Below are 71,756 nucleotides of genomic sequence, written 5' to 3'. Positions count from 1 at the left end.
TCACAGCTGTGGTTTACTCTGAAGCAGATCTTTATTTTCACTTGTTCCAATCCAGTTATTTTCCCATTGTTCTATATTAGTACTTCTGAGACTTGGATATTAGAATTTTGATTCTATGACACCACATATGAATGTTGATTAATTAGAATTAGACTTTGATATTAGAAGTGTGGTGGACAACTGTCCTTGACAGTGAAAAAGTTTTTTGTAAAAATATTTGTGGGTATCTTCCTTTTTTCTTGTATTTATTCTTCCATTTTCATTTTTAAGTATTCTCAAGATGACTTAATAAAATTGGGTCTCTTAACAAGCTTTCTTTAAACTAGATTTATCCTATAGTACTTCTTTTGAAACCTAAACCTTCCATATTTTATCTCCCCCAGTAGAATGTGAGCTCCTCAAATGATAAGTGTTGGAGAAAATGTGGGAAAATTGGGACACTAATACATTGTTGGTGGAGTTGTGAACTGATACAACCAGTCTGAAGAACAATTTGGAACTATGCCCTAAGGGCAATCACACTGTGCATATCCTTTGATCCAACAATACCACTACTAGGTTTTTATCCTAAAGAGATCATAAAAAAGGGGAAAAGATCTACATTACAAAAATATTTATAGCAGCTCTTTTTGTGGTGGCAAAGAATTAGAAATTAAGGGGGTACCCATCAATTGGAGAATGACTGAACAAGCTGTGGTATATGAATGTAATGAAATATTATTGTGCTATAAGAAATGATGAGCAGGTAGATTTCAGAAAAACCTGGAAGGACTTAACATGAAGTGATGTTGAATGAAGTGAGCAGAACCAGGAGAACATTGTACATGGTAACAGCAATATTGTGTAAGGATCAACTATGATATTGAAAATGCTATCCACATCCAGAGAAAGACCTATGAGGTCTGAATGCAGATCAAAGCATACTATTTTCATTTTTATACTTTTTTTGGTGGTTTTTCCCTTTTGTTCTGATTCTTCTTTCACAACATGACTAATGTGGAAATATGTTTAACATGATTACACATGTATAACCTATATCAGATTGCTTGCTGTCTTACGGAAGGGAGGGAGGGAAAAAAATTTGGAACTCAAAATCTTATTAAGAATCAATGTTGAAATCTATCTTTTCATGTAATTGGAAAAAATAAAATACTATTTACAAAAAAAAAAATAGGAATGTGAGCTTCTTGAGAGCAGGGACTGTCCTGCTTTTCTGTTTGTATCCCCAACATTTGGCATAGCGCTATTCTTTTTAAATGCTTTATTCATATCCTGGCCCCTTCCTATCTTTCTAGACTTCTCACACTTTCTTTAACTCTGTAAACTTCACAGTCCAGCCACATGAGTCCTTAGCATTCCTTGTACATGATACACCCTTTTCTATCTCTCCTGTATTTTTATTGGCTGACCCCCCATACTTGTAGTTTTCCTTTATCACTTTTTATATTCCTTCTACCTCTTTCCTAGCTTCCTTCAGGACTTATATCATATTTCACCTTTAGGAGACCTTTCCTCATTCCTACCCCACTACCACCGCCAGCTGCTGGTACTTTTTCTGAAATCATCTTCCATTTGTTGTGTTTTGTGAGTACCTAGTTATTTATGTATTGTTTTTCCCACAAGAGTATGAGCTCCTTCAAATCAGGGACTATTTTTGCTTTTGTATTAGCATTTAGCACAGTACCTGGCCTATAGACTATAATTAATATGACCAGCATTTATAGAGTGCTTGCTCTGTGTCTGGCGCTGTGCTAAGTATTTAATAGTATCTCACTTTGGTCAGTTTAGCTCTTTATCCTAACAAGTGAGTGGTCTGACTGTAGATTGACTATTGACTCAGGAATGACTTCGATATTAGTAATTAGTCATTTTATGTCTGTTCAAATATAATTTTTTCCATGATTTTACTTGGTGTTCATCATGTTTATATGTTTACTTATTCTTTCCTTGAAGAAATTATGAATAATTTAGGTGTGAGACTTCTGTACTTTCTACAGGTCTTTGCCCTCTTTGTTCCTTATTCCTGATCCATATTTTACAATATATTTCTTACTGTCTGCACTATTCCCACTCTTAAGATGAAGTTATCAAGTTCTAGAATATATGTTGATTCAATTGAGAGGATTCTATCCAATTTTTCATAGGGTTTCTTTACCTCTTCCCTGGATGTTGGTACATAAGTTGTAATTATACTCATGGTGGCCTTTTTGCATATATTTGCCAATCGACATAAAATAATCAAGCTTCCCATGGAATAATTTCTTGTTGCCTTTGAGCACATGATATGATCAGTGTGGGTTTTAGTTCCATCTCTCCACTTTGTGACCACAGGTATTGTTTTTTAATCTTTCAGAGCCTCACTTTCCTCATCTAAAAAATGTGGAGGTCAGACTAGCTGATTCTAAGTGTCTTCCAGAATCACACTGTTAAAATTCTATGGTTCACATATGTTAACATCATGAAGCATCCTGTGAAAGATCAGAATACAGAGATAAGGGCATCAGCATTGAGAGGTGTCCTGGTGTCATAGAGGAATTCCTGTACAAAGTCTAGAGAGAAGAAGGATATATCGTGATAGCTGGATGTGTCTTTTTGAAGATTTCATTGTGCAAATGGAATCCAGAACCCATACAGTTATCTATATCAGGGAAAACCACATCTTTAAAAAATAACCCTGCTGGAAGAACAAAGCAGCTGAAAAATACATACTGCCTACATTATTATATGCAATTGGTATGGCTAGCCTGTTGATTCAGTCCCTTATTACATGTCTTGGACATATGTAATAAGGTAAGTAGACAATTAGCTGAACTCAGAATTGAATAGAGGAAGAAATTTAGATTAGGGAGTTTGCATGGGGTGTGTGTGTGTTTTGTGGGGGCAGGACTGATTTCTTTGTGTAGGGAACTCTTAGTGGGGAAACACCTAATAAGACATATTTGCAGCTGTTTTACAGTCAGTTCTCTTAGGTGCTAAGGTTAAGCAGAAAGCACCTTTTTTTCTCTTGCAAAATTGGTATCTTTTGTTTTAAATAGCTCTCAATTCCAAATATAATCTCTCCATAGAGGATTGTATATTTCACATATATACATATATATGTTATATATAAAGAACAGAAAAAGAAAGAAAGGATGGGGAAGGTGAATTGAACAGTATATTCAGTATTTAAGAAGTTGGTGAAATAGTGAAGAGAAATACAGTAGGACTGAGGCCAGCAGTGGTGGCTGAAAAAAAATCAAGTCAAATAACTCTTATAAGAGCAGCTGAACAATCAAAGCAGCTATCTTCTGTTCACTTTGCCCCTCAGTTATCTCTGCCTTCAGTCTGCAGTGGTTTCATTCCTTTTTAAGCCTGTCATTTCTCAGCTTATGATTTAAGTCACTTTCTATCTCTGGGCCTCAATTTCTACATCTATGAAATGAGAGGTTTGGTCTTAAAACTTTCTGTGTGCGGTACAGTATTCTTTTCCATGAGGAAATAAGACACACCGAATGAGTTTGTCAACCTTACAGAGAATGAGATACCCAGGCATGCAAAACCCAGTTGTCTTTGTTGTGTTCTTTGCAAGTTAAAAATCAGATCTATTGGGGTGGCTAGGTGGTACAGTGAATAGAACACTGGCACTGGAGTCAGGAGGACCTGAGGTCAAATCCAGTTCAGCCCCAATTGCCCCTCCAAAAAACACAAACAAAAAATCGGATCTATTTTGAGATTGTGTATGTATAAAAGGCAAAGTTTGTTAGTGATAATAGCTAAAAATTATATAGAGCTTTAAGGTTTCAAAGTATTTTACATACATCAAGTTATTTAATCCTCACAGCAACTCTTTATAGTAGGTGCTGTCATTGCCTACATTTTACAAATGAGAAAATTGAGACACAGAAAAGTTGTGAGCTGCCCAGGATTATAAAGGTTGGTAGGACTAGACTTTATGCTTTTCTCATTCCAAATCCTGTACTCTTACCTTCTCTGCCTTGTACCACCTCGCTGTTTATTTGGTGAATGCTATGTTTACTATATTATCTATGGTGGATAAGTGAAATTTATATTTAAGAAAATAATAAATTTTCCTTAATCTCTGACAACTTCAATCCAATTTACCCAATCTTCTCCCCTCCAAAAAGAAATAATATTTTTACCTCTAATTTGTACACCAGGGAGGGGCACGATAACTGGAGATGGACAAGAGGGATTTGGACTAAATTGGTTCTAATAACATCCAGCTCTCCTGGGGGGAACAAAAGTAAACATAACATATCTTTTTAAAATCTGCATAAACATTTTTTCTACTTAAGTCTAGACAATCAGCAAACAATAAATACAGCCACAATTTGTAGTTTGTTTTTTTTCCCCAACTTGAAAATGCTTACACTGAAAATTTAACAATTGACTCTTCAGCTGGTTGGAGCTAGTTTCAGCATATCCCTCATCAGATACCTTTTCAATAGTATTGTTTGGGTCCAGCCATTTAACTCACTCCAAATCTATTTAAACCACTAACTTCTAGCCCATATCTCTCCATCTTATCCAGAAGATCAAAATGAAAGACTGTCAAATATTTCACTAAAATTGAGATAAAGTATCTATAGCATTTTCCTAACCTACCATGTTTATTACCCTATCAAAATAGGAAGTGAGAATCATCTGCTATGATGTTATTTTTTCAAGTTTTAAAAATTCAAATTCAACTATTCCCCTACAAATAGAATGAAAGGTATCTCCTTACCTTCTCTAATTTAATTTTTTTAATTGTTTACAATTTTTCAAATGCTTTATTAACTTGTGATTTACATCATTAATTTCCGCAAGATTTTGAGTTACAAATTTTCTCCCCATTTTTCCCCTACCCCAGAATAGCAGTCCCACAGGATTTCCCCTCCTTTAATCTGCTCTGTCCCATATCTTCTCCCATAACTCCTTAGACTTTTCCAGTAGGGCATGGTGGATCTCTGTGCCCCAGTGCCTGTATATCTTCTTTCCCAATTGCATGTAAGATAGTATTAATAATAATATATATGTATATATAATTTTAAACATTTGATTTTAAAACTTTGAATTCCAGATTCATTCCCTTCCTCCCTTGTCACCCACCCTTACTGGGAAGATAAGCAGTTCAGTATAGATTGTACATGTGTAGCTAATGCAAAACATTAACATAGTAGATATATTGTGAAAGACTGACTATATTTTCCTCCCTCCTATCCCACCACCACCCACTTGTTCTGTTCTCTACTTTTCAAAAAGTGAGTGCTTTCAACTCCCCCCCCCCCCAGCCTGCCCTCCCTTCCATCATCCCCCTTCTCATCCCGTTCCCCCTATTCTCCTGTAGGGTGAGATACCCTGTTTAGTGTGTATTTCATTCCCTCCCTGAGCCAAATTCATTGAGAATAAAGTTGACCCATTCCCTTTTGCCTTCCTATTCTTCCCCTCCATTGTAACCTTGCCTCTTCTTTATGATATAGTTTACCCCATTTTGTCTCTCCATCTCCTCTCATTATATTCCTCTCTCACCTCTTAATTTCCCCTTTTAAGTATCATCCCTTCCTATTAAATTGGTCCTGTGCCCTCTATCTATGTATACCTGTAAGCATATATACACACATTCACACATGTATTTATATGCCCGTATACCGTCCGATATAGACATATATATATATATATATATATACACATATATATATATATATATATATTTCTATTCCCTTCAACTATTTTCATACTGAGAAAAATTTCATCAATTACAATTATTGTTTTTCCATGTAGGAATGTTAATAGTTCAACTTTGATCAGTGGTTTTTGATTTCTTTTCCCTGTTTACCTTCTCAAACTTCTCTTGCTTCTTGTATCTGGATGTCAAATTTTCTATTCAACTCTGGTTTTTTCATTAAGAATGCTTGAAAAGGGGTGGCTAGGTGGCACAGTGAATAGAGCACCGGCCCTGAAGTCAGGAGGACCTGAGTTCAAATGCAGCCTCAGACATTTAACACAAAAACCAGCCATGTAACCTTGGGCAAGTCACTTAATCTCAATTGCCCTCCAAAAAGCCAAAAAAAAAAAAAAAAAAAAAAAAAAGGACTGCTTGAAAGTCCTCTATTCCACTGAATGACCATATTTTCCCCTGAAACAGGATACTCAGTTTTGCTGGGTAGGTGATTCTTGGTTTTAGTCCCTGCTCCTCTGTCCCCCGGAATATCATATTCCAGGCCCTTCAATCCCTCAGTGTAGAAGTTGCCAGATCCTGTGTTATCCTGATTGTGTTTCCGCAATATTCAAATTGTTTCTTCCTGGCTGCTCGTAATATTCTCTCCTTGATCTGGGAATTCTGGAACCTGGCTATAATATTCCTAGGAATTTTCTTTTTGGGATCTTTTTCAGGAGGTGATCGGTGGATTCTTTCCATCTCTATTTTGCCTTCTGGTTCTAAAACATCAGGGCAGTTTTCCTTGAGAATTTCTTGGAGGATGATTTCTAGGGTCTTTCTTTGATCATGGCTTTCAGGTAGTGCAATAATTTTTAAATTATCTCCCCTGGATCTATTTTCCAGGTCAGTGGTTTTTCCCATGAGATATTTCACATTGCCTTCTATTCTTTCATTTGTTTGGATCTGTTTAACATCATCTTGATTTCTCTTAAAGTCACTAGCTTCCCTTTGCTCCAATCTAAATCCAAGGGAACGATACTCCTCATTGAGCTTTTGAGATTCTTTTTTTCCATCTGGCAAATTCAGCTTTTTAAGGCATTCCTCTCCTCATTGCCTTTTTGAGCCTCTTTTGCCAATTGAGTCAGTCTGTTTTTTAAAGTGTGATTTTCCTCAATCAGGCTGTTAACTCTTATTTCATAATTTTCTTGCATCGTTCTCTTTTCTCTTCCCAATTTTTCCTCCACTTCTCTTATCTGCTTCTTAAGGTCCTCTTTGGCCTGTAACCAGCTTGTATTTTCCTTTGAAGCTTTTGGTGCAGGAGTTCTGACTTCACTGTCTTCCTCCTGTTCCATGCTTTGCTCCTTTTTGTCCCCAAAATAGGAGGCTAATGTTGGAGTCTTCTGTTTGTTTTGTTTCCTTTGCCTGGTCATGTCGCCCCTCGGTCACTTGACCCCTGGGCTTTTTGCCATAGTAGGACTCTGCCACCAGACAGAGGAGCTTTCGTCCCAAAAGCTGGGGTTTTCTCAGCTGCCGGAGGTATTAGATGGGTGCCCTCTCTGAGGCCTTCACATGCTCTGGCAAGCTGGACACACACCCCAGGATCTCCACTCTAGACTGCATTCCAGATCCAAGCAGGTTAAAGCAAGAGCGATTACCCCTCAGACTGGTCGCTTGGTCCCCCTACACTCTGCAGGCCAGGAGCTGAAGCTGCTATGTGGCACTGGTGCATCTCAGCAGCTTCTTGCCCCAGGAGCAAAAGCCAACGCACTCCCACTTACTGGGTCCCAGAGTCCAGACTGTACTGACCTCTCACTTTGTCCTTTGCATCTGTGTGTTGATGAATCTGGAAACAGCCAGATCTGCTGGTGATTTGTAGTCCCTCCAGCTGGTGGCTGGTCAGGCCTGCCCTGGGGCTAAAACCTCTGGCTCACGGGGGCCTGGGCTTGGCTCCCACAGCCCTGTGCTGGCTGCTTGCTGCCGGCCTGCCATGCTGTCCTCAGGGGGGTTAGCTTCTCTGTGTCATTTTGTGGGTTCTGCAGCTCCAAAGTTTGTTTAGAGTCCCCTTTTACATGGATTGGGGAAGGTGAAAGCTGGCACCCCCCCCCCGGAAGTCCTGCTTCTACTCCACCATCTTGACTCTGCCCTCTAATTTATTATAAATGACCTTTTATAGTTTATCAGTTTTGAACTTTGGTAAATGGTGTTAGATGTTGATCTAATCCTAATTTCCTTCACACTAACTTTTAAAATTGTCACATAGTCCTTTCTCCACTAGTTTGTGTCTTTGTGAAACACTGCTACTGTGTTCAAATTTTCCTAGATCTCATGTAACACAATCTGTTCCAGATAGGCCTCTTTATTTCTTTTTTTTTTAAGCCATTGGGGTTAAGTAACTTGCTCAAGGTTACATGGCCAGGTGTTTCTGGGCTAAGTGTCTGAGCCCGGGATTTGATCTCCAGGTTGTCCTGACACTGGGGCCAGTGCTCTTACTCGCTGTGCTACCTGGCCACCCCAAGGCCTCTTTATTTCTTACCTAGTACCAAATAGTTTTGATGATTATTGTTTAACAGTATAGTCTGAGATGTGGTACATCTAGGCCTCCTCCCCACTCCCATTATTTTGTAGAGATTTTTATATTCTAATTACTCTAGATGAATTTTGTAATAGTTTTGCCTAGTTCTACAAAATAATTTTTTCATAATTTGATTGCCATGGCACTAAATCTGTAAGTTAATTTAGTTAGTCATATTAATATATGAGCATGGTCAACTATGAGCATTTTAATTCTTTTCCCATTATTTGTCTTATTTTCTTTCTGTAAAGAGTATTTTGAAGTTATAATTCTTATATGTCTTTATTAAGTGAACTACCAGAAATTTGAATTGTTTTAGGAAGATTCTGAGGATCACCTGTCAGGATAAACTACCAGACACTGAGGTCCTTACAGGAACTAAACTGCCAAGCATTCAAACTCTGCTTCAGAGTGCAACTCCAATGGGCTGGCCACATTGTTTGAATGCGCAACATATGCTTGCCAAAAAGACTGTTTTATGGAGAACTCACACAGGGCAAGTGTTCACATGGTGATCAGAAGAAGCGATACAAGGACATTCTCAAGGTCTCAAGAACTTTGGAATTGTGTGACATGGGAGACAGTGGCACAGGACTGCTCAGCATGGCAAGCCCACATCAGAGAAGGTGCTGTGCTCTGTGAGCAAAGCAGAATTGATTAAAGGATTCAAGATTAAAGGAAAAGCAGGATACGCAAAATGGAGATTCCACCCCAAATGTTCACATGGACTATTTGTGCCCGATCTTTGGTAGAGCTTGTATTGTTCTGATCAGCCAGTCAGACATGTTGAAACTTAACTTAAGCATAGTGATGTCATTTTGGTCCTTTTCGAGAACGAAGGATGGCAACCAACCAACCGGAAATTTTATATACCATGTTTCCCCGGTAATAAGACCTACCCCGAAAATAAGCCCTCCCCTTACTGTGTAAGATTCCTCTAAAATAAGCCTTCCCCCGAAAATAAGCCCTATTGAGATTGCTACTGTAGTGAAGGTGATCCCCTGCGCTACACGCTACATTACGGTACCCTCTCTATGCACCGCCCCCCCCCCCTGTGAAACGCACGCCGAGCTCCAAGCTGCAGCAGTGAGCGAGTCATCCTGTTCTTCCCCAGTGATTTGCTTGCTGGTGCCATTGAGAGCAGTGCCGCGGAGGAGAGCTGAAGCAGGACAACATAAAAACCCGGTATGTAAGCGGGGAGTGAGGGGGCATGATGGAGGATAAAAAGGGCATGATGGAGGAAAAAAGAAGAACTCAGGGGGCATGATGGAGTGAAAAGAAGGACTGATGGTCATAATTTTATTATTCTGTCTGTTTTGACCCCCAGACATGAATACAAAAAGGAAGAGCTATACTGTTGAGTATAAGAAAGCAATTGTAGAGGAGTCACATGGCAAGAATCTTGCAGTTTTCTGTAAAGAAAATCTTTTGAATCTTCGAATGGTCAGAAAATGGAGAGCAGATTATAATAACCTCAATCAACAGGTGGATGAGGGAAAAGGGAAAAAGCGCAGGTCTGGATCAGGTCGGCAGCCCTTATATCCTGACTTGGAGATCCTCATTGGTGAATGGATTGCTGACAGGAGAGCAAAGGCCTTGGTTGTGCGCAGGGCTGATATTCAAGCATTTGCCCTTTCAATGGCACCAGAGTTTGAAATGGTCTCAGAAGGATTCAAAGCATCACAACACTGGTTGGACAGTTTCCTTCAACGGTATGAACTGTCCCTAAGAAGATCAACAACACTGTTTAAGCTGGAAGATGCTGAAGTTATTAAATGTGCACTTGCATTCAAGTCCTTTATTGATAGGATCGACATTTCCAAGTACCAAACCTGCAATATGATTGCTATGGATGAAACTGCAGTGTTTATGGGACAAGGATCTCAAACAACAATTCCTCACAGGGGTGCAACGTCAATCTGCATTCCCACCACTGGCTAAGAAAGTGCACGGGTCACCTGTGTTTTGGCAATTCGTTTGGATGGAAAGAAAGCCACACCTCTAATCATCAGTAAGGGCAAGAAAGATAAGATTGAACGTGTATCTAGCATTTACGTTCTTGAAACCGAAAAAGCCTGGTGTACACAAGCCATTATAAGAAAGTGGGTTGATTTAATGCTGCCACTTGTTATGTGAGGTAACCAAAGAGGTCTGATAGTCTGGGATTCAGCCAGCACTCACTGCGCTAAAGAAATGAAGAACTTCCTTGCAGAGAGAAGAATAGATCAAGTAATGATTCTTGCAGGAATGACTGCCTATCTCCAGACCCTTGATATTGCAATAAAGAAGCCATTCAAGGACCATTTGCGCATGGAAGTCAATGACTACATTGAAAATAGAATGGAAAGAAATCAGCGTGGAAACTTTGTGAAGCCCTGTCTGCAAGAAGTCGTGACTTGGGTGAAGAAGTCATAGGATAAAATTACTGACAGCTGTGTCGCCAAGGTACTACGAGCAGGTTACCTGGACAAGACATATTCATTTAAAGAGAGCTATATTGCTGGACATGACAGATTGGGTCCACTTCTTCTGAAGGAAATGGAGGCGCAAGACATCCAGGACGGAATTCAGGGTATGGACACTTATGACGATGTTGTTGAAGAAGATGACATGATCATTATTGAATAAAGGTACATTTTTTTGTTCACATTTACCTGTTTATTAAAATTGCTGTCAATGTTCATTAAAATAAGCCCTCCCCTGAAAATAAGCCCTCTGGTGTTTTTCTGTCCAAAAAAATTAATAAGACAGTGTCTTATTATCAGGGAAACACGGGCAGTTTCTAATTATTTTGAATGAGTCCTTTTTCTGTCTCTTTCTGCTAAGTGTTATTAATAATGTACAGAAAAGCTAATGGTTATGTTGATCTTATAACCATCTACTTTGCGCATTTCTTCATCAGAATTTTTTTTTTCACAATTTCATTCATGAGAACTTCCCATACTTCCTGGGCAGACTTCTCTGGTTGACTCTTAGGCCATAGGATCCTATCTATATCTTCTCTCCTTAAATTTAGAGTGTATATTATACTACACTCACCTTTATTCTCATTCGCTCTAACAGAAACTAAGTTGGAAGGGTCCCTTCCCACAAAGTTTCCATTATTTTCACTTCAACAAGCAGTTCTCCCTCTTGGTGAGAATATAATGAGGCATAGATTAGAAGTTACCCTCATTACTTCTCTAACCTTTTAAAGAGTGAAATTATCATTAAAACAGTTCAATAACATATTAGCCACTCTGCTTGGGACAGAGAATGAACAGCAACAAATACTGAATAATTCAAGGTCCCCATCACAATTATATCCTATCTCTGTGCCAGACTTGTGATCTGTTTTCCAAACTCTTCTCTATTTTCTCTAAGTGATATATAGCATATTCATGACATCACTTTTATTTCTACCCTCAGATGACCATCACCTAAATGTTCTCAGTTATATATCCTCTGTCAGATTCCTGGAGTTCCTCTTCCATTTTTTTTCCCCAAATTCTGAACTTTAACAAACACTAAATAATATAGTCATTTCCATACACACAGCGGGTGGTGCAATGGATAGAGTATTGGGTTTGGAATCAGAAAGATTCCTCTTCCTGAGTTCAGATGTGACCAAAGTCACTTAACCCTGTTTGCCTTAGTTTTTCATTGGTAAAATGAACTGGAGAAGAAAATGGCAAAACACTCCAGCATCTTTACCAAGAAAACCCCAAATAGGGTCATGGAGAGTTGAACATGACTGAAACAATGGAACAACAGCAGAAAACTGTAGACCTCCACTACATATAGCTTACTATTTCTTTTGAAAGTATATCAGGTTACCTGTTGGCTTCTAAGAGTTGTAATGTTTGTGCTTTCTGGTCTTCCTACCCCATCCCTATTTTCTGTCACCCTCCCACTCCCTCACCACCTTGTGGGGGAAAGGGGGAGACAACAAAGTCCTTGTAACAAATATGCATAGTTATGCAAAAACATGCCCAGGTTGGCAGTGGCTGAAAATGGTGTATCTCGTTCTGCATCTTGAGTTTACCACAGCTCTATCCAGAGCCTTCACCTATCTTAAGATAAAATGCTACAACTACCTTATAGGACTTACAGTGATGCTCAAATGAGGTAATTTATGCAAAGTATTTTGATAACCTCAAATGGCTATACAAATGTCTATTAATATTAATCTTCAGTGCTATTTTGTTTGGAAAGTGGCCTTTGAAGGGGCCATTACGATATCTGGCTACCAGAATAGGATGGGTGGTGCTAATTGTTACTGGTTTAGGTGGACCTTCTTAAATGGGAATTCCCATTTAATTTAAGGGATTGAATGTGGAGCTCTCACTTCTCTAGACTTCAATTTCCCCATCTGTAAAATGAGAGTGGATAGAGTGGACCAGCTCTGGGCTCTTTCAGGATCCATAATTTAATGTGCTTTCTAGCTGTGACAGTCTGTCTTATATTCTGAGAACTTCTGGATCTCTTTCTTAACTGAAACTGCTCTCTCCACACTCACCAATGACTTTAATGTTCTAAATCCTTGGTTTTTTCTTAGCCCCATCCTTCTTGAACTCTGTAGTATTTAAGGTTTAACTATCCTCCCTCCTAAAATATTCTTCCTCCTGGAGTTTTCCTAACAGTGCTTCCTCTTGGTTCTCTTCCTCCCTGTCCTTTGAAGATTCCTCAGCAGGATCATTATCTGTATCCTTTTCATTTTGGTTAAGTGTACTCTAGAGCTCTGACTTGGACCTTGCCTTACTTTTCAAAGCTCCCGTAGCTTTTCCGCTCAATTCTATGCCAGATGTTCCCAAATCTACATATTCAGCCCTCTTCTCTATTCTGAGGACAAATCCTTCATCTCTAACTGCTGGCAGGGTATCTCCACCAGGATGTCCCATAAGCACCTAAAATTCAATACATCACAAAGAGAATTCATTATCTTTTACCCAGAACCAACTCCTTCAAACCTGCATAATTCTCTTGAGAACATTAGCATTTTTTTTAGGCACCCAGGATCACTTCCTGAGCCATTCTTGACTTCTCAGTCTCACTCTATTTGTATCCAACCATTTGTTATGTTGAATTTTAACCACGTCTGCTCCAAGTTTGGCTGGAGCTCCAGAACTGAAACAAAGCATTTTATTTTAGAAACTAGGGGTACAACAGCTTTAAAACAATTAACAAAAGAAGACCAGCTAGCAGGAGCTAACTGCCAAGATACTGGGTTAGAGTAGCAGTGGTAGGAAGGTAGCAGTAAAAGTTGTCACATATCTGCAAAAGCCTCTTTGTGCTGGTCCAGCCACTGTTCCAGAGTTTTGGCCTTGGGGTTGAGTTTCAAGGTCAGCTCCATGTCTCTGTCTGGATTCATGGTGTAGAAGCGGAACATGTTGGCCAGGTCCTGTGCCCCAGGGAAGCCAAGGTTCTCATAATCCTCGGGGGAAGTCTACAGATAAAAGAAAGAACCCATGAATGTCAGCACCTTGTCCAGGATACAGCTGGAGCCACCAGGTAAATTCAGAGCCTTTTCTTTCCCTCTCTTTCTCTTTAATAAGTATGACAAAAGCTTACTCAGATCCAGTCTTTAAGAAGAGTATTTACTCTTCTGCAATTTACAACCTGAGAATGTCAGGATCAGGGAGCCTATCATTCATATAAGTCTCTATATCTCTAACATCTCATTAATCAACTTTATAATCTACCTGTCTTCACTTGCCTAGCTTTTTAGAAGCTGTCAATGAAAGTGAATTAGAATTAAGTTTGTCCTGATGATTTTATAGCAGCAGGCCAGGCATGGTGATGCATGATTCTAATCCTCTGCTACTGAGGGAGGCTTAGGCTGGTGGATTGCCTGAGTTCAGGACAGCTAAAGCCCCTCAGGTATCCATACGAAGTGGCATTGATAATATGGTTGAAGAGAAAAGGTAGAGAACAACAGGCTGCTGAGGGCAGAAGAATGGATGAAAGTTTCTACACTGATCAGCACTGGGACTGGGCCTATGAATGAGTGCTGCACTTCCAAGCCTGAATGAGGTAAGGAGAACCAGGCTCAAAATAAAAAAAAAAAAAAAGAATAAACAAGCAAACAAATAATGAGAATTAAATGGATAAAATCTATGATCCTATATTGTCAGGCCTTGGAGAGATTCCTACCTTGGCATCATGCACAGTCTTCCCAGTGTATTTAGAGAGAAGGGAGGCATACTCTGTGGCTGTGTGCTTGCATGTGCTAAGCCCAATGTTTTGACCCACGTATTTTTCTGGGGACTTCAGCAGGCTGAGCACCACAGGGCCCAGGTCAGCCACTGACATTCCATCCATTGGGATGTCACCCATAGGCAAACCTTCAAAGGGGAAGAGAAAAAAAGATCCAAGGTGGGTTGGGGAAACACAATTCTGTTCTCTCTACCAGACTGGAGCAACTCTAACATGATCTTGTAAGTCTAATGCTGTCCTTTGTCAAGGCAGAGCTGGTTTATATGACATTTGCCAGACAGAAGGCTCTAATGTCTGGCACATCCACAGAACACCTGCTTATCAAGCACCCTTTAGCCCAAGGCAACACTTATGCCATTTACAGTCTTAAGAGAATGAATTGCCCAGGCACTGAAAGGGTCACAAAGCCAGTATGCATTGGAGTTGGACCCAGATCTTCCTGACTCTGAGCTTGGTTCCCCACCCAGTGCTATGCTGCCTCTTATGATCTATATAATGATATTTAAATCTCTTTCCACCACACAATGTTTAACAAGAAAAAAACCCAAACTTGGGGGTGGGAAGAAAGCCTTGCTGTGACAGGTCACTGAAAGAGATAGCACATGAAAATTAACTCACTCAGCAAGTAACCATTTCCATCAGGGGCCTTCTGTGGTAGGAAGTAGGTGAGAAGGTTTTCAAAGTAGCAGGGTAGCCGGACACTGGTCATTGGTACACCCAAAGCCCGGAAGTATTCCTCAACCTCCCCTTTGCCATCAAAGTGCCTGACTATCAGCTGGCCTCCTGTCAGCTTCTTCACATTCTCCAGTCCACTGTAGACCACGTAACTCAAGCCCAAGCGACTGGACAGGTCAGCCAGGAGTTTACCCTGTAGAAGAGCCCATGTCCTCACAAATTAGGAATGTCAGAAAAGGCCTCTCTCCTATTATTCAACAATACAACTGAACATTTATTGTCTACTCATTTATCAAACACCCTATTCTGGGCAAAGTAATGACAGATGGAACAGTGCCTGTCCTCAAGAAACTTACCCATACTTAGGGAGATATAGCACACACACAGATAAGCATAATACACAAGTCCCCAACTCCTTAAAAATCGAATGGCTGCAGAATCACAAATGCCTCTGATGGAAAGCTCACTCCTTTGAGAGGCAGCTTTTCCACTGGACTGTTATTGAATTCTTACTCATTCTGGGCAGAAATCTGCCTCTTGTAACTTCTACCAATTAGCTCTACTTCCGCCTTCTGGAACAAAAGAGAGCTCTAATTCCTCTTTCAAATGTAAACTGGAGCAAAGTAAAAACAGTGCACTATTTCTGGTTTATATAACTGTTCTATTAAAGCACAGGATCTTAACCTTTTGAGCGTGTGTGTTATGGACCCTCCCTCTGGCAGTCTAATGCAGCTTAGGGACTCTTCTCAGAATGATATTTAAATCTTTAATTTAAATTTAAATTGAATGTTTTTCAATGCATAAAATAAAATACAGATAATATCAAAGGGAAACAAACATAATAAAAACAAAAAATGTAATATTTTTCCCCATTGTAGCTCATGGAAGCCCTGAAATCTATCCACAGACCCATTGACTATTGTGGACCCCAGCTTAAAACCCTCTATTTAAAAGTGAACAAAAGGATCAGTGAATGACAATTGTCATTTTCCTCTATTCTGTCTAGGAGGGTTTTTTGGAGAGTGGGGAATTTTAGGAAATCTTTAAAGTGGGGGAATTAATAAATTGAAGTGAATGGAGAAAAGGTCTTCAAGACCTAGAGAGGGGTATGTTTCTAGATTTTCTACTCTGGCCTCAGCTCTTTTGACTGGGCTACTCCCTAATTTATAAGAATTGTGTTTTTGTACTAACTCCTTCCTAATCAGAGATTCTTGTGTAGCCATTTCTAACATGTCCCAGGACTCTCCTGTCCCTCTCCTATCCTTGGCTTGTTCTTCATCAAAGTTAGGAGTGAGTGACTAGGTCTCCAAGGGGAAGGCTAACCTGGGGGAATCCTGATTAGGGTGGTTTTATTTTTTAGTCAAGATTACTAGAGGCAATTGACACTCACCCAGCAATTACCAATCCTTAAATTGCCAGAGAGGGAAATGATCATCCACTCCTGAAGGCCAACCCACCTATAAATCGGGAGGTCCAAATGATGTGCTGTCAGGCAAATCAGAAGAGAGACAAATCTAGGTTCAAAAGACCCTGTCAGCCATCACTTGGGGTCTTTGGTCATAGAGTGAAAGGCCATACATCCAATTTCTTGGTTACTGATAGCCTAACCAATAAATTGATCATGCTAAGGTCCTAGGATTTTGCTGAGGTGCCAGCATGACCCATTTTACTAACAGTTTACGGGTTGCTGTTATTAAAATTATATCTTGCCCTGGAAAAAATTATGCCTTTGTTGCAATTTTATTTGCCACAAAGGAGAAGAGGAGGCAGAGGCCAAGGAATGTACTAGGAAATGTAGGTGATATAAAAACAAAAGATGTCAATAAAAACATTTTAAGAAGAATGTAAAAAAAATACAAACACAGCTGTGATAGATGATCTCTTGCTCAGCTCTAGACCACTGCATTAAGCTGTATCTGTGCACAGGCCATCCCCTCATGCCTGGAATGCATGCATTCCTCACTTTTGACTTTATAAATCCTTCGCTTCCTTCAAGGTTCAGCACAGATGCTGGTTAGTCAGCAAGCATTTATTAAGTACTTACGATTATTATTTTATTATGTGCCAGGCGCTATGCAAAGAAAGGTAAAAAGATGACCCTCATCACAGTCTAATGGGGAGAACATGGAAATGACTATGTATAAACAAGACATATACAGGATAAATTGGGGATAATCAACAGAGGGAAACATACCAGCATTAAGGGGGATTGGAAAAGGTCTCTTGTAGAAGATGGGATTTTAGTTGGGACTTGAAGGAAGCAAGGAAAAGGAGATGAAAAGTAATAGAATTCCCAGCATGTAAAAGTGAAAATGCCTGGAATTGGAAGATGGAATGTCTTATGTGAAGAACTGAAGAAAGGGAGCGGCTAGGTGGTGCAGTGAATAGAGAGCACTGGGCCTGGAGTTAGGAGGACCTGAGTTCAAATTCGGCCTCAGACATTTAATACAAAACTAGCCATGTGACTTTGGGCAAATCACTTAACTCCAATTGCCCTACCTCTCCCCTCCAAAAAGCAAAAAAAAATTTTAAAAATAAAATGAAAACAGAAGAAAGGACATTGTCACTGAATCACAGTGTATGGGAAGGGGGAGTAGGATAAAAGAACATTGGAGGGGAAAGCTAAGTGGTACAATGGATAAAGCACTGACCCTGGAGTCAGGAGGACCTGAGTTAAAATCTGGCTTCAGACACTTAAGTCACTTAACCCCCACTGCCTCCAAAAAAAAAAAAAAAAAGGCTGGAAAGGAAGGAAGAAAGCCTTTGAAAAGCATTTTGAAATGCCAAACAAGATTTTTAAAATTTGATTCTGGAAGTGACAGGTAGCCCCTAAAGTTTACTGAATAAGTAGGTGATATCAGACCTACACTTAAGGAAGATCAATTTGACAGCTGAGTGAAGTGTATTAGAGTGGGGAGAGATTTGAGGCAGGCAGGCCCACCAGCAAGATACTGTAGTAGTCTAGGTTTGAGGTGATGGGGTCTGCCGTGGGATAGTGGCAGTGTCAGGAAAGAAGCGGACAGATGGGAAAGAGTTATAAAGGCAGATGTAACAGGAATCAGCAACAGGTTATATTGGAGAAATGACAGAGAGTAGGGACTCAGGGATGATACTTGGAACCTGAAAGAGGGGGAGATGGTAGTGCCCTGGACAGTAACGAGGAAGCTGGGGAGAGGGGAGGGTTTGGGGGAAGATAATGAGTTTTTGGGCACGTGCCCTCTTAAGAGAAGCCTTTTCTGATGGCTTAGTTTCTAAGATTCTCTCCTCATGATCTTGTGCACACATCTGTATGGCTGTGTCCCCGCTCCCCTCACTTGTAACAAAGCACAAGTTCATCGAGGACAGGGACCACATCCTTGTTTTTATCTTTGCTTTCCTACATACAGTGAACACTCAGTCAATGTGTGTTGAATCGAATCGTAGAGCTTAGAGCTGGATGGACAGGGAAACTGAGGTCCATTTTATTTGCACCTGTTTGATCTCCTGCTCCTGGCTGAGATTCTCCCAGTAGTTGGTTACAATGAAGGCAGCATAGGCCCCTGTCAGGGCTGGCTCCAGGCTCTTCTCATCATCTTGGTCACCTTGTACCACCTCTGCGCCTTGCTTTCTCAGATGTTCTGCAGCTTTCTGCTGGGGATTTCGAGTCACCACACGAACTCTGAATGTTCCATCTTCCAGGAGAGTCTTGGCAACAGAACCACCTTGGGCACCTGGGGGAAAAAATCAGCCCTTCTTTGAGGTTCCTATCCCAAGCCAACCCATTACCTTGACACTCCAACTCCTTGGGGGCAGCTAGGTGACACAGTGAATAGAGCACCAGCCCTGGAATCAGGAGGATCTGAGTTCAAATCCAGCCTCAGACACTTGATATTTACTAGCTGTGTGACCTTGGGCAAGTCACTTAACCCCAACTGCCCTGCTTTTCCCCCCTCCAAAAAATAAAAAAGACAAAAAAAGAACCCCATCTATCTCCTAAAATAAACCCTTTCAAAAGGCAAAGGCTAATGTTTTCTTTCACAACATGATCAATATAGAAATATGTTTTGCATGGCTGCACATGTATAATCTCTTATCAAATTATCTTCTCAATCTAGGGGAGGGGAAGGGAAGAATTTGGAACTCAAAATAAAAAAAATGAATGGCAAAAGTATGTAATTGAAAAAAATGTTTAAAGAAAAAATAAGAAAAAAAAAAAGGGCAAAGACTTATTTTCTTTGTTTCCCTCTGAAACCATGAGATTAATCAATCAATAAACATTTATTAAGTGCCTACTATATGCCAGGCACCGTACTAAGCACTAAGGATACAAAAGTTCCTGCCCTGAAGGAGCTTACATTCTAATAGGGGAGGGGCAGCTAGATGGCACAGTGAATAGAGCACCAGCCCTGGAGTCAGGAGGCCCTGAGTTCAAATCCAACCTCAGACACTTAACACAAAAACTAGCTGTGTGACCTTGACCAAGTCACTCAACCCCAATTGCCCTCCAAAAAAAAAAAACCAACAACAATCTAATGGGGGAGGCGACATGCAAGCAAATACATACAAAGAATGTTATATATGAAATAATAGAGATATTTAACAGAAGAAAGGCACTAGAATTAAGAGGGGTCAGAGAAGCCCTCCAGTAAAAGACGGAATTTTAGTTGGGGCTTAAAGGAAACCAGGGAGGTCACCAGGCAGACTGGAGAAGGAGGGAGATCCTTCGAAGCATGAGGAACAGCCAGAGAGAATGGCAAGGGCAGAGATGGAAGAGTGTCTTCATGGAACAGCCAAGCGGCCAGTGTCATTGGAGCAAAGAGTACACATAAGGTGTTAGAGAGGCTGGAGAGGGCTAGGTTAGAAAGGGCTCTGAATGCCAACCAGAACATTGTGCATTTGATCCTGGAGGCAAGAGGAAGTCACTGAGGTTTTACTAAGTAGGAGGTGAGATGATCACTTTGGTGTCTGAATGGAGTGAGGAGAGACTTGAAGCAGGCAGGCCCACCTTCAGGCTATTAAAATAGCCCAGGTGTGAGAGAATATGATTTGCCAGAGACCACAAGTCATAAAGAACAGAGCTAAGGTCTGAACTCAGACCCCCGGATTCCAAATCCAGTGTTCTCCTCATTATACTACACTGCTTAAATGAGTTCAAAGATACCCTCTAGCTCAGGGGTTCTTAAATTGGGCTGCATGAGCTGTACTTATTTATTTTTTTTAAAGCCAACAAATGCTAGATATATTTATTCACCCAAAAATAGCAAGTGAGATGTGGAAAGAAATCCCTTTTATTATCTCTGCCATGTAGGAAACATGAGAATAATTGGCATATTCAATTGTCATAAGTGATAATCTTAAATACAAGTGATGGCAAAGCATTCTAACACAGATCTGGTCCAAGCAGCAGTTTTTTTTTTTTTTGAGGAGGGAAGGCAAGGCAATTGAGATTAAGTGACTTGCCCAAGGTCACACAACTAGTAAGTGTGTCAAGTGTCTCCTGACTCCAGGGCTGGTGCTCTATTCACAGTGCCACCTAGCTGCCCCCCAAGCAGCATTTTTAAGAGAAATGTTTTGTGTAGATGTAGCCTCAATAATGGGCTATGTGAACTTTAAAAAAAAATTTGATAACTATATTTCAATACAGTTAGTTTCCTTTGTACTTTATTTGGGTGAGAAGGGCAGGTACAGTCAAATTTTGATCTGTGGGTGAAGCCAATGTGCCAGTCTATAGACAGAAAAATATCAATATTTCCTGGTATGTTTTAACATGATCTTGAATATACTTAGGTCAAATCTTGTTACTGGAAAAAATTGTTTAATCAATCTTTACTCAGCATTTACAATGTTTGTAGCAATCAAAAAAGTTTAAAAAATTAATGTAATGGAATATTTTTAATATTATATTATATTATACTGTATTATAATAAAAATGAAAAATATGAAACATACAAGGAAATACAAAGACTTCTGTGAGGTCACATGAATTGACTTTAGTAATATTTTTTTTGACCAGATCAGTGATTTTAGCTTTATACCTTTCAGTGAGGAACTTCCCCAACCACTGAAGATTAGCACCTTATTAAAAATAGGGGAACTGAGAGTTTAAGTAACCAACACTCTGGTCCTTACCGAGGTAGGACCTCTGCTCCCTTGTGACTACAAACTATACTCACTCCTCTCTACCCTGGAATTGCAACCTGCAACTGGCTGTTGGGCTAACAGATTATCAAATGGTACCCAGTCCTGCACCCAGTATTAGCACTGAGTCCTTTATAATATCTTTCTGACCAGGAGTTTAGTCCTCATATCACTCAGTGCTGCTGCTGCTGACCATCCTCAGGCCCCACAACTGGTGCTGCTTCCTCCATGCAGGCTCCTGGCCAGTCCCCACACCAGTGTCTAGAAGCCAGCCTCTTTCAGTCCTTCTTTCTAGGCTGTCCTGTGCTGGAAAAATGCAATGTTGTGAATTTGGGAGAGAGGAAAAGGGGGTTATCCTGCTCAGAACTTAATTTGAAAAAGTCTTAGGACCTGGAGACCTAGATACTCCACAAAATACAGTTTATCCCTTCTACATCGAAAGGCATAGGGGAGCAGTGCCCCCATGATCTGGAAAATTCTCATAAAATTTTTTGGCCCTCCCTTTGTACCAAAGAAGTCTGAATTTTTTCTTTTATGGGATGTTTACAGTACCTTATTGTAAAATTTGAGGTAAGTATTTGGTTATAGGTTCTGTGTTGTCTGTTGGCCTTCATGTGTTGTCTGCAACTTCTGCAAAACTCCCCCCAAATTCCAATTTAATTTTTTTTTCCAGGAGGAAGGCAGGGCAATTGGGGTTAGGTGACTTGCCCAAGGTCACACGGCTAGTAAATGTTAAGTGTCTGAGGCAGGATTTGAACTCAGGTCCTTCTGACTCCAGGGCAGGTGCTCTATTCACTGCACCACCTAGCTGCCTCCCATTTAATTTTTTTATGCACACTAGAAATATATTGAAACCACAATGGGGAAAGTCTCAATGTGGAAAGAATAACTGTAGTCAGTCTTTCCTTACTAGTGTTTTCCTACTAGCTTGTCCAGGACATTAGTCAACCCCTAGCCCACCTTGAGTTGTGAGTTCTATCCCAAGGCTCAGGAAATTTCAAGACTTAGCTTTATCTGTGATTTGCTGTATTAGTCTTACCTTAGTCACATCTCCCTGGGGTTGCTTTTCCTCTGTTAGAACACCAAAGGAATTTGACTATGACTTTAAGGTCTCTTCCCGTTGGAACATTCTATGTTCTAAAAGTCTGTGTTCTTTCAGCCCTTACATTCTATGGTTCTACATACCTGTTGCTCCAAAAACCACTACCAGTTTCTTGTCAGCCATGAATAGTCACAGAGTAGGAGTGAACAGGAGCTCGAGTTAGGAAGGTCTGAAAGGGAATAGCACGAGGTATTTAATTCAGTAAACATTTACTAGATGCCAAAGCATCAAGTCTTGTTTCTGACACACACTGGCTGTGTGACCTTGGGCAAGCCACTCTCAATGCCCCACCTCCAGGATTTCCTCAAGTCTCAGCTAAAATCTCACCTTTTATGAGAAGCCTTTCCTGATCCCCCTAATACCACAGTTCCTTTCCTTTGAGATTGGGGACAGAGCCAAGATGGCGGAGAGAAATTAGTATTTCTGCTGAGCTCTCCTAACTCAACCTTCTAAACAACATAAAAAAACAAACCAACCAGGGGTGGCTAGGTGATGCAGTGAATACGGCCCTGGAGTCAGGAGGACCTGAGTTAAAATCTGGTGTCAGACACTTGACACTTACTAGCCATATGACCTTGGGCAAGTCACTTAACCCCAATTGCCCTGCCTTACCCCCTCCAAAAAGGAAAAAAAACCAACACAAAATCAATTCAAATTAAATTCTGAGCAGGATAACCCCCTACTTCCTCCCCCAAAAATTCACAGCATTGCATTTTTCCAACACAGGACAGCCTAGGAAGAAGGACTGAAAGAGGGTGGCTTGTAGACGCTGGGGTGGGGAATGGCCAGAAGCATGCATGGAGGAAGCAGCACCAGTTGTAGGGCCTGAGGGTTGCTCAGCAGCAGTAGCAGCACTTAGTGATATGTGGACTAAACTCCTTGTCAGAAAGGTATTATAAAAGATTCAGTGCTAGTATTGGGTGCAGGACCAGGTACCATTTGTTAGCCTGTTAATCCAACAGCCAGGTTGCAGGTTGCAATTCCAGGATGGAGAGGAGTGGGTGTGGTCTGTAGTCACAAGGGAACAGAGGTCCTACCTATGTAAGGACCAGAGTGCAGACCAGGAGGATAGCGACTGGAACTCTCCCTAGATCACACCATCTTGGGAATGCTGAAAACCTACAGGCCCCCAGATTTATCCACAAAAGCTCAAGCTAGCCATCCTTTTCCAGAACAGAACCTAACTCTAACATAATGTCCTTAGGCTGGAAAGAACCAGACCATAAAAAGCTTCTATGGAGTCAGGGAAGCTCAAGACACAAACTCAGAAGACTTGAAAACATCAGATCTCCATAAAAAAGGGAAAAGGACCCGCAGGTACAAAAATGTTCATAGCAGCTCCTTTTGCAGTGGCAAAGAATTGGAAAGTGAAGAGATGTTCATCAACTGGGGAATGGCTGAACAAGTTGCGGCATATGAATGTAATGGAACACTGGTGTTCAATAAGAAATGCTGAGCAGGTGGATTTCGGAAAAACCTGGGAAGACTTACATGAACTGACACTGAGTAAAGTGAGAAGAACCAGGAGTAACAGCAGCATTGTGCAATGATCAACTACCATAGGCTTAGCTCTTCTCAGCAATACAGTGATCCAAGAAAATTCCAAAAGACTCATTATGGAAAATGCCATCCCTATCCAGAGAAAGAACAGACTGAAGCATACTATTTTTACTTTTTTTGTTTTTTTATTGTTTGTGGTTTTTTTCTTTGTTCTGATTCATTTTTCACAACATGACCAATGTGGAAATATATTTAACATGAATATACATGTATAGCCTATATCATATTGTTTGCTGTCATGGGAAGGGGGGAGAAGAGGGAGGGAGAAAAAATTTGTAACTCAAAATCTTATAAAAAAATGAATATGAAAATTGTCTTTACATGTAATTGGAAAAAATAAAATTTTCACCCCAAAATTAAACATCAGATCTCCTGTAATGCTAGTCCCTTTCCTCTGAGATTATCTCCAATGTATCCTATTTATATCTTGTTTGCATGTTGCCTCCCCCATTGGACTATGACCTTCTTGAGAGCAGGGATTGCTTTTTGCCTTTCTTTGTATCTCAAGCACTTAGCACAATGCCAGGCATAAAATTAGTGCCTAATAAATGCTTACTAAGAGTGATACACAGATTTGGAAGTCATTTGCATAGAAATGATAATTTTTATGAGCTAATGAGGTTACCAAGAGAGTGTGTAGGAGAAAGAAAGAGCCTTAGGTTACACAGGGAGTGATGAGCTAGTCAAGGAAATTAAGAAATCATTGGTAACTTTGGAGAGAGTAGCTTCAGTTTGGGGAGGAAGAAAGTGGGGAAGTTGTTAGAAACCAGACAGCAAAGAGTTGAGAAGTAAATCAAAATGGAGGTAATGAATATATATGACTTTTTCTAAGAGTTTGGATCTGTAAAGGAGCAAAGATGGAGGATAATGGCTTGAGGGGATGGTAAGGTCAAGTGATGACTTTTTTTTAATAGGGAAGACCTAGGTGTATGCGTGGGAAATGGGGAACAAATTAACATATAAGGAGTGACTGAGAAAAAAAAGAAAGGAATTTACTTCTACTGGAGACAGTATCAAGTTTGGCCTTGGTAGTAAGAAATTTATCTTTGGGAGTGTGTGGGATGAAAAACCCCATTCAAAATTTAATCAAGAACATGGAGATTTCTCAGGATAAAAATAGGAAGTTTTTATTCTCTTCCCCTGGGAGAAGAGGGTGGTCCTCTCCATGACAGATCAAGGAGAAGAAGCGTGCAATATAGAGCAGAGTTTTTAAACCCTAATACAGCAGGGTCATATTTCCCCCATTGTCCCTCACTTCCATTGGTTGTTGGGAGGGGGAATGGGTGCGGTAAGCTTGGGTTGTCCCTGGCTCCCACTGGCAAGGAGGAGGAGCCCACAGAGCTGGAGGGGGGGTGGGAAGACAAAGCACTGAAGCTAGGTGGGGGTCAAAAGACTCCAAAAGGGCTTGCTGCTGATTGACAGCAGCAATGAAGGGGGAAGGGTAAAGTTGACACCAAATTCTAAGACCCATTCGGAGAAGTTTTTACATTCCCCTACACAGGAAGGAGATAATTTTTCAGAGACAGCTAGGTGGTACAATGGATACAGTACTGGGTTTAGAGTCAGGAAGACTCATCTTCCTGGGTTCAAATCAGGTCTCAGATACTTTTTAGCTGAGTGACCCTCGGCAAGTCACTTAACCCCGTTTGCCCTAGTTTCCTCATCTGTAAAATGGGCAGAAAGAAATGGCAAACCACTCCATATTCTCTACACCAAGAAAACCCAAATGGGGTTGGTTCACAAAGAATCAAACATGACTGAATGATAATAAAAGTCTTCTTAAAAGTACAAAAAGGAAAAAATTGTCAAGGGAAGAGGGCCAGGAAAAGGGCAGTTTGTTGAGGACAGAATTGGGGATCTAGAAAGCACATTGGAAAGGGTGTGCATAGCAGGACAGGGACTCTGAAACGGATGGTTGGGGATGAGAATGTGGAGAATGGCAGCATGGGAAGGGAATTTACTTCTGAGCAGTGGCTGTCAATGATGTTAGAAAACAGGTGAATGTCTGGGGGAAGGAAGTCTCTTCCCAAGAGTCATAATGTTCCTCCTCACCACCCTTTGCTGCACCTAGGAGAAGGGAACTGATACATAGAGAACACAACCCTTTATCATCACAAGACCCTTGGGAATATGAATCCCATTCAACTAATATTTTCCTAGCAAACTATCAATTCTTCCCCTCTGGTCCTGGTGACTTACCTCTGCTGAAGGGAAAACCTCTTCCCTTATTAAAGCTAGAAGGGGCCCTAGAACATAGAATTCAAGTCAAGATGTGACAAGGACATGGAAAAGGTCCAGTTGCCCATTGAATCATTTTTTTTCCTCCTTAAGGCCTAGCTCCTATGACCCCTCCTTCAGAAGAACATCCCTAAATCTCCTTACCTAGAAGCCCACCTTTCCCTCCTGAAATCACTCATAACCCTTTGGTACTCTCTAGACAGATACACATCCCATTCCAATTTAAATTATAATTATGTCTAATCATGTCTTACCTAATCTTTGTAACTGTATGATCTAGCACAATGACTTGCACCAGTAGACACTTGGTCAGTGTTTACTGAACTGAAAGTAGCTAAATGATGCCTAAGATTCCTTTCTAGAGCTAACATTTTATGTTCTGAGGCCTCTCTTGCAGGTCTGATAGTTCTGACCTGCCATGAGTTTAAGCAGTCATTCTGTGGAGGCAGATCTCATTCGATGTAAGCACATCTCTCTATAACCAGTACCCCTGGACCAAAACATCATTGAAATCTATTAGGAATCACAAAAAGCAGGTAGGTCCATCTGAAAAACTTTATTAGCACTGGTCTCCATTGCTTACGCCAATACCAATGCCAAGCATCATCCCTAAGTAAGAGAGAAATACAGGAAGATATGCAATAGCAGCCACTGTATTGGAAAAGGTCAGTTTACATCCCAGTCCTAAAGAATGGCAATGCCAAAGAATGTTCAAACTGCCAAACAACTGCATTCATTTCACAGGTTATGCTTAAGATTCTGCAAGGCAGGCTTCAGCAATATGTGAACTGAGAATTCCCAGAACGGAAAGCTGGTTTCCGAAGAGGCAGAGGAATTAGAGACTAATTTCCAACATCTGCTGGATTATGGAGAAATCTCCTTCTGCTTCATTGACTGCTTAAGCCTTTGACTGTGTGCATCACAACAAATTGTGGCAAGTCCTCAAAAAGATGGGAATACCAGATGATTGTACTCATCTCTTGAGGAACCTGTATTCAGGTCAAGAAGCAATAGTGAGATCCAAATATGGAACAAATGATTGGTTCTAGATTGGGAAAGGAGTATGACAAGGCTGAATAGTGTCACATTATTTTATTAACTTATATTCAGAGTATATCATGTGAAATGCCAGTCTGGACGAATCAAAAGCTGGAATTAAGGCTGCTGGGAGAAATATCAGCAATCTCAGATATGCAGAACATACCACCGAGGGCAGAAAGTGATATGCAGAAGATACCACTCTGATGGCAGAAAGTGAAGAAGAATTAAGAAGCTTCTTGATGAGGGTGAAAGAGGCCTGTGTAAAAGCTGGCTTGAAGCTTAACATAAAAAAAACTTAGATCATGGAATCTGCTTCCATACTTCCTGGCAAAGAGAGGAAAAAGAAATGGAAGTGTCAGATTTTATGGTTTTGGGCTCAAAGATCACTGAAGATGGAGACTTCAAGTCATGAAATTAAAATATACTTGTTCCTTGGAAGGAAAGCTATGGCAAATTTGGACAACATACTAAAAAAAGCAGAGTCGGCACCTTGCCAACAAAAGTCCATATACTGAAAGCTACAGTTTTCCAATGGTAATGTATGGCTGTAAGAGTTGGATTGTAAGGAAAGTTGAGTGCTGAAGAATCAATGCTTTTGAGTTGTGGTACTGGAGAAGACTTTTGAGAGAGTTCCTTGGACAGCAAGCAGATCAACTCAATCCATACTTAAAGAAATTAACTATGATTATTCATTAGAAGGACAAATACTGAGGCTGAAGCTTAAGTACTTTGGCCACATAATGAGAAAACAGGACTCATGGGAAAAGATCCTGATAACTGAGATGGAAAGTGATATGGAAAGACTTTGGGGGGATAGTGGAGGACAAAGGGTCTTGGCATGCTATGGTCTGTGGGGTCATTTGGACACAACTGAACAAGAACAATAAAAGGGAATAAATTCCTGTTAAGGGGGAATACTGGGAAGTGGGGTTAGGTGACCTATTATTTACTCTAACCAGCAAATGATCTCTAATATACATCGCAGGATGGGAAGAGGGGGTGTTTCATTCCTCTAGCACCAGGCTTTAGGAGGGAAGACTCCTAGGGAAGTTGAGGCAGCGCAAAGAGTTTGAGAAGAAAGAGGAGTTCCCCCTAAGCTGCCTACTCAGGGATAGGTTAAAACTTGAGGCTGAGATTCACAGAGGGCCCTACAAGGAGGAGAGGGAAGAGGCAATAAGGAAATTCTAAAGTCACAGGAAAATCACCCTTGTTATAGAGCAGTTCTTAATCATTTTTTATGTGATAGACCCCTTTGGTGATCTGGTGAAACTTAAGGCTCCCTTCTCAGAACTGGATGATAAATATTAACATTAATATTTTGAACTGAAATAGCAAATTTCAATGAAAGGTTAGCGAAATAAAGATGTAGTTTCTCCCCCCACCCCCATCCAAGTTCATGGATACCCTGAAAGCTATCCACAGGTGCCCTGGTCTGGGGTCAGGACCCCAGGTTAAGAACCCTTGGTAGAGAGGAAAGAAAAATAGCCCTAGAATCAGGAAAGCTCAGTTTGAGTTTTGACTCTGTACTTAGTACCAGTATTTTTTTAAAAAAGTCACTTCCTTCTTCATAAAATGAAGAGGTTGAACTAAATTATCTTTAAGATCCCTTCCAGTAGTAAAACTAATTCTATGCCCTGCAGCAAAGAAAAGGCTAGAAGAAGAATGTTCTCGGTTCTTTCTGGGGAGAAAAGACACCCCAGGGCCATGTTTAAATCTCCAATCACCAAAGGTCCTCAGGCCCTTCCGAACGCAGAAAATGAACTGCCCAAGGAACTTATTACCGGTAGTCATGAACACCTAAAGATGTCTCCAGTCACTTTCCTCACCTCGGGAAGCCCGGCTAAGCACATTCACTTTCAAACTCCTTTTTTACGAGTCTTGTAGAGGAAGCATTATTAGTTGAGCCTCAGCCCTGCCCTTCCCACAGTATGATCCTCTCCATCGCTGGGAATTTAACTAATAATTCTATTGTACCTTGCACCTCTAACATACCGCCCTTCTACCTCTGTTACTCCGTGTTCTCTGCAGCTCCTGGCTCTGACACTCCATGTCCTAATGATGGTCCTAGCTCTAATACTGCTTGGCCTTCCAGCCCGACATTCTATGCTCTAATGACCTTTCCAGGTCTAACATTCCATGTTCTAAAGTAAAGAAGCCCGTACCAGCCCTATACAGTCAATGTTAGTACCCTCCCGTTCTCTGATTTTGCGGTCTCAATCACCGAATTTCCATCATTCCTGAGGCCACAACAACCCGAGAGCTTCTGGAGCTGGTCCTCCCATCTGCTAATGGAGGGCGGTGGGCTGACTACGCATCCCCCGTTCCAACGAGCCTTCCAGCTCTACCATTCCGCACGAGAATGACCCTTCCAGCCCCAGCACGGCGTCGCGGCTCTTCCCTAGTCTGAGCTGTCTCCGAGAGTTGCCCAAACTCTGGCTCTGCTCCCACCGCGGCTACGGCGGCCCTAGATAGCCCTGGGCAGGGGGACGGGGGCTCGGCAACCTCAAGCCAAAGAGCTGTCTGTCCGCTCCTGGCCATGCGTTCTCTCGGCTTGCTCGGGGACGTCCCCACTTTCTGCCCCCACGACACCTTTGGCGCCTCCCACGCGAGAGTGGGAATTAATTACCTCTTCTTCCAGCGTCCGGACGAAAAGGATAAAAGCAGCCAGACCGTAGGAAACACCAAGTTGAATGAGGACTAGAAATCATTGTACTTGGAGGCGGGGGGGGGGGGACGCACGAGGAGGTCTGGGTCGAGTTCTGACTTCTCCCACCCCTCCCCTCCACTCACTCCTTGAGACCCCCGTGGCCACATCTACTTAACAATATCTACATCCCACCAAATTAAGGTGGTTTTTTTTTGCATCCAAAAAAAAGGATCAGGATAAGATCGCACCCCCCTCTTCCAACACAGATGGTATATTCCATTCTGGGTCAACTTCTGGCATCCTTTTCGCAGAAAGCATGGCTTCTTATGGCGAAATATTTGGGTTCTTAGAAGTTTCACCTATTAGGTTGCATTTTACACGCAGTCATTGAATACATAATGTCAGAACTGTGCAACCACCTCATCTCCACCCCCACCTCAGTTTTTTAACTGATAAATTTTGTTTCGACTTACAGCAAATTCATAGTTATATCCAATCTCAGTACAATTCTGGGAAAAGTTATACAAAAAACATAGTGTGATAGGGTACTTGAAATCTTACACTTTTCGTAGTTTGTTTGTTAAAGTAAAAGAAAGATATGTGCTTTCTCTTTAATAAATTGTTACCATCTGTCCATTTAGAAAGTGTTGCCCTTTGAAGTTTGTCTTCATTTATGTAACTGTAATCACTCTTCAGTTTTTTAAAAAATGTCTTTCTTCAGTCTTTGGGCTTCATACAAGTCTTCCTCACATGTCTCAGTAGAAAAAACCATCAATCTAGAAGTCCTGTGGTGGAGCATGTAACAACTCTCTTTGCTTCTGTTTACAACTCTGCTGTAAAAAGCAAACATTGATTCCAGAAACACCTGTCTTGAAAGGTTTGTTCCTCATCATACAGTGACATGCTTTGGACATTTACTAATGGTACAGACATTAAAAAGCATAGGAACCAAACCATCCTTTACTGTGATCAAGAGGGTTTATTTAAAACCAAGAGTTCAATTACATGTATTAGAGAAACACTGGAAGCTTTCCCACTTAAGTGATATGAGTAATATGGCATGATTACTACTGACTTTTTTCTTTACTTATCTAGCTATCTATTTCTCTTCCTATTCTCTTTTCTCTTTTCCCTTTTCCCTTTCCCGCCCTCTTAAATGGTGTTGCAGCAATACAAAATTCTATAAATGTTCAAAGTTGGTTGTGAACAATTGCATTTGGAGGATTCACTCTCTTTTTAGAGCAGTGGATCCCAAAGTATTAGTAAATATAATGCCATATTTATGCAGTTGTAGATATACAGGAGCTCCGTCAGTGATGGGAAATGAGCCAGCTTTAGTGTGGTCTGGATTGGAAAGAAGAGATAGAGTTTTAAGGACAAATTTGATGGTCACATGCTGTCCACTGTCCTGGGAACCGGCATTGAACGGGAGAGGGGTTTGGGACAAAATTGTGCTATTTAGCTGTTCATAGGAGATAAGGGGACCTACATGCATGGGAGGAAATGGGGGAAGATAATCATGTCTGAAACACTGGAGCCCAACACTTATCAATGAAAACCCAAGGAAACAGAGAATGATTTGAATATAAGAGAAAAATCAGTGTTTCAAGGTTTGTAAGTTTGTGCATAAAAATAGATAGTTTGTGCATAAAAATAGATTTCTTTTCCTTCAGCTTAAAAAAGGTAAGTCAGTTCTATTCTCATTTCTTTCTTTCTTTCTTTTTTTTTTTTTTGCTTTTTGGAGGGCAAATGGGGTTAAGTGACTTGCCCAAAGTCACATGGGTAGTAATTGTGTCAAGTGTCTGAGGCCTTATTTGAACTCAGGTCCTCCTGACTCCAGCGCAGGTGCTCTATTCACTGTGCCACCTAGCCGCCCCTATACCCATTTCTAATAGGAGAATAGTTTATAGTTTAAGTTGGACTATGATAAGCATTTATAAAACCAAGAACTAATGGGAAAACAGGATAAGGCAGCTTTTAGACATTGGTTTGAATTTTTCCACTGCAGTGGTTAGTTCAAAATCTTCCCTTCCCTCCAACTTCTTATTTTTTTTTATTAATTTTATTTTGCTGTTCCTTTTTCTAAAACAGAATTTCTTTATTTTGTCTTTTTCATTATTTCTCTTTCCTTCTAGTCTACACTGAATTTTATTTTCTGATTTGTGAGCTATACCTTTGTTTCTTATTTATTCTCTCTGTGTCCCTCAAGGGGGTGAAAGCTTCTGAAATATCATGTTTAACTTACCTCTTCTAACCAATTTCTCTGTTATTCCTTTATAGATCTTGCCCAACCTTCCCTTTTTCTCTGCTGTGGTTCCATTTCAGAAATTTCAGTCCATGAGGGAAGTGGTGTCACACAGAAGCGGCGGCAGTGTATGGTGGAAATTTCCCAGTGTCCCATGTCATGCAGCCCAACCTGATCCCCATGATAAATCACTATTAGCAGAAAGAAAAGGAGGCTAAATGATCTTTATTTGTGGACAATTTGATAGTTCACTCCTGTAGCTCAGGCTCCAGTTAGTCATGGGCCCCATGAAAATTACCCCAGGTTCAATGAAATAATAAATGTACATCATTTCACAAATCTTAAAGCAGTATAAAATGCTATTATTGTTATTATTAGAAAAATTTAGACCTGCTTCAATATAATTTAATAAGTACTTATTATGTGACAAGTACTAGGAAGCAAAAACAAAAGAAAATGCAACAGTCCCTACCCAGAACATTCTACTGGGGGTGAAACAACTCAAATAGAGAAGGTACATACATAATATATGTTCAGAGTAATTGCTTTTATTTGTTTGTTTGTTTGTTTTTGGTGAGCAATGTGGGAGAGGAATGAGGAAAGCACTAGTAACTGGATGTATCAGGAAAGGAAATTTAAAAATTTTCTAATAATTGGAGTCATGTAAAAGTGGCATGGTGGGCCTGGGGAGGGAGCCAGTTTTTTTTTCTTTTTTTAATTTTTTAATTAGTTTGTTTCCTTTTAGTTTATAGGATTCAATTCCACAATTCCTTGTCCCGCTCCTTCCCCTCCCCCCAATGGCAGCATATAGTCAAGTATAGGATCTGTAAATACTTTCACATTATACACTGGTCAGGTTATTGTAATGTAATACCAAGGAAAGGCAACTTCCCAAGGTTCAGAATACCAGCATAGGTGCTCTCCATTTTATTCAGTGACAAACCAAGAACAGAGAAGGTCAAAACATGACATCACTCAAAATACAGCATTTACTAAATGTGATTAAATAATCTCCAAGTACTACCCCACCCCAGGACCTTCCAATCATTCAATCAATTACAAAGTCCCTGTTCTAAATACTACTCCACCCCTAGGCTGTACCTTCATTTAGTCCACCACAAAGCCCCTCTTCTCAAATGGAGATTAGTTTCCAAACATAAGTAAAGTACCTTCATTTGTCAATCACAGAGCACAAAAAGGTCAAAAGTTCCCCACCCCTGGATCACAATTGAATCTACCCCAGAGTTACAGCAAATTTAAGCACAGCACTTAATACCCAAATGGAGGTCTTTTCTTCATCTTGACAAGAGGCAAGTTCTCAGCAATCTTATTTCCTGGGGAGACAAGGCTTAGCAAGGCCACAAGATACATTGCCAGTCTCTTCATTAATTCATCCTCTGTCTGTAGAACAGTCCTAGAACCCCTGAAAACATTAGCAGGATTTCTGTAAACATACAACAATAAAATCCTTCTTCAGGGCTTCTGAACCAACAGAAAGGTTCCCAGACCCCTGCAACAACAGCACTGTCCTTCACCAGTGGACAGTATTCACTCTCTGTCTGCAGGACAGTCTCAGGGCTTCTTAACCAAAAGCCAGGTTCCAGGACTTCTTCAACAACAGGACTGTCTTTCACCAGTGGACAAATCTGGCAAAACAACATCAAAACAGACAGACAAAGTACCGTGTTTCCCCGATAATAAGACCTATCCCGAAAATAAGCCCTCCCCTTACTGTGTAAGATTCCTCTAAAATAAGCCCTCCCCGGAAAATAAGCCCTATTGAGATTGCTACTGTAGTGAAGGTGATCCCCTGCGCTACACGCTACGTTACGGTACCCTCTGTATGTACCGTCCCACCCCCCCCACCGGGTGAAACACACGCCAAGCTCCGAGCTGCATACAATCAGAGCTGCATCAGTGAGCGCGTCATCCTATTCTTTATTGAATTCATTATTGAATAAAGGTACATTTTTTTGTTCACATTTACCTGTTTATTAAAATTGCTGTCAATGTTCATTAAAATAAGCCCTCCCCTGAAAATAAGCCCTCTGGTGTTTTTCTGTCCAAAAAAATTAATAAGACAGTGTCTTATTATCGGGGAAACACGGTAACAGCCATGTCTCCTCAGTCCTTGGCAGCTCAGGGGGCAGGTCTCAAAAGTCCAGGGCAATTCAAAGTCGCCCCCAGCAATTCTCTCAGTCTCTCTCTGCCTCCTGAGGTGCTGCTTCCAAAAAGTTCTTCTGCCTCTCTCTTGTCTCCAAATCTGTGTCACCAGCTCCTCCCAGTTCATGTCTCTCTTTTCAAGTCAACAAGTCCATCCCACAGGTGGGATTAACAAGCTCTGGGTTTTAACACAATCAGTTTGAAAACCAAGCCAACACAGGGGGAACTTTATATTCCATTACTATCACAGTTATAAAGACAGATTGTATCAGATGGGATGAAAAATGGTAAAGAGGACATAAAACCAAACAAGAGAAGGAAAAAGATAAGGTATTTTGCTTCCACCTGTACATAAACTCAGTTCTTTCTAGTTTTTTCTCTGGATGCACATATTTCTCTCCATCATGAGTCTTTTGGGATTGACTTATATCACTGCATTGCTGGGAAGGGTCCAGTCTATCAAAGTTGGTCATTACACATATGTTGTGTCTGTAATTGTGTACAAATTTCTCCTGGTTCTACTCTTCTCACTGAGCATCAGTTCTTTTAAGCCTCTCCAGGTAAATATGAAGACCATCTGGTCCTCGTTTCTTATAGCACAATAGTATTCCATAACATGCATATACCACAACTTGTTCAGCCATTCCCCAATTGATGGGCACCCTCTTAATTTCCAATTCTTTGCTACCACAAAAAGAGCTGCTATAAACATTTTTGTACATATGGGTCTTTCTCTCATTTCTGTGATCTTTTTGGGATATAACCCTAGGAGAGGTATTGCTGGATCAAAGGGTATGAAAGTATTTATAGCCCTTTGGGCATAATTCCAGATTGCTCTCCAGAAAGGCTGGATCAGTTCACAACTCCACCAGCAATGCATTAGTGTTCCAATTTGCCCACATCCTCTCCAGCATTTGTCATTTTCCTGTTTTGTCATCTTAGCCAATCTGACTGGTAAGATGTGGAACCTCACAGTTGTTTTGATTTGCATTTCTCTAATCAATAGTGAATTAGAGCATTTCTTCATGTGCTTATAGATAGCTTTAATTTCTTTCTCTGAAAATTGCCTGTTCACTGCCTTTGACCATTTATCAATTGGGGAATGACTTGTATCCTTATAAATTTAACTCAATTGTCTGTATATTTTAGAAATGAGTCCTTTGTCAGAGACATAGGTTGTAAAGATTCTTTCCCAATTTTCCACCTCCCTCTTAATCTTGGTTACATTGGCTTTGTTTGTATAGAAGCTTTTCAATTTCATGTAGTCAAAATGATCCATTTTACATTTTATGATGTTCTCTAATTCTTGTTTAGTCATAAAGTCTTTCCCTCTCCACAGGTCTGACAGGTAAACTATTCCTTGTTTTACAAGACTGCTTACAGTATCAACCTTTATACCTAGATCATGCACCCATTTAGACTTGATTTTGGTATATGGTGTTAGATAATGGTCTATGCCCAGTTTCTGCCATACTATATTCCAGTTTTCCCAGAAGTTTTTGTCAAATAGTAAGTTCTTAACCCAAAAAGCAGGGTCTTGGGGTTTATCAAACAATAGATTACTATAGTTGTTAACTTCTGAGTCTCGTGTGCCTAATCTATTCCATTGATCCACTCCTCTATTCCTCAGCCAGTACCAAGTAGTTTTGATGACTGCTGCTTTATAATACAGATTGAAATCTGGTATAGCTAGTCCACCTTCCCTAGCATTTCTTTTCATTAATTGAGGGAGTCAGTTTTTTCTCATTAGAGATCATTAAGAAAAAGCTAGGGAAAAAAAAAAAAGGCTAGATGACCTTTTTTCCCCCATGTACACCATAGGAAGGATTCTATTTATTTTTATCTTCAAATTGATTTAGTAAGGAAACCTTTGTAATGGTATTAATGTTATTGTTATGGTGTTAAACTGGCATTTCACTTTTTGCTTTTGGAGTATTTGCATTGTTTTTAGAATCAGTGGACCACAGTAAAACTGAGGGGATTGGATTAGATGATTTCTGAGGACCCAGCTAGGATAATAATAACAACAGCTAAGGTAGCAAAGCAGTTTACAAATATGATATTTCTTTATTCCCACAAAAACCCCTGGGATGTATCTCCAAATGGGGAAATTGAGGCAAACAGGGTTAAGTGACTTACCCAGGGTCACAGAGCTAGTAAGTGTCAAAGGTTGGGTTTGAACTCAGGTCTTTTTTTTTTTTTAGAGCAATCTGGGTTAAATAACTTGCTCAAGGTTACACGGCCAGGTGTTTCTGGGTGGGTGCTAAGTGTCTGAGCCTGGATTCGATCCCCAGGTCATCCCAACACTGGATCTGGTGCTCTTACTCGATGTGCTACCTGGCCACCCCAAAACTCAGGTCTTCTTGACTCCAGGTTCAGAGCTGTGACTTCCCTGTGCCACCTAGCTGCCTCAGAATCTTAAGGTCCTATTTGATTTGGAAATTGACTAATGATGTTGGTATGGTCTTAAAAAAACAAAAAACAAAACAAAAACACCCCCCCCCCTCACTATAATCATTTGTTTTCCTTAAAAAAATGTTTCATTACACATTTCACCTTAGACATTTATGCAAATATCTAAACTCCCTTAGGGCCTAATTATGCTTAATTAATTACAAGGCATAAAGTATTCTACTCCTTTTTCTGCAAGTTGTCTGCTTTTTAGATTGTAAGCTCCTTGATGGTAGGTGCTGTCTTTTGCCTCTTTTTCTATCCCCATAGCAAAGGGCCTGGCATATTTATTGTTTTTCAGTAGTGCCTAACTCTTTGTGATTTGGAATTTTCTTGGCAAAGCTACTGAAGTGGTTTGCTATTCCCTTCTCCAGTTCATTTTACAAATGAGGAAACTGAAGCAAACAGGGTTAAGTGACTTGCCCAGGGTCACACAGTTAGTTAAGTGTCTGAGGCCATATTTGAACTCAGGTCTTCCTGACTCCATGCCCTGCTCCCTGTCCACTGCACCACCTAGCTGCCCTGGTGTGGCACATAGGAGGCACTCAATGCTTGTTGACTGACTGATCCCAAGCTCTAATAAATTTCTTATTTCTTTGTTCTTCCATTCTCGTTCACTTTTCTTCATATGATGGATGGGCAAGCCAGTAGTGTGTTGTTTACTCCATTTCCATTTTTCTAGATTTGCTTTTTAGTTTTGTATTATTTTCATTAGGGCTTTTCAAATGTCTTTGTATCCTTCATACCTGCAGTATGGAATTTCATTAAATTGAAGAGATTTTTTTTAGCTGCACGTTGGAGTACAGGGTGTTTGTGGGCCCTTGTGATCCTGTTCTCCAAGGCTGGCTCAGGATGCTGACCAACCAGCCATACATAAACCTAGGAAGGGAACCCTGTGCTCTCTTCCCATTTCTGTCATCCAGAGCACAGGTTACCTTTCTCTGGCCACCAGGGGACGCTGATTCTAAAGGGCGGCCTGGCGACCAGAAGGGCCTCCGGTATGGTAGCTCTGGGCTCTTCCTCTCGTTGCTCCTTCCTGAAGGAGGGAGGCGGGGCTTACGGCGAAGGGCGCTTTGCACTCTGGGTTGGCGTAGCCATGGCGGCTCGTGTCCTCTCAGCCTGTGTCCGCCGCTTTCCCGCGGCCTTGGCGCCGCCGTCCCGGCCCCGGGTCCCCGCGCTCGCCCTGGCCCGTCCGCTGGGCTCGGTCCCGTGCACGGCGGCGGGGCGGAGGAGGAGGACGGTAGCGGCGGTCCCTGCCCCTGCGCACATGCCGGTGAGGGAGGCGGAGCGGGGCGGGCCCGCGGGCTGGCGGTGACTTTGCCCGGCCCGCAGGGGTCACAGCCAGGCCAGGACCCGCGGGCCGCCGGGGAGGGCGCCGCAGGTGGGGCTCACCAGCCGCAGCTGGGCCGGGCCTTTGCCTCCCAGCACGGGCTGGCTCAGGTTTCAGGGGCCTGCGAAGGTCAAAGTACCCCCCAGGTTCCTTGCACTGACCGAGCTGCAGCCCGGAACCCCTGCCCCGGGGCGCCGGGCCTGCCTCGACCCCTGCGGGCTCCGGAGGGCCGAACTCTGGGGACCGGAGCAGGGTGATGTCGAGAACCCTCACTTAGGATTTACAAAGTGCTTTCCTCTCAGCAGCCCGGTGTAGGCTGAGCAGGGCAAGGTTGTTTCTGTTTTGACCATCTGCCTTTTCAGTGTTGAGAGAGTTGCAGCAGGGCCCCCAAAACTTTGGGTGGCTAACTGATGAGGAGGACGTGGACAGCCCTCCCCTCCCCCGTGCCAGGCATAGATGGGCCTCGATCCGATTCCCGGGAGGGAATTCACCCCTCAATCCTTTGGAATATTTGAAGGATTTCAATTAAGTGTTTGTCCATGGTCACATATACGTGTCTCGCGTGTTCGAGCAGTGTTAGGATAACTGCTGGTCTAGGGCATTGAGAACCAGCCCTTGGGAGTCAAGGGTTTTGTTCTCGCTGCTCTGGGGTGACCTTATTCGAGTCATTTGCCTTCTCTGGAGCTCAGTTTTCCTACTTGTAAAACAAAGGCAGCTCCTAGGCCATTTCTGGCTTTGCAATTCTCTAGGAGATTTACAATACAGGACTTTCCTCTTTTTCTCTTAACCTCGAAGGCAAAGGGGGTAACCTAGCCTGCTCTGAGAGGATTAAAATTGGGGGAGGCGATGGAAGGTGAAGGGTTATTGTTTTCCTAGTTTCTGACTTTAAGAGATGTGAGGATTTGGATGTGCTCTAGGGATATGTTTGGGCTGCTGGTGAAATGTGGTCCATGAAAAGGGATTTCTTCTGACCGTTAGATTTTTCGGCTTATTTCCTTTCTTCCTTGTGGTAATGGAGGGTAGCTCACACCTGGTTGTATAAAGCCTCAGGTAAGATGAAAAACTTCGATTTAGGGGTTCAAGCAGATTAGGAACATAGGTTAGTTTAGGGAGAAATGTTTTGAAAACATTAAGTGGATTAGAATGTTAGAAAGGAAGCTTTAGAAAACACAATTTAAACTCATTTTATTGATGCAGAAACTGAGGCATGGAGAAGGGAAATAATTTGGCCAAGATTACACTAGTCTGCAGCAGACCCAGAACTCATTAGCCCCGAACCTAAGGCTAGTGTTTTTCTATTGAACTGTATTCAACTGTTGGTTGAAGTTCAAAATGCTAAAATAACCTCTGGATGACATAGGAAAAATGACATTCCGTGGAGTTGTTGAGTAATTGTGTTACTGGGGCTCTTAATTCTACAGCTTGAATCTAGATAATCTGAAACTGAGTTGTCCTTACTCTAATAATTGATATGTTGCTGTATCTAGTAGTGTTTTCCAAAGGAACTTTGGGTTATCAATACCACTGGTTGGTGAACATCTAAGTAACAATATAATTTGTTTATAAACAGTAACTATGACCATGTGTTCTTAGAGAATATTTTCCAATAGATTTTGAAGATGTCTGAGGTTAGTTCCACCTAAATTAATATTGAAGGTTCTTTAGAGAACTCTCCATTTAGGTTGGATTGGTCATAAACTGGATTTTATTCAAGTTAAATTGACTTAAATTACTAATCACAATTTTTTTCTCCAAAAAGTGTATTTTCATTTAGTATATGATGAATACATACCTATATAAACTCAAATTATAACCTGTTAGAACTAAATGACTTGTAAAGTCATTTAGTCCAACTGTTTAGCATGACATGGAGTTGGGCTATGTAAGTAGCCAATTAAGTAGTAATAGAGCCAAAACTAAATTCTAGTTTCTTTTCTAAAAAGACATATATCTTAAAAAAAAAGATATACACCTGCATTTTACAACAGTGATTAGCCTGAATAATTTTTCATTTTCAGCAGATGATTTATTTCAATGCTAATTTAAACTACTTTTGAAAGTATTGCAGATCATTTCCAAGGCTTTCTGTGAATCACAGATCTGAGGAATATATTTGCCAAGCTAAGTTATAAAAGTGACAACATCAGTGATGCTTCAAAATTGTTTGATTTACCTTTAAGAAAGAGCTTGCGTATTGTGGATGTGTATTTTCTTTGACAAACAGTATTTTAGCCAAAAGCATATCTTTTGAACTTGATTGAAGATTCATCATTTTTGACTCTTCAGAACAGGGCTAAAAATGATGGAGGAGGTAAACAAGTTATTTGATCAAACACAATAGATTTCACCAAACCCATTTTACTCGGGACAGAGCTTTTCACTCCATATTCAGATATGATTTAACTATTATTTTGGTCATAACTATAATAATCCTGATAATCTGACTTGTTACTGGGCAGCAGCTTAGAGGAATTACTAATGGAAAGTAGGAACACAGATAATAGCAAGAAGCGGCAGCTGACAGTAACAGTAAGCTGACAAACCCACTGGAAACTAAAAAGCAGATAAGAACTCAGAAAAGTAGGAGCCATAGAGCAGACTATTGGACTCTTACTTGATCATCCCTTATAGCATTGTATTATAGTATGATATTCTTCTTTTACTATAATGATCCTAAGTGATTGTCAAAAGACTGAATTGTGTTCATTGCATTCTATTTAAGAATACAGGAAAGAATATAATGCATTTATAAAAGATTTCCATCGAAATAGTTACAATTTTAAAAGAAATTGGCAATTCAAGGTAAGGGAAAGAAAGAGAATAAATGTTTACATTGTGCCTATTTGTGTAACTGGCACTGTACTAAACACTTTACAGATACAATTTGATCTTCCTAACAACTTTGCAAGGTAGGTACTATTCTTGCCATTTTACAGATTACAGAGACTGAGGCAAACGGAGGTTAAGTGACTTGCCTAAGTCACACAGCTAGTGTCTTAGCCTGGATTTGAACTGGGTCTTCCAGGCCCATCACTATGGTTGGGAGGGAGTCTCAGCCTTAGAAACTTTGTTCTCAAGGACAGTGGGGGGGGGTGGGGGCGGGGCGGCGCTGCTGGCTGAGGAGGAGACCACTGAAGGACCTTCCATTATTGAACATTGCCAGGCGCAGCTGTGCTGACCAGACTTGTCCTGGGCTGTGGCTGTAGAGAGGAGCCCTGCTGGCTGTGGACACTTGGAAGACAGCAGAGTCCTTGGTTTCAGTTCTAGGGCAGAGAGGACAGGTGTAGTTTGCAGCTTGGGGCATCATTCCCCCCCATTCTTTGGAAATAGAACATGATTACACTAATAGTTGTGAAAAACAATAAAACAAATAAAAATTAGTAAGCAAAAGAGAAAGATCCCAACAATAGTAAGCTACTATGAGAATAGAGAAGATCTGGTTTCATATTCAGAGGAAGATAATGGAACTAAAACAGCCACTCCTTTTTCAATGAGCTAGGTTGAATGGTTCACAAAGAGTTCTTAGAAGAACTTAAAAGAGACTTTAAAAATCAAATAAGTGAGATCAAGGAAAAATTAGGGAAAAAAAACACCTAAGAGCAATCCAAGAAAATTATGAAAAGAAAAGTCAACCAAGTTGAAATAGAGAATCAAAAACTTGAGGAAGAAAATAATTCCTTGAAAACTAGAATTGGGCAAAGGGAAGCTAATGATGGTCTGAGACACCAAGAAACAATAAAAACAAAATCAAAAGGATGAAAAAAATAGAAGAGAATGTGAAATATTCCATCAGAAAACTTGCCTGGAAAACAGATGAAGGAGAAATAATATTAGTCTGACTGCTTGAAAATTATGATTAAAAAAAATCTTGATACAGTGTTACAAGAAATTATCAAGGAATTTGAGATCCCAGGAGGAAAACTTACAGGAATATGATAGCCAAGTTTCAAAGCTCCCAGGTTAAGGAGAAAATATTGGAAGCAACAAGAAAAAAACCCAAGTATTGTGGAGCTACAATAAGGATTACATATAGTGACACAGCAAAAGGAAACCATATGCACTGAAGAATTAGTGCTAGAAAGATACTGAACTAACAAAGCCAAGCAGTGAGAGAGAAGCCCACAGGTGTCTGCATCATGGAGGCTCCAAATACTGTGGAGCTGTGATGACAGAAAAGAGGCAGAGGAGATGGACCATCCCTTTTGCTGTGTCACTTTACCATAATTGAAAACCATCATTACCAGTGACTCAAGTAGATGAGAACCTGCTGCTGAGACCAAAGCTTCTGTCTCAATCGGTGCTGTCTTTACTATTACTGGAGAATAGGGCTGTAGCTTTGGCTTTTCAGACTAGATTGGAGACCTCCTTACCCTAGAAGTTACTGCTTGTCGTGTGTGGAGGTATGTCATCATTAAACCGTCTGGACTTCACGTTAACCATCAGATTGATGCCCATATGCCAGGTTTTTCATTGCCAGGACATGGAATAGAGAACTAGGACCTCAGATATCAGGCCTAACCAGAAACCAAGGGAATGCAGCATATCTTCAGGATTTGTGTCATTTTGTTTTATAGTCTTTCATCATAGATAATTTGTACTTCAGCTAGGTTATGGACTAAGTAACCCTTTTTGAGTTAGTTTAGGCCAACCACCATTTATAGCATTTCTGTGGAAAGTGTGTTCTAAACTGCAAACAATGAACTTTTGCACGACAGCCTTCATGTGGTGGGGCTCCTTTGTGTGAATGTTGGAGAATGGGCTGGGAAGTCGATGAGAACATATGCAACTTTTTGTCTCACTCAGGCTATAGTATAATTTGTTTATAGTGGGGAGTCAGAAGACCTAGGTTCAGGTCCTGGCTCTGCCACTTAATCATACAATCAAGGGCAAGTCACTTCATTTATTTTCTTCATTTGTAAAATGAAGATCCTAATGCTTGTTCTATCTGCTTCCCACAGGTTCTTGTGAGGAATGTACTTTGTGGAGCGCTATATAAATATGAGCTGTTATTTTTGTAGCAGATGCTTAATAAATGTTTGTATGAATGTTGTACAAAGTACCTAAAATCTAGTTAAGTAATAAGATCTGTGACAACAAAGGTATATCATTGTATTAAGGAAAATACCAATATGACTGGTGGCAGTAACTTTTTTTAAAGTAAAAAGGCAAAATTTAATTTTTAATGAAGGTAGTGACTGTGTTTTCTAAGTCAGAACTATTCTGAAGAGCAGTCCTCCCATGAAATTGTTCTGTTTTGGGCCCAACTTGTCCAGTTAGACTGACTAAAGCAGTTTAAATATACTGATGGATGGACACTATCCATCGTCCATATTAATGCCTGTCAAATTGTGGACAGTGAACATTTTTTTTCTTGTGCAGATTGTAACAGACAAAGTCAACTTTTGAAAGACTAGTCTGCTTAAGTTCAGAGAGACTTGTCATCAGCAGCCTGGCCCCTTGGTAGTGATTTATTTGGTGTTGGCAGTCCTTTTCACTGGTAGAATATTGCTATTAAAAAGAGATCTGGGGGCGGCTGGGTGGCACAGTGAATGGAGCACCGGCCCTGGAGTTGGGAGGATCTGAGTTCAAATTTGGCCTCAGACACTTTACACAAAACTAGCCATGTGACCTTGGGCAAGTCACTTAACCCCAACTGCTCTGCCCTCCCCCCTAACGGGAAGCAAAAAAGGAAAAAAAAAAAAAGATTTCTGAATTCTTTACTGCTCGCTGTCCTGCCTGCTTCTGTAGTTCAGAGTAGGAGGGTGGTGGAACAATTAGTCACTTCAAAGAATCAGGGAAAACCAGGAAAGGGAGTTGTAAGACATGGAGACAAGGGACTGTTACTTTAAAAAAATGTTCATGGGAAATAAGAAGATTGGAACCTTTGGTAGTGAAAGTGTTGTTGTTTAGTCTTGTCTGACTCAATGTTGTGACCCTATATGGGTTTTTCTGCAAACATACTGAAGTGATTTGCCATTTCTTTCTTCTGTGGATTAAGGCAGATGAGTTAAGTGACTTGCCCAGAGTCACATAGCAGCTAGTGAATAGAGTTGAACTCAGGTCTTCTTGACTCCGAGTCTGGCATTTATCCACTATACCACTAACCAGACCAGTAAGATTTTAGTGGACCTCTAAAAATCTTGTGAATGGAAGCTAAAAAATAGTGTCTTATTGTTAGGTATGGAGGATAACCATACTGTGGATGAAATGTATACAGTTCTCTTTGATACCTAGTTAGTTGTCAGTAAACACTTCTGATATAAATGAATAGCACAAACAGCCTCATATTTCTGCCTAGTAGGTGTTGTCTATGGAATGGTCTCATGATGATGTATCCTTTTCTTATGAGAAGCAACCAGTTGTCATAGAGCATCATTGGACTAGTAGTCAGGGAACTTTGGATCTAATTTTGGTTCTGCCACTAACTTGGTGTGGGGCCATAGAGCAAATCTTCCCCTCCTTGGACTTCAGTTTTCCTTTTCTTCAAAATAAAGATATTGGGATGACTTATGAGCTCCCCATTCAGCTCTAATGGTCTTTGATTTTAATTTTTTTGTTTGTTTTGAGGAGGCAGTTGGGGTGGGCTTGCCCAGGGTCATACAGAGCTTAGTAAGTGTCTGAAGTCAAATTTGAACTCGGGTCCTCCTGACTTCAGAGCCTCTGCTCTATCTGCTGTGCCATTTAGCTGCCCAATTTTAGCATTGTTTTAAGGATTCAAATATCCACTGTATTATTTGTGGCTGTGCTGGGTTCCTTCTCTGTAGGTTGGGGCTTAATAGTGCTTGCTCTACTCTACCTTATAGGGTGGTTGTGAGAAGTGCATTATAAACTTAAATCATCAGACATGTGAATCGTTATTAGGGTGTCTATTTGATACTGTTTGTAAACCTCTTCATAGTTAGACCACATGGGATTCTTAAAAAAAAAAAACAACCTTTAACATTTGTGGAAGAGAGCCGTGTGTTTTTGAGTTTCCGATTGTCATTTCAGAAGCAATGACTTTGCTGTGCTTTTTACCTTGTTCTAGGTTTCAGGGATATTCCTACAGTTGAGCCGCCAATATAGTGACTTGCCCCCTCTGACACTGGAGAGCATTACGGACCGTGTCCTCTATGTCTTGAAACTGTATGATAAGATTGATCCAGAAAAGGTAATTGGTTTATTTGGGAAAATTGCCCCTTGGTGTTGACTTTTTTAATGACTGAACCAAAGGTCATAATTATTAGAAACATTTTGGATTTGAAAGTTTTTTAGTCTGCAGCGCAGCCGCTGTAACTGAGGAAAATGATTGTGATTTAGGATATCACTTTTTATTGCCAGTGAGGTTGGTGTCAAGCTCTCAGAAACTAAATTTCCCCTTTGTACCTTTAAATAACAGCATTTTCAGAATTATTTGCAAAATTATGACTTTGTGCAAAACAGTCTTACCAAGAGTAATTAGGAACAAAGTTATAAGTAGACTGGTGGTCAAGGGTTAACAACCATTGGGACACACATGCTAGCTCCTGTGGCCCAGTTCAGGTCCTTGGTGATCATGTGAACAATGTTATCCTTGAGTTTCATGATATTATATTAGGATTTAGTTATAAAGTATCCATGATGCTGTATTGGAACAGCAGTACTAGTCTGGGGTATATTTTGCATAGTGATTGACACCTGCTACCCCATGTTTTTGATGCAGGAAAACTACCTTTGGTTGGTTCCCTTAGGAAACAAACACTCTTACAAGATGCATTCCATATTAATTATGTTTTGGTTTTCATTTTTCTCAGCTTTCAGTATCTTCCCACTTTATGAAAGACCTGGGCTTGGATAGTTTGGACCAAGTAGAAATTATAATGGCCATGGAAGATGAATTTGGTAATAAATCCATATACTGTAATGTACCTGCATGTTTTGAGTTATGATTTGTGTTGTCAGGTAAGCCCAGACAATGACAGGATTATGAACTCAGGTTTTTGTTGTAGGGACTTGAATACACCTTGCTGCTCTTGTTTGGAGGCATTGGTAACGAGTCACTGAAGTGTTAAGTGAACCCCAAGAGCGCCCCTAGTTTACATATCACCAGTTAAGGGGCTTCAGTGATCAGGTGGATGTGGCCTGTCTAGATGTGGAATGTTTGCCCTTGAGAACTGAAGATGTTGCATTAAAGGGGGCAGGGGAGGTTCAGGAATTGTAGAGAGGCAGATAAATTCACAGCGCCCACATCTTAAAATTTGAAGTTCTAAAATCTCCCTCTTGCTCCACTAGGCCACTGAGAAGGTAAGCATGCATGTGAAGTCATGCCAAACATGCCCATATTAGCCATGCTGCAAAAAAATCCAAAAAACAATGAGGCAAGAAACATAAAGCGAAAAAAAGTGTGCTTCAGTTTGTGCTCAGAGCTCATCAGTTAAGAGCATTCTTTTTAAAATGCATATTGATGTCTTCTGTTTCTTACATCATTATAGTCATTCCCAGGACTCTTCTTTCTTCCACTTCCAGAAAGCCATCCCTTATAACAAATGTTTCTTGAGGAAAAAAAATCAGCAAAACTAACCTATGTGTTGAGAAGACCAAAAACGTGCATTATATAACGCCTGTGGACAGTGTTTTCTCATCTCTTCCTTCAAGTCATACTTGTTCTTTATAATTTTGTTACCTTTACTTTTGATATTTTGCTGTGATTGTTCTCTCCCATTTACATGTTGTAGTTATTGTGTGCATTATTTTCTTCACTTGGCTTAACTCCAGTTTGCATCAGTTCATGTAGATCTTTCCATGCTTCTCTGTATTCATCTCATGCAATAATTATTATAGCACAAAAATATTCCATTTTCTTTTGTTTTCAGGGTTTGAAATTCCTGACACAGATGCTGAAAAGTTAATGTGTCCACAAGAGATTGTAGATTACATTGCAGATAAGAAAGATGTGTACCATTAAAGTCTTTTTTTAAAAAATCAAGTAAGTAATTTATCTTCTTATAAAAGATGGTTTTCCATATAATCAGTATAAATGCACCTTTTCACATAAAACCAGAGTCTGACTGGAACAAATGTAATTGTCTGTTGGACATTTTCACCAGCATAAATATTACAGGAAGAGCCCTTTACTGGGAAGTGGAAGCCCTGGGTTCTAGTCTTGACTTTGTCCCTAGCTAGAGATAGGATCTTGGGCAAGTCATTATCCCTTCTCAGATCTCAGCTATCATGTTTGTAAAATTAGGGAGTTGGACTAAATGATCTATAAGGCTTCTTCTGATGTTAGTATTCTGTTAAGTTCAGAGAAATGTAAGATCCTGGCTTTGGAGGTAGTAATTAAATTCAATAAACTAGTAATTAAATTCAATGGACATCGTTAAGCATTTTCTTTGTACAAGGGAATGTACTAGATGTGGGGAATAAAAAACCAAAAAAGTCCCTGTTCTCTTTGTTAACCTAGATTAGGAAGGTTTAAGAGTTCTGCGTTAGAGTCAGGAGAGAGAAGGGTTCAAATATCACCTCTGACACTAGCACTTTTGCTATGGGCAAATCATTTTTAATCTCTCAGCTTTTCCTAAATTATAAATTGGTGATGATATAGGAAGTACCTGCTTCACAGGGTTGTGAGGATCATATCAGAATGCATATTAAGCACTTTGTAAACATCAAAGGACTATATAAAAGTCAGCTCTTAATATCAAGCAGAATATAAGCTTATGGCTTATTACTGAGGCTTATCTCAGACTCTGCCAGATCTGTTATATTATTCTAAATTTGCTGAAAATTTTTCATTTTTAACTGATAGTTCTTTTTTACACAGAGAACTCGGATGATCCCAGCGAGTGTCTGAATGTGAGAATACATTATGAGACCGTTGCTGCTTTTGTCGGAGTACTTCTGTTGGAACTATATTTAAATTGTCTAAATATGTGTTGGCCTTTAAAAAATAAATATATAAAATCAGTCTTCTCAGGCCTTGATTCTTTGATGCTTTTGCACATAGAGTACTGCCTTTATATTGATTCTGTTTAATGCTTTAAAAGAGATCTTTGTTAAAAGAACATTTATGTCAGATGCAAATGGTTTTTTGGAATTGAGTATTTGCATTATTGGTTCCCAGACTCATGCTTTCTCTTTAGTTCATGACCATCCCTTTGTGAATAAACTTACAGGTTTTACTTCCATCACTTTTATTTGTACAGTTTCATTTTCTCCTGGAGTTAAGATGAATATAAAATCTGATCTCTCACCCCCATCCAAGGGATACTGTTAGAAAAATTTTTGCACATGCCCCTTTACACCTAGAATTTTGGATGAATCTCGGCAGTTGGTTACTTTTGGGGGACTGTAACTTGAAGGGGAGTACAATCAGGAGGGTGAGAGGACTCCAGATCATACCGTGCATTGATTGTTCAAAGGAACTGGAGTTATTTAACCTTGAGAAGACTGGTGAAATGTGCTCCCTGTCTTGTGATGTTTGGAAGACAGTGTAGCAGCAAGCACCCCAAGCGTCCTCAGGGTTTGCAGCCACCACAGGTTCTTGGATCTGCTTTGTTAAAGGAAAGCAACTCAAAATGGGTTAACAAGCTTACTTTAATCAGTCAGACATATATCGTTTACCTTGTTCAGGGGAAAAAGGTCAGCACCCCAAACTTCAAAGTATACAGGCATAATTATCAAGACAGAACCATCAAGTAGACAGATTTCCAAACTGTCCAACCATTACATCCATACCCAGTCAACATCTGGGTTTCCACATTCTGGGTTTTTCAAAGCGGGGGGACTCTCAACAACGGCTTCCCAGAATTCAGATCAAATCACAGAACACTTCTCAAAGTGAGTCCCAAAAACAAAGCTACACATCAGGGCTTATATAGCCTTCTCCTGGCTCAGAGAATGTAACAACCTTATTGACTCACTGGCCAATCAAGAAGTATCTACTGAAAAACAAGCCTCCCTCCCCAGGCTTCAGGTGCACTTTAGCCTAGGGGCAGGGAAGATCTTTAAAATTTACATTCTCATTACAGACAGTTATGTGGAAGTATGGTTAGACTTATTCTCCTTGGCCATAGGAAACAGAACTAGGAACAGTGCATGAAAAGTTACAGAGGCAGATTTTGACTTGATCATAACTTAAAAAACTTACTGTCGAAAGTATTAAGTGCTGTCGTAGGACATAGAGTTCCTCCTTATTGGGAGTTTTCAGGTGGAGCTGACATAACTACTTGGGGATATTGTAGAGGAAATTCCTTTTCAACTACAGGTTGGACAGATGATTTCTGAGATCTCTGAGGCTCTCTGATGTTAAGGATGGAGGACATTCTGGGAGTAGTTACAGCAGGAGCAAAGGTTTTGGCCTGAGAACCAATGGGTGAATTTTGGAGAATTGTAAAGAAATACACCTGGCTGGAGATGTAGTCCGTGGAGAGAGCCTCAAATGTTAGTCATTGTGATTATTTGGATTAACTTTTGTCAGTTTGGAGCATAGACATTAAGAGGAAGATTCCAAAGCAATAGTACTCTCCTATAACATAGTTTGCATCTGAATATTGGTTTTATAAAAATGTTCCCAAAGGAAACTTGATATGATGGAGTCCCAGTTTTTCAGAAAAGCCTGTCCCAGGTCCTGATTAGCTTTTCAATGAAGATTCTAGAATCTTGTGCTTGGATAAATGCTTTTGTGGGTGTTTGCAAGGTTAGACAATCTAAAAGGTGGAGGCTAGGAATACTGGATATTTGAAATATTTATATTTAAAGGACAGTGACTCAAATACAGCTTTGAATGTGTATCTGGGGATTTTGCTCTTTCCTATGTTTCCTTCCTTGGAGGTAGAAATACTGGATAGACTTCCTTCTTTTGCACAATTGAGTGTATGGTACAGAAGAAAGGATCTAGATTTCAATCTAGGTTTTGTCAAAACCCTGCTAGACTTTTGACCTTGGATAAGTTCCTTCATCTGTAAGTCTGTTTCCTTTTTGGAAAGAAGGGACAGTAATTCCTCCCCTTGGAGATTTGCATGGGGCAACTACAGAATTGTATTAATAGAGGTAGGTTCATCACCTAGAGCTCCCTGCAAAGATGAAGTAACAGTTTTGGACCAAAAAAGTCAGCCTTTGCCTGGGGTTGTCACAGAGTTGTCATAAGCATCAAATGAGAGAGGGGATATAAATTGCTTCCAAATTATAATGAGTAATACAGACATGAGTAAAAGACTGTCTATTCAGTAGCAGCAGTCCTGAACCTTTGTTCTACCATTGAGCTACCGGTTTCCTAGGACAAATGAATATCTCTCTGGACCTCAGTTTCCTTTTCTTTCTAGTGAGAGGTTAGACTAGGTGATCTCAGGAAGGGACTTGATCCCTTCTAACTCTTTATGAGCCTATCAACCAAGAAGACTAGTATTTTACAGTACTGATTCTAGCATTAGTTACCCAATTTTACTGTTTCTAGGAAGCTATTATTGCTTTTTTTGTGAGGGGAAAAAGAAAAAGGTTAGATTTCTGCCTCACTGTGTTTTTGCTACGAGGGAGGTGGTCAGGGAATTCCCTGATCAATTTAGGAATTCCCCAAACAACCTGATGACTATAGCATATGGTCCATTATTTATGAGAGTTATTTGTTTATTCATTTATTTTTAAAGCAATTGGGGTTAAGTAACTTGCTCAAGGTTACACGGCCAGTTATTTTGTGTGGGTGCCGAGTATCTGAGGTCGGAGCTGATCCTGGATCTCCCAATGCCGGGGCCGGCACTCTTACTCACTGAGCCACCTTGGCTGACCCGTTTATGAGAGTTATTAATCAGGGGTCCATGAATTTATTTTAAAAAAATATTTGATTAGGGGCGGCTAGGTGGCGCAGTGAGTAAAGTGTTGGCCCGGAGTCGGGAGTACCTGAGTTTGGTTCTGGCCTCAGACACTTAGCACAAAAAAAAACTAGCCGTGTAAACCTGGGCAAGTTAACCCCCAATTGCCCTCCAAAAGGCAATATATATATTTGATTAACTCTGAGTGTTCTTGGTTTCCTTTTCCCCACTATTTCCTGGTTCTCTTCCTTCTTATCTGAGCCTTCCTCAATCTCCTTTGCTGGATCCTCATCTAGGTCACACTCACTTACTATGGGTGTCCCACAGATTCTGTCCTGGGCCCTCTTCTTCCTCTCTTCAACTTTACTTGATCTCATCAGATCCCATGGATTTAATTATACTCTCTATGCCGATAATCCTCAGATCTAACCTCTCAGCTGACCCCTTTTGCTCCCTACATTCTCCAATGTGGTGACTTCTTGCTAGTCCACAAACAAGATGCCATCTCTTGGCTGGGCATTTTCTCTGGCTGTCCCTCCTGCCTGGAAGCCTCTCCTTCATCTCCTGCCTCTCTTAAGTCCTAATTTTCTCTTGGATTAGTGTATCAGCAATGCGATATTCACAATGCCTATGGAGATTACAAATATGCTGATATAATTGTCCATCACAAAATACATCATGCTTGCCATATGGGGGAATAAGCTGGAAAATTTATTAAGATACCAAAAGACTGAGTCCCAAAACCAGAAAGTGAAAGCCATCAGAGTAGTTATGACATTGGCACAGGTAGATAAAAGTAGAAAGCACCCACATTCTCAAGGCTTTAAAACAGAACAGGCTACCTCAGGCAAAGGTTCTCCTCTCCCCACTCACAGCAACCACCCAGCGTCCGGGAAGCGCGCTCCCAGCAGCTCCGGCCCCTGGCAGTCCTCAGCAGGAGTCCTTAGCAGAAATTCTGGCTAACTCAAAAAAGGGCTTCGCGCTGCTGCTGCCTCTGCTGCTGCTGCCGCCGTCGCCACCACCAGCAGCCACACGCAGGAGCTCTAGTTTGGCTTCCGCTTCCTCTTGCTCCGCCCCTTCCTGCTTCGTCAGCAAGTCCAATGGGGCATGGAAGATCTTTAAATCCCATAACCCTTACAATTAGTTAATGAGATAGCCCTTAGATTTCATTTGATAAGTACCTTGTCTCTTTGGAGCAGGTTCCTGCTATATTTGTGTGATTATCTGTGTGTGTCCTTTGAAATTCTGGTTTGCAGTGCTAGAAATAATATACTGTTTAAAGCAGATGACTTAAGTTCTGGCAAAATTCTAGAATCCTTCATTAAAAGGATGGTTTGTGAACATTTTGAAAGGGAAACAGTGTTCACTACTAGCCAGGATGGATTCATGAAGGACAAGTCATGCCAGACATATAAATACTTAAAGAAATAGAGTTAATAAACCTAATTTCCTTTATTGATAGTTACTAGAGTGAGAGATGGAGAGAATGTTATGTAATTAACATACCTAGATTTTGGTAATGCAAATATAGCTCTCACTGTGAACAATGGAGATGGAAAGAGGGTGGGAATTCAGTTGGAACTGGTTGAATGACTAGACTTAAAGAGTGGTGATTAAGGGCTTTTTAAAAAGATCTCTAGTGAAGGACCACAAGCCTATGATTTTGGGTTGTATACTATTCACTTTTTATCAGTGACTTGGAGGAAAGTATAACACATCTTAAATGCATAACTAACGTATGACAGAATCACTATCCAAAAATTATCAACAGGTTGGAAAGGTAGACTGAATCCAGTAAGTCCATTGAATAATAAATACACAGTCCTGTACTTGGGTTAAAATACCAGAGGGGGTAAGATTTGTTTAGATAACAGTTCATGTGAAAAGAACCTGGGAGTTTCAGTGGACTGAGGTGGCAGCCAAAAAAAAAAATCTGAATTTAGGCCGCATTATCAGAAGCTCCACGTCAGTGTTGGGTGTTTGTAGTTTTGCTGTCTTCTACCCTGGTTAGATCACATTTGGAGGCAGTGTGATGGATGGAGTACTGCCCTTCAAGTTGGAAGAACTTGTTTGGAGATCAGGCTGTCATTAACTGGCCTTATCCCCTCTTTGGGCCAGCCAGTTTGTTTACCAGTGGCTGGACTAAATGATTTCTTTTTTTTTTTTCCTTTTTTGGAGGGGGGAGGGCAGGGCAATTGGGGTTAAATGACTTGCCCAAAGTCACATGACTAGTACGTGTTAAGTGTCTGAAGCCAGATTTGAACTCAGGTCCTCCTGACTCCAGGCCACCAAGCTGCCCCGACTAGATGATTTCTAAGGTCAGTCCACCTCTAGCATTAAATAAGTATGATATTTGGTATGGGGCATTATATTTCAGGAAGTAAAGCTGGAGTGTATCCAGAGTGGGGGCAGCTAGTATGGTGAGAAGATGCAAAACCACTGTATACAGTGATCAGCTGAAGGAACTGGGGATATTTATCTTAAAGAAGAGAAGACTTTGGGGGGAAGTGGGACTTTACTTTTAAGAACCCGAAAGTCAGTTATTTGGAAGAATGGATTAGACAAGGCAGAAGCAGGGAGTGGAAATTACAGGCAAGTAGATAAGTTGACAATTACAACTTTTCAGAATTGAAATGGGCTGCTACATGCTTCCCATCACTCAAGGTCTTTTGTTAGAGGCTGAATACTTGCTGGGAATGAGATAGGATTCCATATTGAGGTATGGGTTAGATTGGATGACCCGTTCGTTGGTTCTTTTCTCTTGAGATGCTGTATTCTAATTCTTAAGGAGATTGTTGGCCCCTGCAAGAGATCAAATATGTTCTCCAGTTCAAGCAATAAAAAGGTATTTCCTCTCTCCCTTTTAGGGAAAAAAGGGTAAAATTCCAGGCAAACAGACTTACCTGTTATATTTATTCTCCTAGCACCTTTCATAGTAGGCAGACTAGACTCATGGTTGGGGAGGTGTGACTTAGAAGTGGTGGCATAACAGCAGGACTTCTTGGAAGCTGGAGGATGGAGAGGTTCTCATTCAAATGGTCCCTCTCATCTTAGAGGTGGAGCTGGTCTGGTCTGAGACTGTGAAAAAGCCATTTCATCAAATCTGAATGTCTGCTTGAAGTGCAGTCGCCAGTTCCTGTCATGTTCCTTCTGCCTCTGCAACGTTCAGTTTGATTTGGACCCTAATCACTCAGCTTCTCATAGGATCACACCTGAGGTCATCCTAGCCGGACCTCTGCACTGAAGCCATTATATCCTTGAAAAGCTTTGCTTTTGAGAGGATACTTGGCAAGTCACTTAACATTTTGTGACCTATGTTTCCTCATCTATAATATTTAGGGGTTGGATATGATTTTTCAAGTTGATTTTGATTCTAAATCTTTGTTGGGATATTAGCAGGTTAGCACAGGACCAATCCTGGGTTTATTTGTGAGTTAACTAACTCGGAGGAGGCTTTTGAAGAGGCCAACAGATCTTATTTGGGATGGACTTCTGTGGCACCTGAGGCCAAAGGAACTTGTGAGTGTGGTTAGCGGAACAATGTGTGTGTGTGTGTGTGTGTGCGCGCGCGTATGTAAAGTCTGTTATAGTTGATGGGCAAGTATCTAGGACTTACCCTTGGCCGGTAAATAGGGCTAGTTCTGGATGGAAGCTGAGAGAGCAATGTAGCCATGATGGGGGTCAAGTTATGTAGCAAAAAAAATTCATAAATGATGGCTCTTGAAAATTCTTTTTTGATTTTTGATTCCCAAGTAAGAAAAAATTTGATTCCCCCCCCAAAAATATTGCTTTTGAAAAAGGTGCACTTGACCTTGAAGAGAGGTGGTCTGGTTCTATCCTGTGGGAAAGGGGACCCATTTTATGCCAGGGTTCTAGAGATACAAGCAAAAAGGGGAAGGGTTCAGGCTGTTCCAAGGCTAGAAGAGTGAAGTTTGAGTTTTTACTTAAAAAAACTTTTTTTGACTTGCTCAAGGTCACACAGGAGTTAAGTGTTAAACTCAGGTCCTCCTGACTTCAGGGCCGATGCTCTATTCACTGTGCCACTTAGCTGCCCCAGAAATTTCAATTGAATTTTTAACTAAAAACCAAACCCAAGGGACTGTGGACAAGTAGGGAACATTAAAAATTATAGTGTCACAGCTGGAAGTAACCTCTGAGCACAGAACTTAGGACAGAATATTATTTTTAACTATATATATATATATATATATTTTTTTTTTTTTAACATAAAAAAATTGAATTCTGAATTTTCTTCCTCCCTCTTGACCCTCCCATACCCATTGAGAAAAAATGTGTTGTCAGTCATACATGTGAAATCAACATAGAATGTTACGAGGTTGATTTCTGGAAGTGACCGTTCCAGGCCTTTTCTCCTCAAAGCCTTCAACTCTGCACCCACCTCCAGCTCCTTTTCTCCTGGCAGAAGACCTGACTTCCTGCTTTAATGAGGAGACTAAGGCTTATCTGTCATGAACTTCCCCATCCTCTGATACACTTAGCAGCTTTTCTAAACTGTCATTCACTTCCTCTTTCCTTCTGTTCTCTGAAGTTTTTCCACTTGTGCCTGTTTTGATCCTTTGCCCTCCCATCTCTCCTTTCTCTGTGCCCCTCCATAGATATGCTCAGAGGGCCTCTATCCTAAAATAAAACACTTCTCTTGACTATGGCATCGCCTTAGACTACCATAGTTCTCTTTCCTTTCACTGCTAAACTTCAAGGAAAAGCAGTCCAGTAGCTTCATCACTCACTCACTTCTTGGGCACATGTGATCTAGCTTCTGATCCTTGATACCACTGAAACCGCCCTATATACTAACCTCAAATGTCAAGTTCCATAGCCTTGTGTCTTTACTCTCCTTGACCTTTCTACAGTATTTGCACTTCTAAATACCATTTCCTTGTCGAAACGGTTGAAAATCTCCTGGTTTTCTTCCTACCTGTCTTCTCCATTTCTTGTTCCAAATGTGAATGTTCTCCAAGGTTTTAGCTTTAGCTCTCTCCTCTTTCTGCTATCACTCTCCATCCGTGATCTCATCCGTTTCCATGACTGTTATTATCACTGCTACGCTGATGCAACCTCTCCCTCTTCAAATTATCCCAATTTTTACTTGGGAATCAAAGAAACATACACCTAGATCTGAAAGGGATTTCAGAGGTCCTGTTGTAGAACCAAGGAATGTGAGACCCAAGGAGGCTGACCTGCTCGGGGTCAGGAACGAGATAACTAATGTGAAGAAAGAACAACTACAAAGAGAAGTGGGCCAAGGCTAGAACCTCAGAGGCAGGACTGGAGCCCAGGAGCGATTCTCTTTTTTTGTGTATGTTACACGTAAATCCCCTTAGCAGAATGCAGATTCCCTGAGAAGACTTTTGTTCTTCTATCTCCAGAGCCTGCTGAATTGAGAAAGGACTCCCAAATCTGTCTAATCCTGATTTCACCCCTTTTGTTTTGATGCTTTGAACTCAACATGTCCAAAACTATTCACCACTCTGCCCAAACCTGCCTTTCCTTCCCTATTTCTGTTGATGATACCACTAATTTCCTAGTTGCTCAAAAAACCAGCAACTTTGAATTTCCCCCCCCTCATTTTGTACATTTAAAGTAGTTAAATTCTATAAATTATTATTATTATTTTTTTGCCTTTTGGAGGGTAATTGGGGTTAAGTAACTTGCCCAAGGTTACACGGCTAGTTTTATTTTTTGTGTGTGGGTGTTAGGTGTCTGAGGCCGGAACCAAACTCGGGTCCTCCTGACTCCGGGGCTGGCGCTTTACTCACTGCGCCACCTAGCGGCCCCTAAATTCTGTACATTATAATTTGGCAGTCTCCTATTTGTGCTTTCCACTGCCTCTGTCACTTAGGTCCTTGTCCTCCTCACCTTGGAAGACTGTCACAGTCTAAGAGGGTGTTTTGGCCTGATCTACTTCCTTCCCACCCACCTGTCACATAGGTGCCAAATCACTCTTTTAATTTGAGGGAATGATCACTGCCTTTCTGAAACTCAAAAGCTAACAGAATGGCATCCTCTTGCCTACTGAATAAAATATAAACTTATTCTGGTAGTTATGGCTTTCCACATTCTGCCTCCAACCTACCTGTTAGCCTTACTTCATAATACAAGTATTCCACATTGCAACCAAACTGTATTACTAGCTGTTTGACAGTTTTGTCCTATCCATTTCTCATGTTTTCCCAACTTAGTCTTGTTCCTTTCCTGCTTTTTCTTGTTTTCTGGAGGGCAATTGGGGTTAAGTGATTTGCCTAAGGCCACATGGCTAGTGTGTCAAATGTCTGAGGCCACATTTGAACTCAGGTCCTCCTGACTCCAGGGCCAGTGCTCTATTCACTGTCCCCCCCGCCCCTGCTCCCGCTTTTTCTTATGATTAAAATTACTTCATACTTCTGCCTGTTGAAAACCTCCTCTTTCATGAGGCCCTTCTGTATCATCCCAGTTAATAAGTGATTTCTCCCTCAATTCTTTTTCTGAGGTAATTTAGTTCAACCAGAGGACCTAGAAGGAAAAGACATCAGAATTCAAAGAGACAGTGACAGATTTTGACTTCAGAAGACTGATGACGTTATTTCTGTCTTCTCAGTTGAGAATATACAAATAAGGAATGAACCCAAGAACACCCAAGTTCTGGGTAAGGACATCTGTGACAAGCACTGAGAAAACTGGAAAGCTGTCTGGTTAAAAACTGGGACCCAGGGGTGCAGAACCTGCAGCCTCGAGACCACATGTGGCCTTCTAGGCCTTCTGACTAAGTCCAAGTTTCTTGTACAAATCCTTTTATTAAGGGGATTTGGTCTGTGAAGTTTGGATTCAGTCAAAGGGCCGCACCTGAGGGTCTAGAGACCACAAGTTGCCACCCCTGGTTTAGAACAGCATCTCACAAAATATTCTATATTAAGTACAAAATGGATCTAGATGAAAGCCTTCACAATACCTTCTTAATTCTGACACTGGCAGTGTGACCTCTGGCAAGGCAAGACACCACCTACCTGAGCCTTGGTCACCTCTCTTGTGAAATGCAACTAATATCCTATCTGTAAGTGTTATTCTTAAAGGATAATATAAATGTGTTGGTTATGAAGCAAAGGAAGTTGCATTGGCTATTCTCTTCCAGGTAGGAGCTAGATCATGACTCCAGAGACACCCTTTTCCGCACATCATCTGTAGGGCCACACTTGCTGAAAGACAGACCTTTTGAACCTTGGGGGAGAAGCAGAAGGGTTGGGGTCTTAGTCATTTCCAGTTCAGCTTTCTCAGATACTTCTTGTTACCCACTTAATTCACCCATCTAATTAGTTAAGCCTTCCCTTCAGCCCCTGCTCCAAGAGTTCTCCATTTAGTGTCTTAACAACTGCTCCCAAACCCTAGTTCGACCTAAGTTTGGACCTGTCTCCTCAAGGGCTTCACATCACAGCCACGTCAGACTCTAGCTCATCCTTCTACCTCCACAAAGCAGCATGACTCCTTTTCCCCCATCCTTGACTTGTGTTTCAATGAGTTGGTTACTGCTGGTATGTACACACACACACACACACACACACACACACACACACACAAAACGTTCAAATTACATAGTGTCCCAAGAGCCTGAGTGGAGTTTTAAGCTGTTAAATCCATTAAGCTATTAAAGCTTAAAACTGCACTAAGACCCTGTATACACAGTTGTCAATCAGAACTTTCCATTCTCTCCACACTTCCCGCCCTGCCCAATGTTTTGTTTTGGTTTTTGTCACACCCTTAACACCATAAGTCTGGAGAAATCTCTATCTCGTAACAGAGGTTACTGAATACTAAAAGTAAACACCACCTTTGCCATTCTTATAATCAACTACATTTTATTTTCACACAACAGGCTCAAACTTCCTAAACACTTGGAACAATACAATTAATGCAATGATTAATTCACAATTAAGAGTCAATTCAAAACCCCAAGTATTAACTAATATAAACCCCCAAATGTTTCTGAACCCAGATTTTCCAAAGTCAGTTTCGGTTTTGGAAAACTAGTCAGTATGGAAGTAATTACAGATTAAGTGTGTTGAGAAGCAAAGTTTTCATTGTCCAACCAATGTTAACACTTGAAAAGTTGAAAGTAATGCAAAACAGTTTGAAAAGGCAGCCAGTGGCATACAGGCAAATTTCACATAAGGTTGCTTGACAAAGGCATTAATACACTATAACCAAACCCTATTGTAAAGTCTGTATTAACAACAATTTGGCTGGTTCTTCAAGACTGGTAAGGGGGATTGGTCTAAGCTAATTGGTCTAACCCGTAACTGTTTCAGGTAACATTTTTTTCACAGAACAAATACTGACATTAGGTGGGGTATGCCTACACACAGGACATGCTCACTATAGTTAAGCCACTGTGAAAAGGGCCAGTTTAAATGTGATATGTTGTTCGTTATCTTTATGTAACTAAGGTAAAACAATTTAGCACTACTGTATTTCCATATAATGAACCTGTTTTTCAAAATGCTCTCCTTATTTGCAAATATCTTGCTTAAGTGCTAGGAGGACTCAAATGGTGGTTCTGGGGAAGTTAGGAGGTGTTCAAAGGGGGAAGAAGAGTGAATGGAAGGTTTTGACAATTGTCCACTATTTCTGAGAGACTGTGGCTATTTTAAAGTTGAGATCAGACATTCAGGTGTGGGTGAGCATTCTGTTTTTTGTCATTTGGTCCCTCTTGAAGAACCCAAAGCTCTAATTGCAACTAGAGCAAATAAGATTTTCCCTGTAGAAAACACCATCCCAGTAACACAAAAGAGAGACAGATAAGTGCTGAGCAGCCAGAATGTCATGATTTATTAATATCTGAAGAAATTTCATAATTCAAACACAACCAACCTGTACATTTTACAATCACATTCTATTTGTAAACAGTTAAAAGCCACTGACTTCTTTTGCATCTTGGGACACAGACATTTAGAATCAAGGCAATGACATGATGGTGAATTCTGCACTATTAAAATTATTTTTTTATCCTTGTTTAGTCTCTTTGCACTGACTAAGCAAGCATTCATTTTAACACCGTTTGTGGCAAAAAAAAAAATAGAAATAAGATGTAACTCGTAACTTTTGCAACGCTTTGAACATTTAAAATTTTTCCTTTATACAACAAACAATTCTGTAAGCCCAAAAGCTTGGTTACAGGTGCATAGTTACTGAACTCGGCTTTAAGGTACGTACAACAGTCAAATGTTAACACAGTCACAGGAGAGCAGAAACAGAGCCACTTGATGGGGTTACAAAAACTGTAATAACTACCGAATATTAGCAAACCATCCTCACTCACTAATAAAAAGACAGCATCGGAAAGCGTATGTCAAACTCCAGCTTGAAGCATTATTTTTTGGCAGAGAAAAGTCTTACAGAGCAATAAGTAGTATCAGTGCTAAAAGTTGGGTTTTTTTTTCCTATAAGAAACTACAAGGAGTTTTTACTAGGGAACTGGTTTTCCTGAGAACCATGCTCTTTGATTTAGGAGATAAGGATAGAAAACAAAAGAACACGGCCGAACGCTGCTCCTTATTCCCAGAGATAGAAAGCATCTTATCCTCCATTCTTTTTTTGTTTGTTTTTTAAAAATTTTTTTAAGTGATGGAAGAGTAAACATTTTTCTCAATAAACAAAAAACAAAATTCTGTAAACAAGAGGACCCGACGCAGGGGCCTCAAAACAAAATGGAAAGCCTATTGAAAGTGCAGGACCCTCCTGGCTCGCAGGCTGGGTTGCAAGTCACAGCTGTGGCCACAGTTTTTCAAACTGTGTAGCGAAAATTCTTTAGTTTACACGCGAAAAAAAAAAACAAAAACAAAAACTGGTGCAATACTTTAATTAATAATCCTAAGTCAGCATCATATCTGGGTCTTTAAACTCCACAATACCACAATAAGGTAGGCAAACAGCAAGGCCTAGTAGAGCGCACACTGTTTGTTCATGTTCCTTGAGTAAACATTTACACTTGAACGGCTGCACCCCCATATTGCCGATTAGACGGAGAGAACATCATTCAGTGCAACGTTAAAAAAGCTCATACTCCAACATTATATTCAGCAAAAAATGCAAAAAAAAAAGAAATTCAAAGAATACACTGATGAATATACACAAATGAGCTCATTTGAAGCAGTTTAATATGTATAGCACTATCTGGAAGTGTAAATATATACTTTTTCACATTATAATGTTGGCCTGCATGATTCAAGTATTCAAACTGATATGTTTTGGGCTAAAAACAAAGTGGAAAATGTGCAGAAAGTAACTGTTTCCACAGGTGACCCCTGGCTGTAGGTGGGAAAGTCCAAATTAGTGCTGCTTTGTTATGTCTTGAGGTCACAGTTCATTAGCTGAAACTGCCAAAGTTACATGGACTCTCCACCTCCACCTAGGTGGTCAACAGAAAGGAAAGCATTGATGGGGGATGGGCTGCTAATTCCCCTGGTGTCACTGCTGTTCGGGGTCCCCCACAGGCTTGTGGAATAATTCGGGGTCCCCCAGAGTGAAGTGCCATGAAGGTCTCCACTGCTAGTTCCCGACAGCCCAGCACCATTCCAGTGATTTAGATCATTGCGGTTGGAGAATGAATGGGAACTGTCAATGGATCCCAGTCGGCTCTGGCTGGACCCCAAAGGCTGCCAGCCAGGAGAGGGCGTCAGAGACTGGCCTTGTGCAAAGAAACGACTAATCTCCTCTTCGCTGGCAAACTCAGCAAGAATAGTAGTGTTCCCCAATACACACCTGGGGAAGAAGGACACAAGGTGCAGTTATGCTCTGGACTGTGTCACACACAACCCTCCAGGACAGGGAGTCATCACGATAATCAATGATTCTGAGTTGTGTCTATAATACCAAACCACCCAGCCCCATCCAGCTCTAGGACAGAAATGCCAACTTACATGTGCAGAGATTTTTGTGCCTTCACTACCTCTTCTTTTGAACTGTAACGGACCAAAGCATTACCATGTGGGAGGTTCAGATGGAATGTTATGAGTGGACCATGCTGCATGCACAGAGTACGCAGGGTGGAGCCGTCGATCTGGGAAGAGCAGATGAGACATCATTACCAGTTGGGGGTGGGGCATGTGCACCTGGAGGAGGTTCCCTGTGATCCCATCTGCCGCCACGAGGAACTCTGGCTCCCAGGCTTACCCATATCCTGCTTCAGCTACTCAGGGGCTACTAGCTCCTCCTCAGCTCTGGAAATGTCTGGGTAAAATTTCTGTGGTCTTGAATACTCTGTAGTTCCCTACTGACAGAATTATCATCCTGGCTCCTGTCCCCAGGGGAAAATGTACACACATATACATGTGTGTGTGTCTCCCAAAGATCTATGCATCTGAACCAGGGCTTTAGTTATGGTCAGATGACACTCCAGGGATGGGGGGTCTATCTACTTTGTACGAAGTACATCTCTCTAGGTGCCAGAGAGAAGAATGTTTACATAAACTATGCTCTCTGTCCTCATGTAGCTTACAGTCATCCCAGCGAGATACAGAACCACAGAAATAACTAACTTTGAGCCCCCATTCTGCACTTGCGGCCAATTTAGGAGCAACATGTTACAAAATCTATGCTCAGAGACCAGTAACTGGCCGGGTTAATCCAAGAACGGTGAACCTTTTCATCATGGGGCTGCCATTTTGTGGCTTCTCTGTGATGTGTGGTGTTCTTACCTGAGGCGTAAGATTTTTTAGAACAAGCCAATTTGTTATTCTCCCTGAGCTGCTCTCACCCCAGCTTGAACCTAAACAGGAATAAGAAGAAAGAAATGACTAGCATAGTTCTTTGGCTGCACAAAACAACACCAAAACAGGCCACATTATTCAGGTAGTGAATTCACATTCTTCAGGGAGCCCAGGGTGTGGATTATCTAAAGTAAACTAGTCAGACAGTCAACGTTTAAGAGGACTGTGAACTCCCTAACCGTAGGTACCGAAGCATCTCCAGAGATGCAGAGATGGCTAAGATACTGAGTAGTTTTCTGGCCACTTAACTGGTGCTAACACCTGAGGAGGAAGGTGGTGGCAGAGAACAAATGATGCCCAGATCAATACTACGACTTCCATGTGGAATCAGTCCTGTGAAAGGGCAGAGTCTGCTGTCTGTGGTCGAGGAATACTCCCAGACAGATGAAGCCTATGGCAGCTGTGCGTTTGTTTCCACACGACTGGATGGGCACCTTGTCATCTTTAGAGTCAAAACCTCGCCCACCTTTTTATAATGTCTAATGTAATTCCTTCTTCAAGGAAAAATATCCTGGCTCAGCGGTACTTTTAAAAGAAACTTTCAAAGGAGAAAATGTCAAGAGATCTGGAACCCTGGCCACTGGCAGCTTTGCCTCTCAGGCAGGAATCTCCAATACGCTGAAGATAGGGCTAAGAACTGGATACTTAATTCCTCATCCCATTGCAAAGAGAAAAATAACAGTAGTAAATATGGTATACTGTACTACTGCATGTCATCTACTGCAACTAGACATTCTGAACAAGGGAAAGATGGCAAAGTCAATGAAAAAAACAACCCCCAAACCAATAACCCATATTGCCTGGAAGATTATGACATGCACCTGGACCGGCAGCCCATCGAATTAGTCCATCAATATGTGTATCTTGGGCAGGCGTTGCAGATGGATAATGAGCTGGGTCTGGAATTGAACAGGAAGAAATGGGGCTGGATTGCTTTTGGGAAACTGGGCATTGCTTTCAATGATCCCAAACGGCGACAGTGCAAAAGCCCACTTTAACAGCAATATCGCACAGGTGACATTCTATGGCATGAATCATGGAATAGCACAACCTCCGAAAAATCAAACCAGCAGATGATGCAAAGGGCAATGCAAAGACTCATAAGTCATGCGACGTGTTACCATGAGGATGGCTCCAGACGTGATACAAAACAGCCACAAAAGAAGGTACATCATTCACACGGTTAATATAAAAACACAACAGACACGTCTCAGTGTTACTGTGGCATCCGTGAGAAAGACTGCACAGGACGGAAGGTGTGGTGCAAGAATGAGAGGAGAGTTCTCCAAGCATCAAGTAACCACAGTTAGAAGACAGACCCATGTAGCCAATTAGGTGATGGTAACGATAACAACTCATATTTATACAGTATTTTATCATTCATAAAGCGCTTTCCTTACGACACTTTTAGGCAGCTCGTATAATCTCCATTTTACCAATGAGTAAACAGGTTCAGAATGGGTAATACTCCCAAGATTACATACTTAAGTCTCAGTGCTATAACTTGAACCCAGATCTTCTAATTAACTCTAATGCTCTTTCTCCCATTCTATTACTAGTTACGTTTTTCACCTTGGAGACCACACAAAATTTCTTAATCTTACCTGGGGTGTATCTGGCATCAGAATTTCCCCATCCTCCACCTATACGAAGAGGGGAATTATCCCACGTAGACAAGGGGGCCTTCTGACCAGTTAATCCCGGTGGTGGGCGGGACGGAGCAGTGATGTTTTTAGGTGGCAAAGGGACCTTCCACAGCTCATGAGCCAGAGAGGTGTTAGTGACTGAACCAGGAGACCATGTTGATTTGGAATCACTGTTTCTGGCTACTCAGAGGAAAAAAAGGTAAAGAAAAATGATACCACAAAACAGGAAACCTAAAAACATCTGATCATTATGTATAAACATTTGTTGGTTTTTATTTGGAAGTAGATTTAAGACTTTTGTATAAGAGATGCCACAATAGCCCAATTTAGTAAATACAGCTTAATACTACATTCATTAGACTTTAAAAGGAACAAAAAGTTTACTTTTGGAATGGTGAATGAGCACTGAACAGTGCTAAAACAACAGGGTTACCATATGAGAAGAAAGTATAGGTAGTGCATGTCAACTTTCAGGATGACAGCTATTTCCCACTTAACTCTACAGGGAAGAAAAGAATCCACTTACCCATTTTTGAATGGAACAAAAAGGCTTTTGGAAAAGACAACATATAACACTTTAGACACAAGAGAATGAATAAAGGGGAGGCCAATAAAAGCATTGCAAACAACTGATTTTGTTCAAACCCTTTCTTCTCTTGGCAAACCCTGGGCTAGAGGGGCTACCTGAAGTGCTTTGTGCTGTACTGCTGAGGGAAACATTGTAGTTGGAGGCACGAATGGATGACCAGGCACTAGTTGAAGGCAGCGTGGTGTTCAGAGATGAGGATGACCCTGTATTGAAGGGAACATCTAAGTTAGTTCAGGACACAGTAACACGTTGTATGAAAGTTTACTGGAAGGGAGGAATTCCATGAAATTGAAATGGACAAACATGACAGAATAGGAGACAAGATTTACATGCAAAATATAGCATGTCGCTGCCATAACAAGCTCTAACTTTAGGCACATCACTTCCCTCCTGCAGGACTGTTCCATCTGTCCAATAAAGAGGTGGGGACAGAAGATCTCTCAGGACCCCGTGTAGCATGAACATTCTGATCATGAGCCCAAATGATGTTCTTAGAAAGCTATCTTGCAAATTAGTCTTATATCGGTGAGAATATATGCTCTCCCGCCCCTGCCCTTGCTGCTTTCTTAGAAGTCAGTCAAACAGCAGTGGTTTTATAGTTAAAACTTCACAATTAAAAAGGGAAGAAAAATTTCCTTTCCTAGACCACCACACAAAATGCCCTGCCACACCTCTCACAATCAGATCTTCCTCCCAATGAGTAGCTGCTTTGCTACTGAGCTGGCTTACTTCTTTCCATTCTTTTGTTGAAAAACAAAACAAACAATAAAAAATCCTCTTTAATACTTCATAATCTGCCTTATATCTCTACTAGAACTTAAATCTTTAAGATTACTTATGACCTTGTTCCCTCTCCTAGGAAGTTTCTCCCCTTGGCTTCTCCAACAATACTTTGCTACTATCCTGTAGTGAAGCACTGTGTTGTAGAAAAAGCAATGGACTTTTGATGATTAGGAGACCTGGTTCTGAGCTGGCATTCCCTCAGTTTGAGTCCCCTCTTTGATTGGCAGTGGGGGGTAGGGAAGGGGCATAGACACAAACACGTTCCAACAATACATGGATAACAGCTCTCCTTAAACCTGCTATGTAATTTTGGCCAGGAAGCCTTCAGACCACCTGTTCTAAGAAAGGCTCTGTGACACGAGGAAAGCACTCAGTTTGGGACTTAGAAGGTCTATCTGTGAAACAGGGATGTATTGTGTAAACTGTAAAGTGCAACAGAAATGTTATTCTTCTTATTAATAAGGTCCATTCTTAGCTTTAAAATGCTATGACTTCACTTGGTAATACTTCGTTTCCGACATAATTGGGAAGACAACTTAGAGTTCTTTTGGCCTATTACCCTGGGCAAGTCACTTCACCTGTTTGCCTGAGTTTCCTCATCTGTAAAACGGGGATAATAATTCTTAAGTGTCTGGCACAGTGCCTGGCACCTGGGAAGTACTATGTACATGACATCCATTTTAACCACTGTTTTATGATAGTGGGAAGATCTTTAAATCTTCAGGACTGAATGAAGTAACTGAAACAAGGGAATGCTCTGGTTCATCTGCTTTGTTTCAGGTCTTCACAAAAGGGCCCCCTAACTTGTTCTGTATCATGGACCACCCCTTCTGCCAGTCTGCTGAAATCTGTGGAGAGAAGCCCTTCTCAGAATAATCATTTATAAATGCATACAATAAAATGTACAGGATAAGAAGGTAAACCAATTATACTAAAGTACATTCATCAGAATAAAAACAAATTTATGGACCCCAGGTTAAGAATTCCTGTTCTGCACCAATATCAAAGTGTCTGCATTAATATGGAATTTTAAAGTTTATTATATTGGGAATGATTCTTTTTTTTTTTTTTTTAAAGCAATCGGGGTTAAGTAACTTGCTCAAGGTTACACGGCCAGTTATTTCTGGGTGTGGTGCTAAGTATCTGAGCCTGGATTCGATCCCCAGGTCATCCCGACACTGGGGCCAGTACTCTTACTCGCTGTGCTACCTGGCCACCCCGGGAATGATTCTTAATATACTTTATGAGACCTAACTGCCATTTAGTGGCATAGATAGAATGGTATAGATAGCAGAAAAACTGCCTGACTTGAAATGAGATTTGTGCTCAAACCCTGGTCCTAAAAACTATTAGTCATGTGACCTTCTCCTCACCTATAAAATGGAGGGAAAACAAATTACCCCCCCAACAAGGTTGTTTTAAGGAAAATACTTTGTAAGCTATAAAGTATCATGGACATATGAGCCATTATTACTGTATCACAAGGATATAAGAAAGCTTTATTTGCAAAGTAATAAAGATTCTTAGTTGACAACCTATTAAATGGGTCACTGCACTTGTAATGACTATTTTCAAAGTAACACAGCAATTAAGCATGTGATCTACACTGCAACCCTTACTACTGTACCCTGGCTATCTTACTAAGTGTCTGCCTTCACCCCACAAACGCTGTTTAAGACAGCTGCATGTAGCTCCCAGGGGAACCTCACCACTCTGAGGGCTTTCCCATCTCTAAATCTGTGACTCTATGAGCCTCATTGTGCTTCAGCACTGCAGCACACCTGACTATATTATTACCTGACTGATTTTGATCAGCAAACAATATAATAATATATAATTACATATAATAATATATAACATACAATATAATAATAATTAAGATGATGATAATAGCTCTCAATTTTATTGCAATTTTTAGTTTGAAAAATACTTTTCTCAACCTCACAAGGTGGGCAGTGTATCATACTTACAGATGAGGAAACTGAGGCACAAAGCAATGAAGTGACTTGCCACCAGGTCAAAGTTGAGTAAGCAGCAGAGTCGGAATGAGAATCCCTGTGTTGTGATGCCCTTCTACACTGTCATTATGCTTCACTCAGAAGCACATTAAGTTATGCTGTATTTTAAATGGTAATGTTTTTTTTTTAAATTAAAGGGGCAGCTAGGTGGTACAGTGAATAGAGCACTGGCCCTGGAGTCAGGAGGACCTGAGTTCAAATCCAACCTCAGACCCTTAACACTTACTAGTCGTGTGACCTTGAGCAAGTCACTTAATCCCAATTGTCCTGCCTTCCTCCTCCAAAAAGCAAAAAAAATTTTAAAAAGGTGTTTTTATACATTAAAAAAAGTTAATTTTCAAGATTTAAGAAATCTTGTTGAATGCAGTATATCAGGAGTGGTTATATATATAATATTTATTCTTTGAACCAAAGAAGGCAGCAAAAGAAACAACTGTCTCATTGGAATATAATTGTTAGACTTGTCCCTACAAAAATACTTGGGGAGAAGGAAGGAAAACAAAATAAAACATCATCAGTGAAATATTATAGATGAAGCTAACAAAGAGAAAATTAGAAGAGGGCCCAATTAATAGATTTTACAAAATTTACAATAACATCTATGGCTTTCATAAAGAAAAACTTAATCCATTAAGGTTTGTTATTTGAAATAGTACAATAAAATTTATAAAAACATTCAATAGTAAATGTGTAATTTGTATAATAATGCCCAACTTAAAATTACTATATTGTTGCTGACTGCAAAAGTGGTTAAAATAATTTTTTAGTCCTTTGTATTACTGAGCTTTTACTATACAATAACAAAATGTGCCTTTTAATTAGTGAAGATAATACTAATTAAAAACCAGTTATCAGCCGTAACTAGATGAAAACAGGACATTCTGTCAGAAAAGGAGAATTTCTGCTTTGTTTTTTTGTTTCTTTTTCAAGTGAAGTGTGGTAATGAGGTATGGATTTTTGTTGCCACCAACCCATACCAACTCTGATTCATCCCTAAGTTAGGTACCCCAAGTATCACCATAAATTCTAACTTTTATATGACCTACTCACCACTATTCCTGTCCCTGAGGTGGTCAACTTCCCGCACAGTATTAATTGAAAGATTGTTTATGACACTGCCAGGAGTGACGTAAGGGTCAGTTTCAGGGTCAATGTTTGGATAACCTTTCCATGGTTCACCAGGGCGAAATTCTATAAATGAAAAATCAGAAAATATTTAAAAGTTTCATAGGCCACAATGAAAATAAGAATTTCTACTCATGCAGTTGTGCAAATTACAAACATTTATCAGGATATATTTCTAAGTGTGTGTTTTTTTTGGTTTGGAGGACAATTGGGGTTAAGTGACTTGCCCAAGGTCACACGGCTAGTTTTTATGTTAAGTGTCTGGGGCCGCATTCGAACTCAGGTCCTCCTGACTCCAGGGCCGGTTCTATCTTCACTGCACCACCTAGCCACCCCAGGATATATTTCTAGATTCTAATTAATATCCTGAAATAACTAGTGAATTAACACAGATAATACTGAATTATTTGATTTAGAATGAACTGATTGTGCTTTCCCCAAATATTCTATATGGAACCAGGCCAGAGTAGGAGAGCTTCTATTTCTCTCTTTCTCTGTTTAAATGCAAAACTGAAGGTGATCTTTAAATGCATTAGATGACGTCTGATTAATATTTGATCCCCTTTGATTTATATACTAAATAGTATACACACTAGAGTTTGAGATTATACTAAATTTTAGGTAGACAGTGAGTGATCAAATACTTTAAAGTGGTCTCCACTATAGCAGAAAGAATACTGGATTTGAAGCCAGAGTACCTGTGACCTTGGGCAAGTTACTTCATTTATCTATTTTGTTTCCTCATTAATAAAATTAGGGTGTTGGACTAGAAATCTGTAAGGTCTCTTTAATGCTCTACATCTGTGGTTTTTCTCAGTGTGTGCAGTATGAGGATCCTGGAAGTTCCTGAGGCTCCTTCCCAGGGAACTTGCAAGGTCAATACTTTTTTCAAAATAATACTAAGATGTTTTAACTTCCAATACAATAAATATTTACAGATATTAACCTATATCAAGAAAAACTCTTTGGGGAGGGGTCCTTAGCAATTTTTAACAGTACAAACGGCTCCTAAGCCCCCAAAGTTGAGAACTGCGGCTCTAACCCCTTTGGTGCTACCAAAAAAAAAATAACAAAAGCCACATTTCTTTATTTATATTTTGAAAAAGCAAAATCTGAAAGCATATTAAAAAAGAAATCCTAAGAGGTCATACCTATATAAGAAATACATACTACAAATCATTTAGGACCACTGCAAATATTACCAAATTAGTACAATGACATTCATTTATTCACCAAGTATTTATTAAGATTCTACTAAGTATGGGGTGGCTAGGTGGTGCAGTGAATAGAGTGCCAGCCCTGGAGTCAGGAGGACTGGAGTTCAAATCCAGCCTCAGACACTTAACACAAAATTAGCTGTGTGACCTTGGGCAAGTCACTTAACCCCAATTGCCCAGCATTCCCCCATCCAAAAAGGAAAAAAAAAAGATTCTACTAGTTGTGAAAAAACCAGAGCTATTTGGATGGTGCAGTTTCTCTGCTTCCAAAATGTTCATTTCTGCCTTAGCCATGGAAGGACAGCAACTTCTAGCAGCATATCCTTGTGCTTTGTTATATGGAGTCTTTGCCCTGATTTCCATTTTTTGAACTGAATATCTTGGATTTTGGACATCAGTGGGCCAAATGCTAAAAATATAAAGGAAACTGAACTCTTAAATAGGACCAGCAGACCACGCTACACCATCACTATCATGCAGATTTAACTCTTGACCTTTGGAACAATGGGAATAAACGTGTATCACTTGTTCATTTTTATAGAACTTTTGAATCCTTGGATTTATCTGTGCTGTGTCTAGCTTTAAGTTTAAGTGTTTGTGCTTATACAAATAAGATGTTATGTTTCTTTCCTGTTCCTACAGCTTTTAGAAAAAAACAACTTTGTTTCTTGCAAATTATTACGATGTTTTTGATAGATTTTTATCAAACAAAGGTATAATAAACCACACTAAATGGTCTTTCTAAAAACCATACCATGTAACACATTAGCAAAGATACTCCAATTCTAGATCTGTTGCAAAAAATGTTTCCCAAGTTATAGAAGAAAATTTTAGTGTACTTGAACCAAATGCTCTTGAAGCAAACGCGATTCCTAATGTAAGGTGTTGTGAGTCTGCATTTCAAAAGTCATTCCTTTAAATTATCTTATGTAAAAGAACTTGCTAAAAATGCAAAAGGGGTCTACTTTTGACTACTTAAAAATGGCTGGGTCTACTTCTGATAGACTCAAAATGTGAATAAATGTTAGCATCAGTAGGAATAAAGTGACTAGGATTGGCTAGTCAAAACTAATGCTCATATCAACAGTTGATACGAGGGTCACAGTACTTCCCAGACAAAAAATCACTGACGTTTTTGAGAAGGATACTTAAAATATAGCAGTTGTCAGTATTGTAGTTATCAATGTAAAGTACATTTGATGCTTATTGATTAAATTTTCCTGAATTAAAAAAAAAAAAAGAAAAAACCAGAGCTGAACAGAAAATCTGACTTTCAAATACAAGAAGCAAGAGAAGCATAAGAAGGTAAACAGGAAAAAGAAATCATAAGGAACTTACTAAAGTTGAACTATTTACATTCCTACATGGAAAAACAATAATTGTAACTCATGAGACTTTTCTCAGTATGATAGCTGAAAGGAATATATATGTATGTATAAGAGGGTGTATGTGTGTATAAATATATATGTGTGTACATGTATATATAGACAGAGGGCACAGGATGAGTTGAATATGAAGGGATGATATCTAAAAAATAAAATTAAGAGGTGAGAGAAGAATTTATTGGGAGAAGGAGAAAGGGAGAGATAGATTAGGGTAAATTATCTCATATAAAGGAGGCAAGGGAAAACTGTCACAATGGAGGGGAAGAGCAGGGAGGTGAAAGGGAATGGGTCAACCTTACTCTCATTGAATTTAGCTTAAGGAGGGAATAACACACACACTCAATGGGGTATCTTACCCTAAAGGAAAGCAGGGAGGATGATAGAAGGGAGGGCAGATTGAGAGAGAGGGTAGTTAGAAGCAAATACTTTTGAAAACAAACAGGGTCAAAGGAGAAAATAGAGTAAGTGGGGGATGGGATAGGATGGAGGGAAATAA

The 71,756-nt window shown here is 40.5% G+C and overlaps 3 protein-coding genes across 8 annotated transcripts in view; 1 reads left to right on the top strand and 2 right to left on the bottom strand.

Moving 5' to 3' along the window:
* Positions 1–13,300: 13,300 nt before the first annotated feature.
* On the bottom strand, positions 13,301–36,010 carry NMRAL1 (NmrA like redox sensor 1). Its single transcript, XM_069106563.1, has 7 exons — positions 36,001–36,010; positions 29,768–29,833; positions 22,386–22,471; positions 18,555–18,793; positions 15,027–15,276; positions 14,346–14,536; positions 13,301–13,638 (listed from the first exon to the last, which is right to left on the bottom strand). The coding sequence occupies exons 3-7, from the start codon at positions 22,423–22,425 to the stop codon at positions 13,459–13,461; spliced, it is 900 nt and encodes a 299-aa protein (XP_068962664.1). The 5' UTR covers positions 22,426–22,471; positions 29,768–29,833; positions 36,001–36,010; the 3' UTR covers positions 13,301–13,458.
* A 1,637-nt stretch (positions 36,011–37,647) lies between these two features.
* On the top strand, positions 37,648–47,903 carry LOC138175908 (acyl carrier protein, mitochondrial-like). The gene is made up of 5 exons (XM_069106576.1): positions 37,648–37,920; positions 45,005–45,127; positions 45,750–45,837; positions 46,809–46,921; positions 47,759–47,903. The coding sequence occupies exons 1-4, from the start codon at positions 37,648–37,650 to the stop codon at positions 46,898–46,900; spliced, it is 576 nt and encodes a 191-aa protein (XP_068962677.1). The 3' UTR covers positions 46,901–46,921; positions 47,759–47,903.
* Positions 47,904–59,532: 11,629 nt separating this feature from the next.
* Positions 59,533–71,756, bottom strand: part of TNRC6A (trinucleotide repeat containing adaptor 6A) — a 122,033-nt gene continuing 109,809 nt past the window's right edge. For 4 of the 6 annotated variants that reach the window (XM_069106390.1, XM_069106379.1, XM_069106400.1 and 1 more), the window contains 7 exons: positions 68,584–68,724; positions 64,828–64,935; positions 64,102–64,323; positions 63,319–63,396; positions 62,426–62,496; positions 61,649–61,788; positions 59,533–61,490 (listed from right to left, as the gene is read on the bottom strand). In XM_069106390.1, coding sequence (XP_068962491.1) covers positions 61,115–61,490; positions 61,649–61,788; positions 62,426–62,496; positions 63,319–63,396; positions 64,102–64,323; positions 64,828–64,935; positions 68,584–68,724 — 1,136 coding nt within the window. In that variant the 3' untranslated portion in view covers positions 59,533–61,114. The remainder of the gene's footprint in view (positions 61,491–61,648; positions 61,789–62,425; positions 62,497–63,318; positions 63,397–64,101; positions 64,324–64,827; positions 64,936–68,583; positions 68,725–71,756) is intronic. The other 2 variants (XM_069106416.1, XM_069106424.1) reach the window with 1 other exon arrangement.

This window comes from Petaurus breviceps, unplaced genomic scaffold, assembly GCF_028583685.1.
Source record: "Petaurus breviceps papuanus isolate PSGF00001 unplaced genomic scaffold, PetGlider_PUasm1.0 138, whole genome shotgun sequence".
NCBI lineage: Eukaryota > Metazoa > Chordata > Mammalia > Diprotodontia > Petauridae > Petaurus > Petaurus breviceps.
This window is presented reverse-complemented; position numbering and strand designations above follow the sequence as displayed.

Bases quoted from the DNA above. Each gene is read 5' to 3' on its own strand.
- NMRAL1 (XM_069106563.1), bottom strand. From the start codon at position 22,425: ATGGCTGACAAGAAACTGGTAGTGGTTTTTGGAGCAACAG. The intron at 15,277-18,554 runs GTGCAAATAAAA...GCTCTTCTACAG, and splicing joins AGGAGCAGGAGATCAAACAG to GGTAAACTCCTGGCTGACCT. The intron at 13,639-14,345 runs GTAGGAATCTCT...TTTTATCTGTAG, and splicing joins AGACTGTGCATGATGCCAAG to ACTTCCCCCGAGGATTATGA.
- LOC138175908 (XM_069106576.1), top strand. From the start codon at position 37,648: ATGGTAGCTCTGGGCTCTTCCTCTCGTTGCTCCTTCCTGAAGGAGGGA. The intron at 45,128-45,749 runs GTAATTGGTTTA...CATTTTTCTCAG, and splicing joins ATAAGATTGATCCAGAAAAG to CTTTCAGTATCTTCCCACTT. The intron at 45,838-46,808 runs GTAATAAATCCA...TTTTGTTTTCAG, and splicing joins GGCCATGGAAGATGAATTTG to GGTTTGAAATTCCTGACACA.